A 70,217-nucleotide genomic window follows, 5' to 3' on the forward strand; every position below is an offset into this window, starting at 1 on the left:
CCATTAACTGAAGAACAGATAAACAAATTGTGGTATATCCATACTATGGAATACAATTCATCAAAAAAAAAAAAAAAAGAGAGAGAGAGAGAGAATGAACTATCAATAAACACAACAACACAGATGAATCACAGACATTATGTGGAATGAAAAAAGCCAGACACAAAAAGATACAAATTGTGTGATTCCACTTATACAAAGTTCTGGAACAGGCAAAACTAATCTATGGTGAAAAAAATTAGAAAACTGATTGCCTCTGGGGGTGCAGGATTGGCTGGGAAGACACAAAGTAACTTTCTGGCATGTTGAAAAGTTCTTGATTTTGCTAATGTGTGGGCTTCAGGTGTATGCATTTAATAAAATACATAAAACCTCATAAAATGGTACACATGAAATTTGTGCATTTGTAAATCGTGCATTTGTGAATATGTAAATTTTACCTAAAAAACCCTGAAATGTAAACAAAGATTCAGAATAACATTACACAGGTCAGCAGTCACAACAGCACCTTGGCCACCAGGACTATGAAGAGTGCTCAGCTGCCTCTGCTCGGCCGCCCTGTGACCGGGTTAGGGCAGAGCTCTTTGGGTCTGACCACACTTGCTTACAGAATCACAAGACAAAGTCCTCCACATTCTGGAGACGGAGGCTTCCTGGACGCGGCCCCTGCCACTGCATTGCTTTGCCTTGGGTAGCCAGGCAGTAGCTCACGCCTGCTCTCCTTCACAGGCACAGCCGGCTCTTTGTCCTCTGATCAATCTGATAGTCATAGGACCATCCTTCTCTGTACAAAGATAAATGCTGTTCCCTTCAATCAGTACTGACCTGGGAAACAGGGCTTCTTGGTTCTAGTCACAGTTCTATCAAGATTTGCCTATGAGGCCCGCACTTTGGGAGGCTGAGGTGGCAGGATCGCTTGAGCCCAGGAGTTCGAGACCAGCCTGGACAACATAGCAAGACCCTGACTTGACAAAAAAAAAATTATCTGGGCATGATGGTGTGCACCTGTAGTCCTAGCTATTTGAGAGACTGAGGTGGGAGGATTGCTTGAACCTGGGAGGTTGAGGTGACAGTGAGCTATCATGCCACTGGACTCCAGCCTGGGTGACAAAGCGAGACCCTGTCTCAAAAATAGAAAGAAAAAAAAAAGATTTGCTTGTGATATTTGGGCCACTCTCATTCACGTATTCATGAATTACCAAATATTTTTTTGAGCCAACCCTGCTGTAGGTTCTTGGGACACATGAATGAGCAAAACAGAGGAAAACTTTGGTCCTCTTCCAAGTGGGAGGACACTGATGGTGGCATACAGAGTAATGGCCCCCAAAGACATCCACGTTCTGATCCCTGGAAGCTGTGAGTGTGCTACTTCATGTGGCCAAAGGAATTCTGCACGTGTGATTAAGTTAGGAATCCTGAGATGGGGGGATGATCGTGGATTATCTAGGTGGGCCCAAGGTAATCACCAGGGTCCTTATACGGGTGGGGGAGGAGGGTCAGAGCTAGAGGAGGCGACGTGGTGAAGGAAGCAGAGGTTGGAATGATGCCTTTGGTGGAAGGAGCCATGAGTCAAGGAATGTGGGTGGCCTCTAGAAGCTGAAAAGGCAAGGATGTGAATTCTTCCCAGAGCTTCCAGAAGGAATGCAGTCCTGCCAACACCTTGATTTCAGCCCAGGGAGACTCATTTCAGATTTATGACTCCCAGAGTTATAAGATAATAAATTTGGGCTGTTTTGAGTCACCAGGTTTGTGGTAATCTGTTAGAGCAGTGACAGGAAACTGACTTAAACAATACACCTACTACCTAAGCAGATTATCCATGATGCGTGAGAAGGTAATGGAACAATAATTCTGAGCTCCTCTTTGCCTGGGAGAGAGGCGGCTGTTGGGGTGTCTGTTTGCACATAGAGTAATTGGGCAATGAGCTTGACAATATTTGCACTCATCTCTAAAGGAGAAGCCTTTTGTTTATGATAGGAGACAGCCTGACAATAGTGGTAAAATCCTATTGCACAGTCCTGGTGGGCTGCTTGTACACTGCCTGTACGTAGGTAGAGTTTAATTGTATTAAAATGTGCAAATGGCTGGGTGCAGTGGCTCATGCCTGTACTTCCAGCACGTTGGGAGGCCGAGGCAGGAGGATCGCTCGAGCTTAGGAGTTTGAGACCAGCCTAGGCAACATAGTGAGACCCCCTTCTCTACCAAAAAAAAAAAAAAAAAAAATAGCTGGGTGTGGTGGTGCACACCTGTAGTCCCAGCTACTCAGGAGGCTGAGGCAGGAGGATCTCTTGAGCCTAGGAGGTCAAGGATGCAGTGAGCTGTGTTTGCACCACTGTACTCCAGCCTGAGCAAGAAAGAAAGATCCCATCTCTTTTTAAAAAATTGAATTAAATGTCCAAGCGATCATATGTATAAACTCCCATGTACAAGATGGAGAAACTGAGGCATGAGAAGAACTGGTTACCAACTTGACCCAGGGCTGCATAGTGAGATGGTGGCTTCTGGCCATCATTGGGCTGGCAGTTTGAGCCCAGGTTTCCTCTTCACATGAAAATCAGAGCTTCTCGGCCGGGCGCTTTGGCTCAAACTTGTAATCCTAGCACTTTGGGAGGCCAAGGCGGGTGGATTGCCTGAGGTGAGGAGTTCAAGACCAGTCTGGCCAACGTGGAGAAACCCCATCTCTGCTAAACGTACAAAAAAAATTAGCCAGGCGTGGTGGTGTGCACCTGTAATCCCAGCTACTTGGGAGGCTGAGGCAGGGGAACTGCTTGAACCAGGGAAGTGGAGCTTGCAGTGAGCTGAATCGCGCCACTGCACTCCAGCTTGGGCGACAGGGCGAGACTCCGTCTCAAAAAAAGAAAGAAAAAAGAAAAGAAAATCAGAGCTTCTCTCACACACACTAAATAAAAGCACTGTGCCTGCTGCCGCAACGTCCCTGTAGAAATGAGCATATCTGAGCGTCCTACCCAGTGCCAGGCTGGCTTAGCGTGGATGCCCCCAGCACACAGCTCTCTTCCTTTTCTCGGCACCTCCACCGCTCTCTAAATCCCCTGAGAACATCGGGGACACTCTCCGGTGTTGCTTTACACCTGTTTTAACTTGCATCCCGCTCTCCAGCCAAGGAGGGGGCTGGATTCACGATGACGTTCACCTTTGTCACTTGAAGGCAAAACTGGTATCAAGTTCGTTGCCTCGTGATGACCATGGATTATGATACCGGTTCAGCTGCTGTAGCAAAACCCAAAATAGCAGCGATCTGAACAAGAGAGCCAGTCCCAACATCCACAGCCCAGTGTCAGTACCCAGACTCCCCTGGGCTTGCTGCTCTGCCATCCTTAACACACAGCTTCCACCTCGTGATGCACGATGGCTGCTCTGGTTCCTGCCACTGTGTCTGCATTCCAGCCGGCAGGAAGGGGAGACCAGGAAGAAGGACCGTCTTCCTTTAAAGGGCAGGGCACACATCATTGCCATTCACGTGCTGCTGGCCAGAGCCTGGTCACGTGGGTGCCGTTCATCACAAGGGAGGCTGGGAAATGTTTTGTTTGTTTGTTTGTTTTGAGAGACAGTCTTGCTCTGTTGCCCAGGCTGGAGCGTAGTGGCGTGATCTCAGCTCACTGCAACCTCTGCCTCCTGGATTCAAGCGATTCTCCTGCCTCAGCCTCCCGAGTAGCTGGAAGTACAGGTGAGTGCCAACACATGCAGCTAATTTTTTTTTGTTTTTTTGTACTTTTAGTAGAGATGGGGTTTCACCATGTTAGCCAGGAAGGTCTCGATCTCCTGACCTTGTGATCCACCCGCCTTGCCCTCCCAATGTGCTGGGATTATAGGCGTGAGCCACTGCACCTGGCTGGAAATGTGGTCTTTTGTTGGGTGGCCAGGGACCCAGCAGAAGTTTTTATTACTCTAGAAGAGAACAGATGATTTTTTCTGCCGTAAGGATTGCTTCAGCTCTCGAGAATGTTCCAGAGAAACACTGAGCTTTCTCAGAGGCTGGAGACATGGGGATGGGAGACAGGTGTGACCTGATAAGGCCTGGAGTGTAGGGCACGGCTTTCTTCTCACACTGGAGCAGCTGAGACAGTGATGGCCTCAGCCTGATATTCCCACCCATGCCAGGGGTGCATGGCTGGGCCCCCCGAACACCTGGGATAGGAGCAAGAGGCTGGAGCTGATGCTGGAGAAGCCAGCGGGTGATGGGGGTCTGGATCCCCTTGGGAACAGCTGCTCAGATGTGGACATATCTTAGGAGCTGGTCACTCCCGTAGGCTGCTTTCATGACCTCTGTCCCAGTGCAGGGTCCCCAGTCAGGGGCTCGCTCTGCTTCTGTCGCTGTCCCTTGACACTGGACACAGCCTGTGCTGGACAAATGCATGCAGAAAAAGCACTCACAGTTCCACGATCAAGTCACTTCTCCTTGCTCACTGAATACTGGTCTTGTGTGAGCAACACTGAGGCCCCAGGGAGTAATCATGATCCTTCCAAGCTATTTGTGCCAATCCCGCTCCCCATTTCCAGTGATTAAAACAGAGGTGAGCATGTGACCCAAAGTGTTCAGTGAGGTAGAAAGGGAAGTGCGCTGGGAGCTTTTGGAAGGACTGCCAGCCGCTCTATAAAGACAGCGAGTTGTTCTGGATGCAGGTGTGTGAAGATGTGATGTCTGGAGCTGGGGCAGCCATCTTGCAACAGTGAGGTGACAAATTTGAGGTTTAAGAAAACAATGACCCAGGGGTGGCAAAGTGAAAGGGTGGAATGCATCTAGATCCTTGACTCTTGAACCACTGAGCTAACTCCACGACTTCTTATCTTAATAATACTTTTTTCTTTCTTTCTTTCTTTTTTTTTTTTACTCCATTTTCCAGGCTGGAGTGCAGTGGTGCAATCTGGGCTCACTGCAATCTCTGCCTCAGGCTCAAGTGATTCTCCCACCTCAGCCTCCCAAGAATCTGAGATTACAGGTGTGCACCACCACATCCAGCTAATTTTTACTTTGTTGATTCTTCCAACCTATGAACATGAATTGTCTTTCCATTTATTTAGATTCTTTTAAGTTTTTTTCATCGTGTTTTACAGTTTTAACATGTAAGTCCTGAACCTCTTTTGTTATTTTTTATTTATTTTTATTTTTATTATTTTTATTTTTATTTTTTTTGAGATGGAGTCTTGCTCTGTCGCCCAGGCTGGAGTGCAATGGTGCAATCTTGGCTCACTACAACCTCTGCCTCCTGGGCTCAAGCGATTCTCCTGCCTCAGCCTCTTGATTAGCTGGGATTACAGGCACGCACAACCACGTGTGGCTAACTTTTGCATTTTTAGTAGAGATGGGGTTTCACCATGTTGGCCAGGCTGATCTCGAACTCCTGACCTCAGGTGATCCACCTGCCTCGGCCTCCCAAAGTGCTGGGATTACAGGCATGAGCCACCGTGCCCAGCTCAATTTTCTTTCTTTCTTTCTTTCTTTCTTTTTTTTTATAAATATTATGGGGTCTTGCCATGTTGCCCAGGCTGATCTTGAACTCTGGGCTCAAACTATCCACCCACCTTGGTCTCCCAAAGTGCTAGGATTACAGGCGTGAGCCACCGCCCCCAGCTCCGTAATTCTTCTTGAGTAAACTATATGGTTCGAACCACTCGAGTCAGGTATTCTGTAACTGATATCAATGAAGGCATTCAAACATTCGCCTGTCCTTGCGCTAAAACCTTCAGCGGTTCTCCACTATGCAGGGCATAAGGACTGAAAGCCTTAGCCTGGCTCACTAAACCTGTGTCTAGTCTTCCCACCAGCCCTCATCTCCCTCTCCTTGGCTCACTCTGTTACCACAGCACTGACCTTCTTAAGATTGTTCTTTTGACTCATCAGCTTCTCACCACCTTGGGGCCTTTGCACATGCTCTGCCCTCTGTCTGGAATGCCGTCTCCCTGCACCTGCACCTCCCAGCGCCACCTGGCCAACCTCTACAGATCCTTTTGGGCTTTGTTTGTGTGGCCTTCAGCAAGGCCTTCTTCCAGGTCTTCTCTCGTGGTGCTCATCCCATCTGGAATGACATGTTTATCTGTAACCTTGCTCTTTCCTTGCAATTAGAACCTTAACACAGGCCAGGTGCAGTGGCTCATGCCTGTAATCCTAGCACTTTGGGAGGCTGATGGGGGTGGATTGCCTGAGGTCAGGAGTTTGAGACCAACCTGGCCAACATGGCAAAACCCCGTCTCTACTAAAAATACAAAAAACATTAGCCGGGCGTGGTGATGGGTGCCTATAATCCCAGCTACTTGGGAGGCTAAGGCAGGAGGATTGCTTGATCCTGGGGACAGAGGTTGCAGTGAGCCAAGATTCTGCCACTGCACTCCAGCCTGGGCAAAAGAGTGAAACTCTGTCGAAAAAAAAAAAAAAAAAAAAAAAAAGAACTTGATCACAGCTGGTCCTGAGCCTGCTTTTCCACGCTGTAGTCCCCTGTACCTGGTATAGTGTCAAGTCCACAGCAAGTGCACAGTTGTTTCTTGAATGAATGAAATGGTTTGTGAATCATTATTTCACTGCCTGTCTCTCCTGCTGGTCTCCAAGGACACTTCTACTGGGAATACCTCACTCGGCTCTCAGGAATCCATCCCTGGTCAATCCCCCACATGCCTGCTAGCACTCCATTCATTTGTTTACAAGTCCCTCTCTCTCACACACACACCCATCACTGTGTTCATCTACTGCTACATAACAAATAATCCCCAAACATAGAAGCTTTAAATAGCAGGAAACATTTATTATCTCATTGTTTCTGTGGGTGAGAAATTTAGAAGCAGCTTAGCTGAGTGGTTCCGGTTCCGAGTCTCTTCTGAGAGTGCAGTCAGGGGCTGCAGTCATCTGAAGGCTCAACTGAGGCTGGGGGATCTGCATGCTCAGGGAAGGTGTGAAGGCAGGTGATTTGTTTCATTCCATCAGCCCAGCCCCAGTGTCTTTCGGGGCCAAGGGAGGGTTGGTGATGGTTTTGGAGATTTGGGGAGGAGTGGTGGCTGTGCCCAACCCTTTAGGCACTGATGAGAAAGAATATAACAATTAAAAGCTTCAGGGGAGTAGATGAAATAGATGAATAAATAAATAAATAGACCAGGTGCAGTGGCTAATGCCTGTAATCCCAACACTTTGGGATGCCAAGGCAGGAGGATCACCTGAGGTCGGGAGGTCGGGACCAGCCTGACCAACATGGAGAAACCCCGTCTCTATCTCTACTAAAAATGCAAAATTAACCTGGCGTGGTGGCACATGCCTCTAATCCCAACTACTCAAGAGGCTGAAGAAGGAGAATTGCTTGAACCTGGGAGGCAGAGGTTGCAGTGAACCGAGATTGCGCCATTGCACTCCAGCCTGGGCAACAAGAGTGAAACTCTGTCTCAAATAAATAAATAAATAAATAAATAAATAAATAAATAAATAACAAATGAATGAATGAATGAGAGACCTTGAGGAATTTCTTGCTGTGCAGTGAAATTCTATCTCCTTTGTGTCTTGTGTCCCAAGATGTGTCTTAGGTAACAGAGCATGGGACAGAGCCACTGCAGCCATACCCAGGGAGGGCCGGGGTGAGTGAGGTAATGACAGGTGAATCCTCCCATTGGGGGAAGTGCTCAGAAAGTGTGGGCGGGACCCACAGGCTTCTATGTCACCTGCAAGGATTTCTATGGACTGGAACATCTTCCTGTGGATGCTGCTGCTGTGGTTGCTGTTGGTGGGTGGGGCAGAGGGTCGGGGGGCTCTCTGCTTTACCTGTGGCTCCCCAGCTGCCTTTTCTGGGGTCTGGGGGGGGGCTCCCTTCCCCACAACCTGTGGTCCTCACTCCCCTAGGAGAATGTAAATGTCATTTTGCACAATCTGAACTCCAGGGAAACTGCCCAGACTCAGTTAATCCCTGCTTTCCTTGCTTTAAGCAAACCCGGTTTATGGAAGTCTCTGGGATCACAGTTAAGGTAGAAACACTGTTTAGCCTCCGGGTCTGCCCCATACATTGAGCCGGCATTGCTCAAGGCAGCCTCTTGTTTCCTCTCGTAGCATTGTGAGGTTTTGGGCAGAACGTGGCTGCACTGTGCACGTGGTGAGGGATTGAAGGGGGCCCCGAAGACACTTGAAGAACAGTGGGGGCCCTGAAAAGTGCCAGTGCTGAGCCCAGACAGATGGAAGACCTTGGACGAATTCCCCGACACCCCTCAGCCTCAATTTCCTCATCTGAAAAGTGGGGTGGTGATGACAGCACATCTCAGAGGGCTGGGAGGACGAAGCCGCCAAGTGACAGCTGCGATGGATCCACAGGGGCAGCCGAGCAACCCGAGATCTGCAGAGCCATGGTGGGCCCAGCCCCATCCTGCCCGCCATGCAGCCAGTGAGAAGCCCTGCTGCTGGAGGGGATGGAGCTACGGGGACAGATCAATTACACCACAGTGTGAGGTCTCTGTGCCTTCCAAACTCCATCCTGAGTGTTTATTGCCTCAAAAATGAAGGGTGGGAGCCCCAAAGACCAAACAAACAGCTGATGAGAGAGAGAGAGAGAAGGAGAGAGAGAAAGAATGGGTCTGCACTGCAGCCTGTGCTATAACAGGAGACAGAGGGACCCTCTTGACTGGGGTCTCCAGCTGAGAGCGGGGAGGCCCCCTGGGGAGGTCTCTTCCAAGGTCTGAGGAAGGAGGAGAGGTGGATGGGGCCTTGGGATTAGGGAGATGGGGCGGGGCCACCATGTGTTGGCTGTGGGGCCCTGGGCAAGGAGTTAACCTCTCTGTGCCTCAGTCTCCTCCTCTATAAAATGGGTATGACAGACAGTAATAGTCCCTCCACCCTCAAAGGGCCGTTGTGAAGATTAAAGAAGTGAACAATTGTTGGTGCTTGGAGCAAAGCCTGGCTCTGGCAGTGGGCTTTGTATTCATGTTTGGTCAGTATATAAGAGTAAATGCTTAAGACCAGCTGGGGAACCACAGCAAGATCCCATCTCCACAAAAAACAAAATTAAAAAAAAAAATTAGCCGGACATGGTAGCATGTGCCTGTGTTCCCAGCTACTGCGGAAGCAGGAGGATGGCTTGAGCCTCGGGAGGCTGCAGTGAGCCATGATCGCACCACTGCACTCCAGCCTGGGCGACAGAGTGAGGCACCATCTTAGAAAAAAAAAAGTAAATGTCCCTGCTACCTGCAGGCTTCCCACCCATAGGCCTGCAGGCCCAGCTGCTTATTGGAGCCGGCCTGAGGTGGAGTCAGGGGTCTTCCTTTCTTTATCTTCTTTCCTGCCACCCCCACCCCAGCTCCTTCTGCTCCTCCCCTTGTCCCGGAGGAAGAGGACACTGAGTGGCACCTCACCACACTTCCCCTGAGGTCCCAACACAGGTGGGCCGTGGATGCTTCCTAAGCCTCCGCTGTGCCTCCTACTGACACAGTGAGAATGGGGCCAGGAGGCTGGGGAGAGATTTTAGGAGACCTGAAGTCTCTGGAGATCTTTGATCTTGGGGGAGGGAGGCTTACAGTGATGGAGTCTCTTCCCCAGCAGGCCCCTCACCTCCCCTGAGGATAGTCAGCCAGACCTGGGGTGTGTGTCTGCCCACATGGGTCAGGACAGAGCCCCTCGAAGCCATCCTTCCACCAGGTTAGCTCAGACCACAGACCTGGCCCGTATCGCTGTTGGGGGTCTGATGGTCACATGGGCACCTTAGCCTCATTGAGAGAGGTGGGGTTCAAAGAGCTCTGGGACCATCTCAACCCCTAGACAAGTGAGCAAGTCTGGACCTCAGTCTCTTCTTTTGTCCAGTGTTCTGCAGATTCAGAGAAATAACAGGCATCAAGTCTATGCAGGCCAGAGTTTAACGGATGTGTCTGCCACTCAAGGGGGTGGTGTTGGGGGGACAAAGGACAGTTGTACATGACTGTGCCAGGCCTGCCCCGGAGTTCCGAGCCACCTTGCTGAACGCCAGCACCCACGGCTGCACGGCCCCTGAGGGTGGCACTGTCCTTGCTTCCCAGCTGCGTGAGGGACAGGACCTAGCTATTGCTTGTTTGTGCAGGTGTGATGCTCCTACCTAGAGAGGGTCCTCAGAACCTCCCAGCCCACTTCCCCACTGTCCTCCCGCCAGCTGTGCTGGTCAGGGTTCTGCTAGAGAAACAGAAGCAGTAAGAGGTCGATAGTAGGAGATTTATTACAAATAATTGGCTCATGCAATTGTGGGGGCTGGAGAAGCATGTCTGAAATCTAGACGGCAGGCTGTTGGAAAGGGCAGTTGGAAATCTCCACCTGGGCACACGCTGCCATCCACAGGCAGTGAAGCCCCAGCCCTGTTCTTAAGGCCTTTCACCGGATTGAGTCAGGCCCACCCAGAGCATCTGAGACAATCTCCCTTTCTTTCTTTCTTTTTTTTTTTTTGACATGGAGTCTCGCTCTCTCACCCAGGCTGGAGGGCGGTGAGCCCTCACTGCAAGCTCCGCATCCCGTGTTCACACCATTCTCCTGCCTCAGCCTCCCGAGTAGCTGGGACTACAGGCACCCGCCACTAGGCCCGGCTAATGTTTTTGTATTTTTAGTAGAGATGGGGTTTCACTGTGTTAGCCAGGATGGTCTCGATCTCCTGACCTCGTGGTCCGCCCCGCCTTGGCCTCCCAAAGTGCTGGGATTATAGGCGTGAGCCACCACACCCGGCCGACAATCTCCCTTTCTTAAAGTCAACCAATCATGGACTATTTATTTATTTTGAGACAGGGTCTTGCTCTGTCACCCAGGCTGGAGTGCAATGGCACCAGCTCACTGGAACCTCTGCCTCCCGGATTCAAATGATTCTCGTGCCTCAGCCTCCCGAGTAGCTGGGATTACAGGCATGAGCCACTATGTCTGGCGAATTTTTGTATTTTTAGTAGAGACGGGGTTTCACCATGTTGGCCAGACTTGTCTCGAACTCCTGACCTCAAGTGATTCACCCGCCTCAGCCTCCCAAAGTGCTGGGATTACAGGCGTGAGCCACCGCCCCCGGCTGGCAATCATGGACTTTAATTGCGTCTGCAAAATACCTTCCTGGCAACACAGAGATTCATGTTTGATTCAAGAGGTGGGGACTGCAGCCTCCCCTGAGTGGACACAGGAAACTGACCGTCGCACCATCCCTCCTCTCTCTCTGGTTTCTCGCTCCTGCCAGCATGAACACTGAGTATCGCCACTGGCCTCCCTCCGGAGCCAGGGTGGGGGTGGGGTGGGGAGGTGGGGAGGTGGGGAGTGAAACCAGCGCTGAGCTCCTGAGTCAGGCCCTTCTGGACTTCCCGGACTTTCTCCCCGCTCCACCTCCCAGCCCCCTGGGATAAATTCCACCTGGACCCCCAGCCCTCGGCCTCAGCTCCTCCTTCAGTGTGAATCCGTGGCTTGTGACATCTCCACAGACTGGCCTGAGCGAGCCCCACATAAGCCCAGCTTGGAGTGGGGCCAGGAGCCTCCCTTACTGCCTTCAGGGAGCTGCCAGTCTCCTGAGGGAGCCGCAGTCCTGGAATTCGGGTCTCAGGTTTGCAGAGCGAGCTTGCAGAGAGCCTCTGTTTTCCCTGATTCTCGGCTGTGCTCTGGGCCGGACTCCCTGGTCAGCCCACAGCTCTTGGCTGCAGGAAACCAGCCCCGTGCTTGTTTTGTTTTGATTGCACAACCTCGGTGCAGGAGGCCAGGGTGGACATCTGCTGTTTTGGCCAGCCCAGCACCCAAGCCCCCCTTTTCTGGCAAGAGCCCCCCAGTTGCCTCATGGGGACCTCCCCCAGTGTGTGTAGCCTGGGGAGTGTGCTGTCAGCCTAGATGCCCCTGTCCTGCCTGGCCAAGGGATGGGCCTTGTCTTCGTCTGTTTTCTGTTGCTTATAACAGAATACCTGAAACTGGGTAATGTATAAAGAAAAGGAATGTATTTCTTATAGTTATGGCAGCTGAGAAGTCCCAGGTCGAGGGACCACATTTGGTGACACCCTTTTTGCTGGTTGGGATCTGTGCAGTCTCCAGGCAGTGCTGGGCATCACATGGCAAGGGGGCAGAGTGGCCCATGAGCTGGCTCAAGCCTCTCTTCTTTTTATAAAGCCACCAGTTTCCCTCCCATGATGACCCGTTAATACACTGAAATCCATGAATGCATTAATCCATTCCTGAGGGCAGAACCCTCATGCTCCAATCACATCTTAAAGCTCCCACCTCTCGATACTGCCCCATTGGAGATTAAGTTCTCCATGACACATGAAATTTGGGGGACACATTCAACCCACAGCAGGCCTGGAGCCCCATCTTGGTCGCCAGCCGTCCTACCCTGAAGATAGATGCCCATCTGGCCTCATTCTTCATGGCCAACCCCTGGGGTGGTCACTGAGTCTTTCCTGGCTCTGGAAGATGCCCTGGTTTCGTCCCATCCTCACCGAGGCCCGCCTGGATCTCCAGCCTTTGCTTCCATTCTCTGAGCTCCCTCTTGGTCTGATGATAAAGCCCCTTCCTGCTCAAGTCAAACGAAGTCCATTTCTCTTGCTTATAACCACAGAAACCTGACTGGTTAGACACTGAATGCCACCCGACTCTGCCCTAACTCACTGCATGACCCTGGGCAAGATGGCCCCTCTCTGGGCCTCAGTTTCTCCAACTGCACGGCTGAACTCGCCTCCCATGCTGACACCCCAAGGCCCTGTGGCTGCTTTGGTCATCGTGGCTGACTTGGACTGGTGGTGTGTTTGCTGCTGAGGATCGGTGGGGGCCTTCCCTGCCCTGACCCTGGAGGTCTATGGGGCGTGCCTGGTTGGGAGAGGGGATGACAGCTGGGGAATCCTCAGCTTCTGTGTAGTTGGGCTCATAAGGACCAATGTGTTGGTACCAAGGCTGTTGCTTTAATAGGCAGTGGTCCACTTCTCTTTAAGCCCTTTTTCTTCAGATTTTTGGGGAATCTGATAAAGGCTTTAGCTGCTTTCCTTAGACCAAAAAAACCTTCCTCTACTCCCCTTGTTCCTTCTCTGCACACTTTATTTTTACTTTTATTATTTTTTGAGGCAGAACCTTACTGTGTCACCCAGGCTGGAGTGCAGCGGCGTGATCACAGCCCCCCGCAGCCTTGACCTCCCGGGCTCAAGGGATTCTCCCATCTCAGCCTCCCGAGTAGCTGGGACTATAGGTGCCAGCCACCATACTTGGCTAATTTTTGTTGTTGTGTTGTTTTAGTAGAGACGAGGTCTCGCCATGTTGCCCAGGCTGGCATGCTTTAAGGTACAGTTTCCAGAGGAGGTGGAGGAGCAGCCTTCAGAAGCCTGTCCTGACCCTAAGGTGACCAGCCTCTGGGTTTCCAGATCAGCAGCTTTGGCACACAGGTCAGAGGCCAGGTACAGTGGGCACTTTGTTAGTATCACTTCATGTCAACTCATCCACCTGAAGAGGACAGCGTTTGAGGTAGAGATTGCTATGTTTTCACCAAACCCTGGTTCATTGGCTTCCTCCTGGGCATGCAGCTGGACTGCATTTCCCAGCCTCCCTTGCAGCTGGGAGTGGCCACATGACCCGGCTCTGGCCTGTGCAACGGGAGCTGAAATGATGTGGCTCCTCTGCCCCTGGTTTAGCTTGGTCCACAAGCATCCTTCCATGCTATCCTCCATGCTCCCTCTTTCTTCTCCCACATGGTTGCAGCAGAGGAGGATAAGGCCTTAGGTGATGACAGGGTCACGGGGTGAAGGGGCCTGAGCCCCTGAGTGACCACATGGAGCAGAGCCCTTGCCCCTCCCTCCACCAGCCCCCAGGAGACTGTAATGCAAGCAAGAAATAAACTTCTCTTCGGGGGCTGTTTCTTACATTTGTTATGACTAAGTCAACGTTTTCATCATCCCCATCCAGGGGAAGTCCTTTTCCACTGAAAAGGAATCCATCTTAGGGCTCCTTTAAAATAGAGAGCTCCTCCAGTGCCTTTGGCCTGGGATCCCTGAAGCTGGAGAGTGTCTGCCTCCGGCCCTGAGCCTAGTGCCTGCCTGAACCTCAGGGCATCTTCTCTGGGGCTCTGATTTACGGTGACTCTGGGCTTCACCCCTTGCCCTCAGGTTCCCACCCCTGCTTTCCTCCTTCCTCGTGTCTGTAGTCTGTGGCCTTCTTCTTCCATCCTGCGGCCTCCCATTTACTTTGACCATTGTCTGGGGTTGAAAGACCAAGGTTCAGGGGTCAGGTGTATCTATTTTTTTCCCTTCTCCCTGACAAATTGCTCCCTGTGGGCAGGGCCCACGCTGGCTCACTGTGAACTTCCTCCTGCACAGTAGAAGGTTGAGCACACAGGGGCCGCTTCTGGAACGCCACATTCTTTGCAGTTCCACAGTGTGGAAGGCCCTGAGGGGGTTGCTCCCAGGATCCCATGTTCCCCGGGGCACTCGGATTCCAAAGAGAGAAGCTGGCCTCTGTTTCCGGCTCATTTCCTAAGTGAGCCACTGCAGGGCTCCAGAAAGGTGGAGTCCAGGCAGCTGGCTCTGGCCTCTTTTCCCAGCTACACACAGCATTCTGGCCCCTGTCCACAGCCCCTCCATGTCTGGGAGACCAAGAGACAGGTCTAATGCCCTGCCCAACCTATCCCCACTGTGGGAAACTCTTTCCATCACCCTTCCTCCCAGGGGGGACCACTTTCCACCTTTTAAATAATTAAGTTGGTCTCCAAACCACCAGTTACCAAACCCTTCTGCCCTTGGTAATCTTCCAAAAAATTTACAACAACTCTCCTTGCTGTGTGCCAGGCCCCAGGCTAAGCCACTTATACCCTAGATACCAATCCCTGGGGATGGATGTCATCAGTATCCCCATTTGACAGATAAGGAAGGTGAGGTTCAAAGGGCCTCCTGCCCCCCGTCGCCCCCGCCCTGGCCCTGTACCAGCTTCGAATGCAGTGGCAGGGGGCCACGATCTTGTGCCCAGGCCTGGTTCTCCTACCCCAGCAGCGGGAGAGAATGCCGGGGAGGCACGAGGCCGATCCCTCCCCAGGGGGCTCCCACAGCTCCCAAGCTCACTGACACTTGGGTTTCCTTCCTCTCCTTTGGCCCTCCCCTGGCCCCCTCTGCTGCACCCCCAGCTTGTCCCACCCACCCTTGAGCTCGACCCCTCTCCCTCCCCGGTTCCCACCATCAAAAGCGCCTGCTGCGGGGCTTGGCTCTGTTTGGTTTCTCCAGAGCCTGCCCAGGGAGCTCTGCCTCTCGGAGGTTGTGTGCTCACTTTGCAAAACAGCAGAAATTTATAGCCCAAGTAATTGATCACGGCGCTTCTGCCTCCCTCCATCTCTCTCGGGCTCCTAATTCCCTTCTCCTGCTCTTCTCTTTTTTCTCAGCGCGCCATCTGTGGTGTCAGAGAAAAGGAAGCCAAAAGTGGGGGGGTGTTTCTAGTCCCAGTTCTGCCAATTACGAGTCACATGAACCTCAGTTTCCCCATCCGCAAAACGGAGAAGCTAATAATACCTGCTCACAAGTGTGCCGGGCCCGTGGAGACCGGGGCCGGGAGGAGCACCCAGACGGAGTGACTTCTGGCCCTGAGCCACCCTGTGGGGGTGCAGGGTGGGGTGGGGGCCCACCTTCCCAATGGGGGCACTGGGGCCAAGAGAGCTCGAGCCATTCACTCAGAGTCACAGAGCTGGTAAACAGCAGCCCTGGGGCTTGAACCAGGTGAGTTGTACCTCAAAGCCGGAACCATTAGGCCACACTCCCCCGACGCCGGCCCCAGGGCCCATCAGAAAGCAGGTGAGCCTCGCCAGGCCTCCCAGACCCCTATTTCACTCCATTCTGGAGCTAACTGTGGGGCAGAAGGAGAGGCCACTGGGGCAAAGGGAACACTTTGCAAATTGTAGAGAGCCGCGAGGATGGAAGGAAACTTCACAATCATTCCCATCACTCTTCAGCACCGGCCCCCCTGGATCAGACCCCTCCACTGTCTGGGAGACTCACTGGGACCTAAGAGCTTCCCTGGCCCTCAGTTGCTGTCTCTCCCTCCAGAGAAGCTGTATGAATAGGGGCCTCCCTCCGGCCAGGCCCCTACACCTGCCAGCCTCCAGGAAGGCCCACAGAACCTTCCAGAACAACTCACAAATGACCCTGAAGAGCACTTCACTCGCCCTTCCGTGGCAGATGAGGCAGCAGACCTGGGAGGGGCGGCCCAGGTTCCCGGCCCGAGCTCTGGGGGGCCCGGGGCTGGAAACTCCCCTCTGAGCCCCACTCCAGGGCGGGGCTGAGGCCATTCCTGACCCCTTCTGTTCGGTTCTGGGGGATGGGGGACGAGTGCTTCCAGGGGGGAAAGTGCTTGTCTTTTTCTCCTCCGCCCTCAGTCTAGCTTGTCTCTGCCTGTGTACGTCTCTCTGTCTCTCGCTGTCTCTGTGTGTGTCTTTCTCTCCAAGCCCCCAGCCCGCAGGTACGGGCTTGCTTCCACCCATGCGTGGCCCCCATGACTGAGCACAGCCCCTCGGGTGTTTGCATCCAAGGTGCCCACAGCGCCCCGGCCTCCTCCCTTCCCCATGGCAGCCCCGGGGGTTGCTCTGGGCAGGGCGGTCCGCAGCTCGGGGGCGGCGGGCACGTTCTGTTCCCCGCTTTCGGGCGGGGACCGCAGGCTCCAGCCCCGGCGGCTGCCTGCTCCCGCCTGGCTGGCGGAGATGAGAGCCGGCTGCAGGGCTGGGAGCGAGGCAGCAGCACACAGAACAAACAGAATTTTTTTTTGCAACTAGAGGGGGAAGCACAGAGCTAAAAATAAAACGAAAAGATCAGTATCTGTCAGTCTGACAGCTGATTGGCTGCTCGGAGATGCATATAATTACCAGCAACTGGCGCTGGGTAGGCAAAGCCGGGAGAAACTGCTGAGACGAGGTTAGGATTTAACCTTTAAATTCTGGAGCCACCGGAAACCGAGGGGAGGACGACGGGTGTCGGTGCTAATGAGGCTGGGGGCGGGCGATGCGCGGTGGGCCTCCGAATCCGGGGCAGGTCTCGGGGGTTCCCCGGGGAAGGCCCTGGGAGCCGTTGGCCCTGGCGGCCTCTGCCATCAGACTGGGAATGTCTCTGATTGGGTGGCCAGGAGGCGGTGGCCCTCCTCCCCGCCCAGCTGAGGGGTGTCGTCTTCCGCGAAGTTAGGGTCTCACCTGGGAGGCAAGGAGGGAGGGGCTGCCTGAGGCCCTGGGCCCCTCCGGGACCGGCGCACCCCGTCTCACCCACATTCCTTCGCCTTTCCCTGCCCGGTGTGGATTTCCAAAACCCATCCCCTCTCCCCTCCTTCCTTCACCCCAAGTCACGCCTGTTCCCAGCTCTGTTTCTTGCCCCACCCAGGGAGGGCTTTTTCGCACCTCAGGCTTGTCCTAGGGCCCCCAGACAGACAAAAACTGCGGCAGTTGAGGGGTGTTGTGCTCTCCCTAAGCCTCAATTTCTTCATCTGTTAAAGGCAGGTGATGAAAATTGGGCCTACCTGGCTGCTGGTCAAGTGCCAGGGCTGCTGTGGGCCCAGCCTTGCATGTTGACTCTCACCTGAGCCAGGAGTCAGGAGATCGGGGTTCTAGTCCAGCTGGGAATTGTCCCAGTGTGAATTGGGAGTAAGAGTTCCTGCCCTCTGACCTCTCCGGGTGGCAGCGGGGACCACGTGAGATGGCGTATGTGGCCTTGAGCGATAAACCTCACCTGTGGGGGGAGGTGGGTGAGGAAGCCTGCAGCTCCTTGAACCCACCACTTTTCTCTCCCAGGCCCTTGCCCAGGCTGTGGCCTCTGCCTGGAACCCCTTTTCTTCCCATCCGAGCCCTTCCCTTCAGTGCCTCTTCCTCTGGGAAGTCCTCTCTGGTGCCCAGCCCGTCCTCTTCTGCCCACTCTGGGCTTCGCACCCCATGCTTAGGCCCTGATTGCCTGCTTTGCACACAGGGCTGTGAGCTCCATGAGGGCAGGAACCACATAGCTGTTCACAGCTGTGTTGCCAGGGCCTGGCCTGGAGCCCCTCAGGAAGTGAGACATCTGAATCCTCTGCTCTGTGACCCTGGCAGCCAGGTAGAGCCATCTTGGCCATGGCACCCAGGCTTGGAGCAAGCAGCAGCCTCATGGGTGGGGAACCACGTTTCCCCAGCACATCGGCAGGCCCTAAGGGGACGTTCGCTTGGCTCTGCCCTCAGAGCACTGATGCCCGGGGGACACTGCCCTTTGTGTGTCCCACCTAAGAGAGGATGCAACCTTAGAGGGGGCAGGGGTAAACATGGTCCCAGGCCCTGTTGTCCCCTCCTAAGAAAGTTCCCAGTTCTGCCTGTCCATCCCTGGCCTTTTCCCTGTGCTGTCTGGGACAGCGGGTGGAGCTGCCGCTGAGCGGTGGGACCTAGAAAACACATACTGACCTATAGGAGGCACTGCCCAGAGCTCCTAACTGGGGTGGGGTGCAAAGGAAAGGTGGGTGAGGGAGGCAGAGAGGAATCATATTAGTAGCTCACACGTCAATAGTCTAGCTGTGTGCCTGCCTCTCTCATGCACTTCATGGGGATTATTTCCTAGAATTCCCACAAGAGCCCCTTGCAGGTGGTGCGTTTGTTAGCTATAATTTGCAGATGAGGAAACTGAGGCACAGAGTAGTTAAGCAGTGCACCCAGGAGCCCACAGCTAGGGAGGACAGAGGCTGGATCCAGCCCAGTCCCCTGTCTCCTGGGACAAGGCCCAGCGCTCCCACCTCTCTGATAAGGATAAAAAGGAGGGAGCGGGAAGGGAGATATTCCAGAGGCAACTACCATGAGACCTCCCGGCAGAGAGGCTTGAAAACGTCTTTTGTGTGTGGTACGCAAACCATTTCCCCTTTGGTGTCTCTTTGAAAGATTTTGGGAAGATTTAAACTTTTTTTTCAATGATTTCGGGATGTCAGACTGGTGTTTTTTTGAGGGTGACACCGTGATGAGACTGGCCCCCAAGGCAGCTCCGTTTTACTCAGGTTATGGTAATAGAACTTCTGCAGCCTCAAAAGCAGCTTCTGCCGACTGAGCGCTCACCCCGGGGTCCGTGCTGGACTCAGCCTTGACTCGGATGCCCACCTTGAGCCCCACCCGAGAAAGGGATTATTTCATCCCTGCATTATTTCCTTACAGCTGATGGCAGAATCTGCTCATCTCCAAATTCGCTGTCTCCCCGTTAGGAGTGAGCTTGGTGAGGGCTCCAATCTGGTCTCTCCCATTCATTGCTGAGTCCCTGGCACCCAGCATCAGCCCCGCATGGAGCAGCTAGTCAATAAAGCTTTGCTGGACACATTTCAGATGACGAGACTGAGGGTCAGAGAGGTCACATGGCTTGCTTGGAAGAAACATCAGATTTGTCTGGCTCAAGAGTCCACTTCTGGCTCCCACCTCACACAGTTGCTTAAGAGACCCCCGCCCCAAGAGAGCTTCAGAGCCTGAGTCTTCCCCCCCTCCGCCCATTCTCAGGCCCTTATACTAAAACCAGTGAGGCCTCTGAACTGCTGTCTGCCCCGCCAACCTTTTCCTTGCTTATCTGGGAATCAGGCAAAAGTTGGCCAGAGTTAGCTCAGTCTCAGAGAAGCTGCATTCTTCTAGAGTCACTTGGTTTTGCGTGACCTGATTCAAATTTTCCATCTTTGTCACTTTGATCCCCACTCTGAGAAGTTTTCTCAGTACATATAACCTTACTATGTGATGACTGGCCTGGGTATTCTTATGTGCACTTGATACCTGTTGCTTATCTCCTGGGGGACCCCTGGTTCACAGGGGTTTAAGCAGGTGTCCTGGTGAGACCGGGGTTATAATCAGAGACTCTCAGGGTTAGAGCTTGGCCCTGCCACTGAGTGGCCTTGGGAGTCTCATTTGACCTCTCTGAACCTTGGATTCCTCACTTGTGAAATGGGGACAGGTTGAGTTCCTGCATGGAAAGTGTCTTGCTTGATGTCTCGCCAAAAGACCAAAACTGCCGTCACTCACTGCCGGAGAGGCCCTGCACGTGGATATTAGAGTTTGCTGGGTTTTGTTTGTCCTGAGCGAATGTCCGTCCATGTACAGGCTGATGGATTTTGTAGGTGCAAGGTCCCTAACACAATCAATCTCTCTCCTCAAAAGACCATGAGCATGCCTGGACTCAGAGAGCACCGTGTGTGGGGGGCTGGCGTGGGCACGTGTCCGCAGCTGGGACTGGCTTCTAGGGTTCTGGGCTCAGGCAGGAGGGTGGGGTCCCAGGAGGTCATCTCTCTCTCCTTACCCTGGAGCCTTTGGTAGTTGGTTTCCAAATGTCCTGAATTCCTGTTCATTAATACGTGGCCCAGTACAGTGCTTGGCCCGGCAGCAGGAGCTTGGTTGGTGTTAGTCTGCTGGGGAATGGGATAAAGAAGAGAAATGTCAAGCTTTCCCTTAAAAACAAAAAACAAAAGCAAACCCTCACATCTCCCACCAATAACACACCACTGTTATCCCTGTACTTAAGTAATGTTGTTGCCGGGCATGGTGGCTCACACTTGTAATCCCGACACTCTGGGAGGCCGAGGCGGGTGGGTCACCTGAGGTTGGGAGTTTGAGACCAGCCTGACCAACATGGAGAAACCTCGTCTCTACTAAAAATACAAAATTAGCCGGGCATGGTGGTGCATGCCTGTAACCCCAGCTGCTGGGGAGGCTGAGGCAGGAGAATGTCTGGAACCCGGGAGGTGGAGGTTGTGGTGAGCTGAGATCGTACCATTGCCCTCCAGCCTGGGCAACAAGAGCAAAACTCTGTCTCAAAAAAAAAAAAAAAAAAAGAAAGAAAAGAAAAGAAAGAAAGAAATGTTATTTTGGAAAAACATCTGCCTGAACTCCAGGCAGTACCAGCACCTTCCTTGTGTCTAGCGTTGCATGGGGAGTGCCAGACAGCAAGGCCCCACTTGTGGGCAGGTCTGTGCGCTGTGTGACATGCCAGCCTCTTCGCAGCCCAGGTCATCCTCACCTCCACCCCATGAGGTGCAACTAGATGAAACTGCCACTTCCCAGATGAGGAAGATGCACAGGGAGCTAAGAGGCCCGGCTGAAGGTCCCACAGTGAGAAAAGTCAGTAGCCCAGCTGTGGGCCTGAGCCCTGGGCGCTCCAGTGAGCAGGATGGAGTCCTGGTCTTCAGCAAGGCTCAGCTTGGTGGGGGAGACACATCCCCGACCCCAGACAGACTTTGAGTTCTGGCAGCTGGGCACTGGGGGAGCTTTCTGGGAACAAGCGTGAACCACACATGGTCCCTGCCCTGGAGTCGCTTACATCTCCCAGGAGAGGGGGATACATCCACAGACTGTGAACACACGGGCCTAAGAGGGGCCACCCAGGGCTGCAGAACGGATCCATCCCATACAAAATCACTGAAAAGACCCCCACAGACCTTGCTTAAAAATAGTCTTCTTGGCCAGGTGCAGTGGCTCACGCCTGTGATCCCAGCACTTTGAGAGGCTGAGGTGGGTGGATCACCTGAGGTCGGAAGTTCAAGACCAGCCTGGCCAACATGGGAAAACCCCGTCTCTACTAAAAATACAAAAAATTAGCTGGGTGTGGTGGCGGATGCCTGTAATCCCAGCTACTCGGCGGGCTGAGGCAGGAGAATCACTTGAACCTGGGAGGCAGAGATTGCTTTGAGCTGAGATCACGCCGCTGCACTCCAGCCTGGGCAATGGAGCGAGACTCCGTCTCAAAAAAAAGTCTCCTGGCGGTGTGTCCCCATCAGAGTTCAGGTCCTTCATTGTGAATGGATGGTGCATCTTTTACATCTCAAAGTGGACTCCTTTTTAAGCCGTATTTGAAACCCAGTTGGCTTTCCCTTCCCAAGAATGTCCTGGCCCATGGTCCTGGAGACCTCTGAACCTGGGTGTCCAGCTACTAGACACGTAAAAACCGTTTCTAAGTACCCCTTGTGGGCCAGGCTTATACCTGTAATCCCAACACTTAGGGAGGCTGAGGCAGGAGGATTACTTGAGCCCAGGAGTTTGAGACCAGCTTGGGCAGCAGGGTGAGACCCTGTGTCTACAAAGAGTAAGATGATTAGTGGAACATGCTGGTGCGCACCTGTAGTCCCAGCTACTTGGAGGCTGACGTAGGAAGATCACTTGAGCCTGGGAGGTTGAGGCTGCAGTGAGTCTTGATTGTGCCACTGCGCTCCAGCCTGGGCAACACAGTGAGATCCTGTCTCAAAAAAAAAAAAAAAAAGAAGAAGAAGAAGCCCTTGTGTCCCTCCCCTGCAATCCTGTGCTGTGCCCAGAGGTGGCTTCCAGTCCAGAATGGAGAAGACGCATTCCGGCCGTCATGGGCTCTGGGGACCCCACCTCCTCCAGGCTGCTGGCAGATGGAGAAAATGTGTCTGGGGCAGAGGCTGCGAGCTGAAGTTGCCAGTTGATAGCAGCACCTGCTGTATCCATCTGACCTTCCAGCTGTCACCTTTAACCTTTGCACTCTCCTGACCAGTATCTCCAAGGCCTCCAGTCTCCTGTGGTTGTGGGGTGGAAGTGAGAAGGGTAGGGGAGGGAAGAGGTCTGCCTGGGAGGAGCCAGGGAAGCAGCTGGGGTGGAAGCCCCACAGAGACCCCACTCCCTGGAATGCTTCTGGGCTGGCCGCACCCCCACGCTTGGTGCAGGTTTCTACAAGAAATTCAAATGTGTCTGCAGCTGGATTCTGCCAGGCTCCCCTGAAACCTGCAAACAAGAGCCCACATGTCCTCGAGGACAGCTTGCAAGAGAACGGGGGGCGAAGAGCATCTAGCGAAAACCCAGGATGAGTGCAAGAGGTGCCCCTTCCCATCCTGGGCCTCACAGGGCAGCCTGTGGCCACCCCCATCGCCAGCAGGGCTGGGTGGGAGTGGGGAAACAAAGACTTTATTTTAAAGAAAAGATGGGCCAGGCGTGGTGGCTCACGCCTGTAATCCCAGCACTTTCGGAGGCTGAGATGGGCGGATCATGAGGTCAGGAGTTCGAGACCAGCCTGGCCAACATGGTGAAACCCTGTCTCTACTAAAGATACAAAAAAAATTAGCCAGGCGTGGTAGCACATGCCTGTAATCCCAGCTACTTGGGAGGCTGAGGCAGGAGAATCGTTTGAATCCAGGAGGTGGAGGTTGCAGTGAACTGAGATCGCGCCATTATACTCCAGCCTGGGCAACAGGGTAAGACTCCGTCTCAAAAAAAAAAAAAAAAAAAAAGCCAGGTGCGATGGCTCACGCCTGTAATCCCAGCACTTTTGGAGGCTAAGGTGGGAGAAACATTTGGGTTCAGGAGTTCGAGGCCAGCCCAGACAACATGGCGAAACCCTGTCTCTACTAAAAATACAAAAATTAGCCGGGTGTGGTGGCAGGCACCTGTAATCCCAGCTACTCAGGAGGCTGAGGCAGGAGAATCACCTGAACCTGGGAGGTGGAGGTTGCAGTGAGCAGAGATCGTGCCATTGCACTCCAGCATGGGGGACAAGAACAAGACTCTATCTCAAAAAAAAAAAAAAAAAGTATAAGAGAGCAGGTGCCACTGCTGAAAAATAATCCAGACAAATGCCTTCCCTTCTGCACCTCAAATTTCTCAACTAATTCCTCTCTCTGTTCCCACTGGGAAAGTCCCTTCTTCTGTTATTTGCCCCAAGGCCCATGTTTGCCCAACGAGCAAACTGCATTTGTTAAGTAACATAAGCGTTCTCATTTTGGGTTACTGAAGGGCAGAGATGATGCCTGTTAACTCCCATCAGCTCCCAGCAGACTGAACAGGCACAGTGGGCTGACCCCATCCCACCCAAAGCAAAGAAATGTGGTGGAGGAAGCCTGGGGCGGCCTGGCCTGCAGTAAAGGTGCAGTGACCGTCAGGGACTGGGAGAGGCTGTGAATAGCATGGAGCCAGTCCTCGCACCAGAGAGCCTTTGAAGGCTTGCTCCACGGAACCCCCAGTTGGGAACTGCTGGGCTAAGCCAGTTGGATGGAGGTGCAGTTCTGACCATCCCTGTGGCCACTCCCACTTCCCCTGGACAGCAGGGTATCCAGGGACAACTCAGTGGCTGTGGGATCCTCTGCCATTTAGTAGGCTGACCTTGGGGAGATGACTTCCCCTCTCTGAGCCCTTGGGTCCCAGGGTCTCCCTCCTGGGTTGGGAGTGCTCTGTAAGGGCCAAGTGTCTTTCATGTCGCTGTCACCTCTCTTTCAGGTCTCCTGACTTCCCACCATGTGATGCAATGATCATCTTGCTAGATTTCTGTGATGAGAGAGGGATGCTGTGGTATAGAATAAACATGGAAATGGGTCTTGGGAAATTCCTCTGGAGCCCCTCTGAGGAGTGGTCTGTGATGGGACAGGGGCCCTGGAAGGGGAGGGAGGAAGGCAGGTGTGGCCGCCCCTTAGGAGGCAGGCTGAGGGCACCCTGCAACCAGGGTGCATCCAAGCGTTCCCCAACCTTAATGTGCCTTGACTGGCTGTGGGGTCTCATTCAGATGCAGGTTCTGAGGGAGCAGGCCTGGCCAGGGGCTCCCAGGTGAGATGGAGGCTGTGCCAGCTGGGACCACATTCTTTGTAGTAAGGGTGTCACGAATTCTTTTCACCCTCAGTGCCCACGCCTGAGCCTCTGGCTGGAGGGAAGTGGGCAGGCCACTTGGTGTCTGCAGAGATGCCTCCAGAAAGGCCCGAGAGCCCCAGAATGCGTGTGCCAGGAAACACGAAGCAACATGAGGGTAAAATTATGTTTTTAACAAAAGAAAAGACCTCTGCCTTGCAGCGTGTAGACAGATTTCTATTCCCACCCCCACGCAGCCCCAGGGACCTGAAAGAATGTGGTTTTCTGAGCACGGCCTTCCGTTGCTGAAGGGGGTGGATCCACTCTTAAAAAGCTGCTGTAAAATGAATTTTTCTATATCAAATGCTATTTTCCAGTGGCTTGTGTTTTAAGACCATGGTTTCATTCCCACGGAGAAATACCCAGCCTTGGTGTTCCGGATGCAGCAACCACGAAGGGGTGGGGGCTCAAGGGTGCAGCCCAACCCATGTGTCCCATGTGTCCTTGTGTGGCAGAGCTGATGGGAGCTGGCACTAGGGTTTGGGATTCAAAGTCTGAATCCCAAGTGCTCCCCAAATGGGCTGAGGTCCCTGGCCAGACCCTGGCCCAACACCACTCATTGTAAGATGGGAGTAGGCCAGGCGTGGTGGCTCACGCCTGTGATCCCAGCACTTTGGGAGGCCGAGGCCGAGGGCAGATCACGTGGTCAGGAGTTTGAGACCAGCCTGGCCAACATGGTGAAACCCCGTCTCTGCTAAAAACAACAACAACAAAAAAAACCCCAAAAAATTAGCTGGGCGTAGTGGCAGGTGCCTGTAATCCCAGCTACTTGGGAGGCTGAGGCAGGAGAATCGCTTGAACCCGGGAGGCAGAGGTTGCAGTGAGCCGAGATCGTGCCACTGCACTCCAGCCCAGGGAACAGTGCAAGACTGCGTCTCAAAATAATAATAATAATAATAATAAGATGGGAGGGGCCAGAGGTGGCCCAGGGCAAACCAGCCCCTCAGCCAGAAAAGGAGCCAGGAGCTAGGGGCCCATCATGGCGGAGCAGCCATCTCATCCTTATATCTTATGCTGTAGGTCAGACACTGGATATTATTATTATTATTATTATTATTTTTTTTTTGAGACGGAGTCTCTCTCTGTTGCCCAGGCTGGAGTGCAATGGCGCCATCTCGGCTCACTGCAACCTCTGCCTCCCAGGTTCAAGCGATTCTCCTGCTTCAGCCTCTTGAGTAGCTGGGATTACAGTCGCCTGCCACCACGCCCAGCTAATTTTTGTATTTTTAGTAGAGACAGGGTTTTGCCGCGTTGGCTGGGCTGGTCTCGATCTCCTGACCCCAAATGTTTCTCCCGCCTCAGGTTCCCAAAGTGCTGGGATTACAGACATGAGCCACCATGCCCGGTCAGACTCTGGATATTAGGCTGTGAGTATTTTTAGTTATTTTTATTTTTATTTATTTATTTAGAGACAGGGTCTTGTTCTGTTGTTCAAACTGGAGTGTAGTGGCATGATCTTATCTCACCGCAGCCTTTAATTTTAAAGATAGGGTCTCGCTTTGTCACCCAGGAACTTCGAACTCCTGGGCTCAAGCAATCTTCCCACCTCAGCCTCCCAAGTAGCTTGGATGACAGGTATGTGCCACCATGCCTGGCTTTTGTTGTTTTTGTTAGAGAAGTGGTTTTACCATGTTGCCCAGCCAGGCTGGCCTCAAGTGATTCTCTTGCCTCAGTCTCCCAAAGTGCCTGGGATTACAGGCATGAGCCACTGGGCCTGGCCTATTTTTAGTTTTGTATTGGGCACAATTGTTTAAAGTATTCAAGGAATCAGTTGCCATGACAGTTTGGCTCTGTGTCCCAAAGCGTGCTCTGAGGCTCTGACACCAGAGTTCCGTGGTCAAAGGCCCCTGAGAAGTGCTATGTTAAGGGAACAGCTTCCTCGCCTGGAGGGGTCTACTTTAATATGCCAAGGAGCATGGGAATCTTGAACAGGAGACTGGAATCCACAGTCTGCCTCCATTCAACTGACCTTGGTTTTCCAGAGCAAAGCCTGGGATCAGCATTCCAAGGAACACACTTTGGGAACATAGTCGGTGGAAGGCTCTCATAACTAAAAGGTCTCTCTGTTTCTGTATTAGTTCCTTACCTACTGTGGAGTACAAATTATCCCAAACTCAGTGGCTTAAAACAGGCATTTTAGTATCTCAGTTTCTGTGGGTCAGGAATTCAGATGTGGCTTAGCTGGCTGGTCTGTCTTAAGGTTGCCATCAAGACGTCAACTGGGGCTGTGGCCATCTGAAGCCTTGACTGAGGATAGAGGATCTGTTTCCTAAATGGCTCACTGACATGGCTGACAAAGAGGCTTCAGCTCCATGCCATGCAGACTTCAGCAGGCTGCTTGAGTTTCCCCACAATATGGCGGCTGGCTTCTCAGAGTGAGTGATGCAAGAGAGTGAGACTGAAGCTGCAGTACCTTTTATGACCTAGCCTTGAACAGCACATGCAGTCATTTCCTCAGTATCCTATTGGTTATGCAGGCCAGCCTGATTGATTGTGGAAATGTGTGAATGCCAGGAGGTGCGAATCGTTTGGAGACCATGTTGGAGGCCGACTGCCTTAGTAACCATCACTTTGGTACCAGGATATGTAACTTGCCTCATTTGCACAGTTGCTTTTTCTTACCATTTTGTAGACATGAGTAACATTGGGAAGTGAACCTGTTAACCTGTGATATGAAGAGAAGGGGAAGAGGCCAAGAATTTATCAGCCACACCAAGCCCTGGCAAACAGCGGTACTAATAACCCAGCCTCCCTTCCTGGGTGCTCACTCTGTACCAGGTACCTCATGGGCCTCAGGGTGCTATGCAACCCCTGCCCCCATGAGCAGGTTCCACTGATATTTTCAAGTCAGGCCACTCATGCCTATGAAATGCATGAAATGAGATTTTTTTGTGATGTTGGCTATGGCAACACATGCGGCTCTGCCTGATGGAAGCTGAGACAAAATTGGTAACCTGAGTGAACCCGTGTGGAGAAGATTTGAGCAGAGAGTAAACTTAGGATGGATAAATGCCCACGATAAACAAATAATAAGTAGATGAGATGAAATATTTATTTCATGTACAGGATGAGGATTAAGTACGTTAACAAGATGAGGAGTCAGGGTGAGCCTGGGGAATCCCTGGTTTCACTGGAGCCTCCTGGCTGGGAGAAGTGTCACGTCTCCAGGCTGGGGCAGCGGCAGGGCTCCCTGGTTGGGAGGTCTAGTGGTGACACGTGGAACACCTGGTGGTGAGCCCCAGAATGCCTGTGTCCCAGGCCGACCCATACTGGTCATGAGCTGTGTGATCCAGGCAAGTGACTTCACGGACCTCAGTTTCCCATCTGCAAAATGGGATGATAACAGCAAACTTCACCACTTGTGATGAGGATTCGGAGAGTGAATCTTTGGCCCAGCACAAGGCCTGTAAGGTGTTTCACATGGCAGAGTTGGTGGCGGGTCACCAAGGTGGTGGTGTCCCAGGTTGAAGGAACCTTTCTAGAAATTCCATTGCCTGGAAGGATCCAGTGACACACAGTGGACCCTGAGCCACAAAACAGACTGTGGTAACTGCTGGGGCCTCCCGCAGGGTGATCCCCGAGGAGGCTGGGAGGAGCTCAGCCCTTTCTTCTGCTGGGGGCATGTGCAGGCATGGAGACTGCCCGGCCCCTTCCTGTCCTGTTGGGGCATGATTTTCAACAGAGGGAGGATTCTGGGCATGTTTTCCTTCGGAAGTCTCACCAGGCTGAGCAGGACTTAGAGGAACTCCGGCTACGTTTGCTGTCCCAACAAATAGACCAGGTATAGAGAGAACAGGCCCTATGAGAGGTAGGGAAAGGAAGGGAGCTTTGGTGGGGAGATTTTGGGGTCTTTCCTGTGGGTACCGAGGTTCTGGGCAGCTGGGTGTGCTGGCCTCCTCTCTGGACATGCTCTGTGGGCATCTTGGCTATAAATTCCAGGCCCCCCTGCCAGGGATTCCCTCTCTGAGTCTTCAACGAGAGTGAAACTCCATCTCAAAAATAAAATAAAATAAAAAAGCGAGGAGACTGTGGGCCTAGATGATCTCTCAGCCCCTCCCAACTTCCACACTCTGATTAATTGCTGCATTTATTGAACTCCAGCTGTATGCAGGAGTGGTGTCTGGGAGATGGGAGGTGCTGACCCCAACCCAGGAGGAAGAACCAACCTGAGCCTGCAGATTCTATGTGGCCTGGGATGGCAGAATGGCCATGTGGGCTGCAGGAGAGCCTAGTACCAGGCCCAGCTGCCATCTGAAACGTGTCCTGCTGGTGGCACTTTGGCGTGGTTCAGGTGTTCTGGTCTTAGAGTCCATTTGGTTTGTACATGAAAATATGTTAGCGGCCTCTTTCCAGTAAGGTTCTGTTTTTTTTTTTTTGTTGTTGTTGTTGTTGTTTGTTTTTGTTTTTAGACGAGTTTCGCTCTTGTTGCCCAAGCTGGAGTGCAATGGCACGATCTCTGCTCCCCGCAGCCTCTGCCTCCCAGGTTCAAGCGATCTCCTGCCTCAGCCTCCCGAGTAGCTGGGATTACAGGCGTGTGCCACCACGCCTGGCTAATTTTGTATTTTTAGTAGAGACAGGGTTTCTCCATGTTGGTCAGGCTGGTCTTGAACTCCCGACCTCAGGTGATCCACCCACCTCAGCCTCCCAAAGTGCTGGGATTACAGGTGTGAGCCACTGAGCCCAGGCTTTTTTTTTTTTTTTTTTTTTTTTGCGACGGAGTCTTGCACTGTCGCCCAGGCTGGAGTGCAGTGGCGCAATCTCGGCTCACTGCAACCTCCACCTCCTGGGTTCAAGCAATTCTCCTGCCTCAGCCTCCCAAGTAGCTGGGACTACAGGTGCGTGCCACCACACCAAGCTAATTTTTGTATTTTTAGTAGAGACTGGGTTTCACCACGTTGGCCAGGCTGGTCTCGATATCCTGACCTCGTGATCCACCTGCCTCGGCCTCCCAAAGTGCTAGGATTACAGGCATGAGCCACCGCGCTCAGCCCAAGGTTCTGTTTTTTATTCAAGGCGTCTTAGGGCTTAGAGCTAAACTTGACCATGTCATTCCACACATAAGCCCTTCCCCGGCTCCTCACTGACCTCAGATGATGGTTCATGCTGGGAGTGGCCTTAAGGCCTTCTGGGACCTGGCATGGGCCAAGCTCTCCCACCTGGGGCTTTCCTCCCCTTCCTCTCTCTCCGCCAGAAACACAGATTGAAACATGAGAACGTCTCTCTTCCCTCTAGAGCCTCACACTTGCTGCCTCCTCTGCCTGGAACTCTCTCCCTCTGCTCTCACAGGGTTCCCTAAGTGTCGCTTCCTCCAAGAAGCCCTCCTTGATGAGTTGAGCCACTTTAGTTTGTGCTCAGGCTCACCCTGCACGTCTTGGTTGCTCTCATCACTGTAATGATCTAAAACACACGTCTGCTCATGAGACCCGCATCCCACCCCCGATGCTGGGGCCGCTCTTGGATTTTCATGCCTGCTGCCAGCACCCAGGGGGAGCTCCGGAAATGTCTGCTGGGTGAGTCATGAACGCGCAACCTGTTGATCCAGGTTGGTAATCAGTGGCCGGGCCTGCCAGCAAATCACCTGACCCGGTCACCCAGAGCCTGGGAAGGACTGCCGCGGCTGCCACCCAGCTCCCTCCTTCCTCCCCCTGAAGGCTCTGCCTGGAAGGAGCGAAGGGGTTAAGTGTTTCTGGCGGCCTGGTGCTGTGTCTGCTGCAGTTCCCCCTTCCGGGGCTGCAGCAACCCGAGGTTGGCGAGGAATGTTTGCAATGCAGAGCTAGGAGGAGGGCGGGCTGCTAGAGGTGGGGGCCGAGGCAGGCCCGCGGCCAGGCTCCCTAGTTGAGCAATGGCCCTGCTGGTTCCTGTAACTTGGACCCCTCCCGCCTTTTCCCGCCCTGCCGGCTTCCTCCACCCCGGCTGGGCTGCCTGCCGGGCAGTGGGGGTGGCCTGCACTCGGCTGCAGAGGGAGGTGGAGGGACAGAGGCCCAGAAAGCCTGAAGGTCAAGAGTGAAAGAGAGGGGCTCCCTGAGAGACAGAGCAGGGGTGCAGTTGGCTCAGCCACCCCAGCCCAGAGAAGCGGGGCCTTTTCCAAAGTCACACAGCAAGACACCAGTGAATTGGGCCACAGCTCTGGGTCTGGCCTCTTTAGTTCCCATAACTCTAGGCTGCAACTCCCACACACAGCAGGGAGGTCACATTGCCACTCAGCTGGGAAGCTTTGAACCACAGGGGACCCTCTCCCAACAGAAGGCAAAGCCCCCCCACCCCAATGCACTGGCTTGGCCTCTTCACCTAATCCCCAGGGTCTCAGAGAGGGCAGTGCACCCACTGGTCTAGGTGCACCCCTCCATCCTGCCATTAACTCCCCACCACTTCCCACTGCCCACTGCCCGGCCAGGTCTTGGGGACCTTGGTCACCTCTGTTCCTCGCTTCCGGGAGTATGAAGTAAATGAATGAAGGCCAAACTTGAGCTGGTTCTTGAAAACCCTCTCTCCCCTCTTCCTCTGGGTCTTTTCAAGGAAGGACCAAACCGGCACGGTGGCTCATGCCTGTAATCCCAGCACTTTGGGAGGCTGAGGTGGGTGGATCTCCCGAGGTCAGGAGTTCGAGACCAGCTTGGCCAACATAGTGAAACCCTGTTTCTATTAAAAATACAAAAAATTAGCTGGGCGTGGTGACTGGCACCTGTAATCCCAGCTACTCTGGAGGCTGAGGCAGGAGAATCGCTTGAACCCAGGAGTTGGAGGTTGCAGTGAGCTGAGATCACGCCATTGCACTCCAGCGTGGGCAACAAGAGCAAAACTCCATCTCAAAAAAAAAAAAAAAGGAAGGACCTTCATGAGTACCAAATATTCACTTGGGCTCAGATGCAAAACTCAGCTCTTTCTCCACAAGCACCCCCCTCCTTTGGGGGGAAGCTGTGTTCCCTGACACTGTGGGATGAGCTCCTCCCTCTGCCGGCAGTATTTCCTCTCTGGGGGACCTCTGGGGAGGTGGCCTTGCAGTTGGGCACACCTGGCTTGAATCCCAGCGGCACCACCTTCAAGCTTCCTGGCTTTGCCACACCTCTCTGAGCCTCGGTTTTCTCATCTGTGCCACGGAATTCAGAGAGGCCCCAGTCTCACTCGGCTGAGGCTCAGGGCCAGTTGCCTTTTCCTGGCCCCACAGATGTATGGTCAGTTTGGGGGTATGCCCCCATCCCTGCTCTGGGCTTTGCCTAAGACAGGCTGTGGGCAGCCCTCAGAGGCGCCAGCTTGGCCACACCTGGCTGGAATCAGCGGGTGGGTGGGAGCACACAGCAGGGACCCAGTGCCTTCTAGAACACAGCTAGCAGTTCCCGTGAAAATCAAAACACCCCATTTTACAGGTAAGGAGGCTCTGGGAGGAGTGGCTTGCCACACCATGCAGATATAAAGAGGGATATTCACCAAGAAAAACATACCAATAACACCAAGGGCCCTCCTACACATTGTTCTACCACTATTTATTGAGCACTTACTACATGCCAGGCAATGAGCCAAGTGCTTTACAAGGCTGACCTATTTCAATCCAACAACATACCGAAGAGGGAGGCATATTGATCCTCCTTTTACAGGAAACAGTGAGGTTGATGCATTTGTCCAAGATCACACAGCTCTTGGGGAGTGGAGCCTGACTTTGAATTTAGGCAGCCTGCCCCCAGAGCTTGTGTTCTTGGCCATCCTTCGCACCTGGCTTAGAGACCCAGGCTCTGCATAGAGGGGCGCAGTGATCTTGGGTCAGTCCCTTAAGCCCCAGAGTAGCAAAAGGGAAAGGAAATATCTTCAGCACCCAGTGAGGGGGAGCTCAGAGAGGGGACCCCTTTTACTCCAGGGCACACAGCCGGCTGAGCCAGGACCCACCACACTCAACTCCCCGGCCCCTGGCTCCCAGGAGGTGGCTCCTCCATGGCCGGGAAGGACCCCCACGGCTGCTCCCGCAGGCAGATGGACAGACGATGGCCCCCTCCCACGGCCTGCGGGCTGTGTGGCATCGCCACCTCCTCCCGAGCAGGCTGCCTTTAAGAAACCAGAAGATTGATTTCCTGGCAGGCTCTACGCCGAGGAGCCCGTCCAAATGGTTTGCATGTCTGCATTTTTTACTGCTCCGTTTAATATGTATGCAAATGCCGGCCGGCTGCGCCCGCCGCGCGGCTGCACAGTCACACGCGGCGCCCCATTAAAGCGGCCGTCCCGGGCGCGCGCCTCATTCGAGGCGACGGGCTCCGGGCCCTGATAGATGGGGTGCGGGGACGGAGACAAATGACGGCCTTTGTAATTTCTTTTCTGTCTTTTTCCGGGGGAGGGGGAACTCGCAGAGGAGATTTAAATATATGCAAAATTGTTTGCGGGCTGGGGGTGGGGCGGAAACCTGAAAGGGGCGGGGGGGGAGGAGCCGGTGTGTTCCTGGTGGGAGTCGGGCTGGAGGCAGGAGGGGAGCCGGGCCCCCACAGTCACCTTCTGGCGGAGACAGCCGAGCGAGCCGCTCTGCTCCTGATAAGCAGGCCCGGTCCTCTGGGAAGCGTGGGCTTCAGCCGCAGAGAAAAGGAAAATGCTGGTTATTTTCGGCCCCGTTACACGCGGGAAGCCGGGGATGGTGGTTTTTCCCCCATCGCACCACCGCTTTCTTTTCTTGGGCTTCCAGGGCTTATAACTTAATTGGTACGGTGTCATTTAAGTTTCGCATTAGCCCATGAAGTGGGTCCCGGGTTCACACCCATTGTGCAGATGGGGAAACTGAGGTTTGCGGGAGTGAAGTCCCTTGGGGAGGGTTGCAGAGAGAGTGGGTGGGGATTGGGTTCCTCCAGAGCCCTGTCTTTGACCCCCACGGCCCTCTGCTGTCTCTCTGGCTCTCAGCGGTGGGGTGTCCGCGTGCCTGCCTGTGCCCCAAATCTGCCCGGACTCGCCCCATACCACGAGCCAGCCCCCTCCTCCTGCCTGCCCCCACGCGCGCTAGGTGACAGGCCCACAGCCCAGCGAGCTGGGGGACTGAGCCTCACATTTTCCAAATATTGCTTAAGCCTAAAATCCGAAGTGCTGGTTTTAAAGGAATCTTTCCTAATTTGTCAGGATTTTAGGCCACATGGCAGCTGGGGGCAGAAACATTTCTGAGAGGAGGCTCCAGCCTCAAGAGAGACCCACTGTGGAGCAGACCACTCAGACCCACTGGAGACCCAGAGTTACACACTGCTGTGTCCGTGTGTGTGCGCCTTTGTCCGTGTGTGCTTGGGTGTGTCGTGTCATTGTGAGTGTGCTGGTGTGTGTGCACCAGTGGGAGTAGGGGAGTGTATATTAGTGTGTGTGTGAGTTTCAGTGTGTATGTGTTAGTGTGTTACGGGAAAGGGGTCCTGATCCAGACCCCAAGAGAGGGTTCTTGGATCTCGCGCAAGAAAGAATTCGGGATGAGTCCAAAGTGAAAAGCAAAAGCAAGTTTATTAAGAAAGTACAAGGGATTGTGCACGGTGGCTCACGCCTGTAATCCCAGCACTCTAGGAGGCCGAGGAGGGCAGATCAACTGAGGTCAGGAGTTTGAGACCAGCCTGGCCAACATATAGTGAAACCCTGTCTCTACTAAAAATACAAAAAAAAAAAAAAAAAAAAAAAATTAGCTGGGTGTAGTGGCATATGCTTGTAGTCTCAGCTACTTGGGAAGCTGAGGCAGGAGAATTGCTTGAACCTGGGAGGCGGAGGTTGCAGTGAGCTGAGATCACGCTACTCCAGCCTGGGCAGAGCAAGACTCCATCTCAAAAAAAAAAAAAAAAAAAGGATGGTGGTAAAAAGACAGCTAGTCCGTAGACAGAGTAGGATGTTCCTGAAAGTAAGAGGAGGAACAAGGAACGCATCCACCCTAGGTACAATGCTTGTATATATGGGGAGATTTGCTCTGCTACAAGCGTTTGTGATAAAGGATTAATTTTCTTAATTACTATATTTTGCAAGAATCGATATTATTATCTTTAAAGCAAAATTAGGAATGCCTTTGTTCTTCAGATATGGCGATATCTGGACACTCCTAAGTCCGGGTCTGTTTTAGTAAACATTATTAATTTGTTCCCTTAACCATAAACCTCTAGGGGCTCGGAATACCCACCTTTCTGGTAATGCAGCCCAGCGGGTCCCAGCCTCGTTTTCCAGCCCTCACTCAAAATGGAGTCGCTCTGGTTCGAACGCCTCTGACAAGTGTGTACCTACGTGTCAGGGTGAGTATGGGGCTGTATGTACACACGTGTCACTGTGTACACGTGTCAGTGCGCATGTGTGAATGTGTGTCGTCCTTGGCTGGCAGGCAGCTGGAGTGTGAATTTCCCTGAGGGTTTCCACTTCCCTGTGGTTCAGGCTGGGGCCCTCTGCGCTCTCCCCTGGCCCCAGAGCTGCTCCACTAGGCAGGGAAAGCCTCTGGAATGAGGGAACAGGATATGGCTCCATGAGGCCCCCACAAGCCAGAGGCACCCCTGAGCTTTGCATAGATGGGAAGGACTTGGATTGCTGGGGCCGGGCTGGAGCCTGGGAATCCTGAGCCGGAAGTGAGGGGTGCATACAGCTGTCTAGAGAAGCCCTCTGCGTGTGCGTGTGTGTGCCCCTCCAGATCTGTGCATGTTGAGTCACTCGGGGAAGTGGCTCTCCTCATGTAAAATGTCTTCAGGATGAAGGCAGGTCCTTCTGGTGTCTGGACTTGAGCTTCTCTGGGGGCAGAACCTGGGCTCTGGGGGCTGCTATTTGGGAATCACCCTCCTTGCTGCCCCCTGGGCCAGTGCCCTGAGGACACTGGAGGGGTCCTTGAGCCCTAGTGGGGGGTAGGGTGTGTGTGTGTGTGTGTGTGAGAGAGAGCCAGAGAGAGTGTGAGCAGGGGTGTATGTAAATGTGTGTGAGGATGTGTATATGTGCATTAGTGTGTGTGAGTTGTGTATGTGTGAGGTTGTGTTGGGGGTGAGGGTGTGGGCGTGTGAGTTGGTGTGTGAGTTGGTGTGTGTGAGTTGTGAGGTTGCGTTGGGAGTAAGGGTGTGTGCGTGTGAGTTGGTGTGTGAGTTGTGTATGTGTGAGGTTGTGTTGGGTGGGGGCGAGGGTGTGTGGATGGGTCTGTGAGTTGTGTATGAGGGAGGATGTGTGCATGGGAGTTGGTGTGTGTGAGTGAGGGTGTGTGAGGGTGTGTGTGAAAGTGTGTGGGTGTGAGTTGGTGTGTGTGTTGTATATGTGTGAGGTTGTGTTGGGGTGAGGGTGTGTGTGTGAGTTGGTGTGTGTTGTGTATGTGTAAGGGTGTGTGTGAGTTGGTGTGTATTTGTTTGTGTTGGTGTGCATGCGAGTTGGTGTGTGAGTTGGCGTGTTAGTGTGAGTTGTGTATGTGTGAGTTGGTGTGTGTGTTGGTGTGAGTGACTTGTGTATGTGTGAGTTGGTATGCGTGTGAGTTGGTGTGTGTGAGTCGATGTGTAAGTTGGTGTGTATGCGAGTTGATGTGAGTTGTGTATGTGTGAGTTGGTGTGTATGAGTTGGTGTGTGAGTTGTGTATGTGTGAGTTGGTATGAGTTGGTGTGTGAGTTGTATATGTGTGAATTGGTGTGTATGAGTTGGTGTGTGAGTTGTGTATGTGTGAGTTGGTATGAGTTGGTGTGTGAGTTGTGTATGTGTGAGTTGGTGTGTATGAGTTGGTGTGTATGTGAGTTGGTGTGTAAGTGACTTGTGTATGTGTGTGTATTGGTGTACATGTGAGTTGAGTTGGTGTGAGTTGTCATGTGAGTTGGTGTGAATTATGTATGTGTGAGTTGGTGTGTGAGTTGTGTATGTGTGAGTTGGTGTGCATGCGAGTTGGTGTGTGTGTGAGTTCGTGTGTGAGTTGGCATGTGAGTTGGCACATATGTGAGTTGGTGTGTGAGTTGTGTATGTGTGAGCGCATATGTGAGTTGGTGTGTGAGTTGGCATGTGAGTTGGTGTGAGTTATGTATGTGTGAGTTGGTGTGCGAGTTGTGTATGTGTGAGTTGGTGTGCGTGTGAGTTGGTGTGTGTGTGAGTTCGTGTGTGAGTTGGCATGTGAGTTGGTGTGAGTTATGTATGTGTGAGTTGGTGTGCGAGTTGTGTATGTGTGAGTTGGTGTGCATGTGAGTTGGTGTGTGTGTGAGTTCGTGTGTGAGTTGGCATGTGAGTTGGTGTGAGTTATGTATGTGTGAGTTGGTGTGTGAGTTGTGTATATGTGAGTTGGTGTGTGTGTGAGTCCGTGTGTGAGTTGGCATGTGAGTTGGCACATATGTGAGTTGGTGTGTGAGTTGTGTATGTGTGAGCGCATATGTGAGTTGGTGTGTGAGTTGTGTATGTGTGTGTTGATGTGTATGTGAGTTGGTGTGCGTGTGAGTTGTGTGCGTGTGAGTTGGTGTGTGAGTTGTGTATGTGTGAATTGGTGTGTGTGTGTGTGAGGGAGGGTGTGTTTGTGGACAGATGTGTGTGCGCCTGGATGTGCCGGACCGGTTGGGGGGGCGGATGGACCGAGGCTCCGCGACAGGCATTTCCGAGCTCCCCTGGCAGATCTGGCTTAGGAGGAGCTGCAGGGACCAGCGCTGAGGGCCCTTCTGGCTGCCCTGGTCCAGGCCTTGGTGTCTTCCTGGTCTCATCTCTCTCTAGTCTCTGCAGTCGCCTGGGCTCTCCAGTCCCACAGGGGGCTCTCCCTTGGAAACCCGTGGGGAATGTCACCCGTGGGGAATGTCTCTGCCCACCCAAGCCTCCCCGGGGAACGGCAGATAGGATGGCCCCTCAGGCCGGCACCTCCCAGAACTCACGTCCCCACAGTGGCCCTGGGGTCCCCTCTGGCCTCACGCCCGCTCCTCTTCCTCTCTTTCAAGATTTGCCAGGTGCTGGGCCCCAGAAGCCAGCCCTCCTGACGTGTGGCGGCCGTCCTCACTGCTCCCTCCTTCCCTGCAGCATTCCCCAGCCCCCGGCCCACCCTCCTCCCACCCGCTTCCTGACCCAGGCTCCCGGGCCTTCCCCTCGCGGCCACCTAGCTGTGTGCTTTGTTTGGCTGCTGTCACCCCCAGGAAGGTGATCCCCGTGAGAACCCAAATAGCAGGTGCTCGTCTGGGACCCCCGCCTCCAGCCCCAGGGGAGGTTTCCTGGTCCTCACTGTGGCCAGGGCATGGCTCCTTCACCCCGGGGCTCACCCTCGGTGTCCGTGAAGTCCAGCCGACGGTGACCCTAAGTCCTCCCTCCACTCGCCTATGTTTGGGGATAGCCTGTCCTTCCTGCAGGCCTTTGTCTTGGTGTCACCCTGAGCTGGCCCCAACCACAGTAGCGACAGTGATGCTGATGTGTGACTGCTGCCTGGAGCCTGCTCACATGACCGTGTGGAGAAAGGTCTTTCCCTGAGGACCATCTGGAGTGGACGCATGCACTACTCCTCTCTGAATACACCCTCCCCACGAGGCCCTCTGGAGCATCCTGTAGAGCCAGCCCCTACCCAGAGACCCTGAGCCCAGAGAATGCGCTGGGTGGTGAGCCTGGGGACGAATGCAGAGCCCTAGGTCTCCTCTCCAGAAGTAAGTATGGGGTTTGTGTAAATTGCTTGGTCAGGAGGGCGGGACCTGGGGTCTTCACTAGGCTTCCCCAAAACTGGGTTGAGCACATAGTAGGTGCTCACTAAATAACTGTTGAAATAGATAAGCAAGGAGGCTGGGCGAGGTGGCTCACGCCTGTAATCCCAGCACTCTGGGAGGCTGAGGCGGGCAGAGCACCTGAGGTCAGGAGTTCAGGACCAGCCTGGCCAACAGGTTTAGTGATGAAACCCTGTCTCTACTAAAAAAAAAAAAAATTAGCTGGGCGCAGTGATGCACGCCTGTAACCCCAGCTGCTCAGGAGGCTGAGGCAGGAGAATCACTTGAACTTGGGAGGCGGAGGTTGCGGTGATCCAAAATCGTGCCATCGCACTCCAGCTTGGGGGCAACAGAGCAAGACTTGTCTCAAAAAAAAAAAAAAAAATATATATATATATATATATATGTATATGTGTATATATATACACACACATATATATACACACACACATATATATACACCTATGTATATGTGTGTGTATATATATACACACACATATATACACACACACACATATATATACACACACACACACACACACATATATATATGCAAGGGGATGGAAGGATGGACACAGGCATGGGTTTGGGCCACACAGTCTTGCTGGGCCTCCTGCCCATGGCCCTCCTGGGGTCCAGAACCTGGCGGAGGCTGAGGTTCCGGAGAAGTTGGGCCCCCAGCCTGTTCACTGGGGCACAGGTCACGCTGTAGACCCAGCCCCACTAGCTTGTTTAGGGGTCGAGGACTCCTACAACATCCCCGGGAAGGGGGTGGCACTGGGACCCTCATTTCCTCCTGTGGAAGCAGAACCAGGTGACCCTTGTCCCCCAGCTGGCTGTGGTGCTGTGTGTCACCTGGCTGGGTCAGGCCCTGACGCTGAGCAGGGTTCACTGTGGCTCTTGAAGACCTTGTTGTTGGGGCTGAAACGCATCTGCACCTCCCCCTGGGTCCTCCGTCCCTCAGGGTGGGTGTTTATTCCCAAGCAAGGGGTCACCCAGAGAGCAGCCCAAAACCTCCCTTGAGTCCTGAGGAAGGGGCAGCCAGATGCTGGGCTGGGAGGAGGCGTGGCAGGCGTTGGGAGCAGCTGCTCCAAGTGCAGTGACCATATTTTTCTGAGCTAAAAAATGAGGACACAGGATGTAGCTGAGGGCTTTCTCAGGTTGGTTCACTTAATGAAGGGGAAAAAAACCTTCCAAAGGTATGAAAGTTAAAGCTTATTTGGTTATGTGGGGAATAGCTTGTTTTTGTGGAAGGAACCTGAGTTTCCAAAATCAGGGTTTTTCTGGAAAGGAATAATTCCATTTGGCTAATATTTGGGGGGCACCTGGACCAACCTTGTCTTTAGTGGGAAGCAAAGCAGGCATGATCCTCGCCTCACAGAGTGACGTAGGGAGACGGACAGTCTTCCAATAATTTCATGGTTCAGAGGTCTTTTAGGAGGTAACTGATGAAGAGGGGGCGCAGGATGGGGTGGGGAAAGCACATTCCAGGCAGGGAACAGCATATGCAAAGGCCCTGTGGCTGGAGGGAGAGCTTCGAGTTTGAGGGACAGGAGGGCAGCCCCGAATGTGACGAGCAAGAGGGAGAGGAGGATGGAGATGTGGGCAGGGGTCAGTCTGGGCGGTGGCCAGCAGCCATGACAGTGTGATGGGCTGTCTCTGGCAGGCAGTGGGAGCCATGGATGGTTGGACACAGGCGTGACCTGGTCATCCTGGTGGATGTTGATGGTGATGAGGAGAAGGATGGGGTTGATAATCGTAGGAGGCACTGAGTTCTTACCACGTGCCAAGCACCATTTCACAGATCGAAGTGAGGGCTGGGGAGGGGAAGTGACTTGTCCAGGTCACACCACTGGCAAATGGCAGAAACGGGACTCAGACCGCATCTGTCTGGCCACACAGTCCGCACGCTCGTCCTGCATGTCCTGTACACACTGTACACAGAGCTGCCCTTTGTCTGGATGCGGAAGCCGAGGGACATGCAGACGACCCTGTCACCTGCCTCTCTGTGGTGCTGACTCCTCTCTGCTCTGAGTTCCAGGCTGGGTGGGGACTGCAGGTCACAGGATTGGCTGGAGCTGGAAAAGCCCAGCTCAGTTCCTGCTGAGGCCCAGCAGGGGAAGTAGAGGTTGCAACATCGGCGGAGGCTGAGGTTCCGGAGAAGTTGGGCCCCCAGCCTGTTCACTGGGGCACAGGTCACGCTGCAGACGCAGCCCCACTAGCTTGTTTGGGGGTCGAGGACTCCCACAACATCCCCGGGAGGCGGGTGGCACTGGGACCCTCATTTCCTCCTGTGGAAGCAGAACCAGGTGACTGCACTGCTGTAGACCCACCAGCGGCATTGAAAAAACCCTCATCAGGCTGCGCGAGGTGGCTCATGACTGTAATTCCAGCACTTTGGGAGGCCAAGGCAGGCAGATCAATTGAGGTCAGGAGTTCAAGACCAGCCTGGTCAACAAGGTGAAATTCCATCTCTACCCAAAGTACAAAAACTAGTCCGGTGTGGTGGTAGGCACCCGTAATCCCACTACTCAGGAGGCTGAGGCAGGAGAATCGCTTGAACCCGGGAGGCAGAGGTTGCAGTGAACCGAGATTGTGCCACTGCACTGCAGCCTGGGCGACAGAGTAAGACTCTGTCTCAAAAAAAAAAAAAAAAAAAGAAAGAAAAGAAAAAAGAAAAAGCCCTTATCCCCTCCTTAATCATTAGGGAAATGCAGATGAAAACCCGGATGAGATGTCCCCTCCCACCCATGAGGATGGCTACTATCAGGAACCAGAAAGAACAAGGGCTGGTGGGGAGGAGGTGGAGAAATTGGAACTCTCAAGCATTGCTGGTGGGAATGAAAATGGTGCAGCCGCTGTGGAAAACAGCATGGCAGTTCCTCAAAAAAATTAAAAATAGAATTACCATATGATCTAGCATTTCCACTTCTGGGTATGTACCCAAACGCGGTGAAAGCAAGGCCTCGAAGACATATTCATGCTCCCATCTTCATAGCAACATCACTCACAATAGCCAGAAGGTGGAAGCAACTCAAGTGTCCTTGAATGCAGGAATAAACAAAATTTGATACATACGTACAATGGAATATTATTTAGCCATAAAAAGGAAATTCTGACACACACTATAACATGGATGAACCTTGAAGACATTACGCTAAGTAAAATAGCCTGTCACAAAAGGACAAATACAATAGGATTCCACTTATGTGAGGCTCTAAAGAAGTCACATTCATGGAGACAGAGAGTGGAATGGTGATGGCCAGGGAGAAGAAGGAGTTAGTACTTCATGGGTACAGAGTTTAAGTTTTACGGGATGAAAAGAGTTCTGTGGGTGGATGGTGATGACGGTTGCACAATAGCGTGAATGCACGTAACACTACTGAACTACACCCTTAAAAATGGTTAAGATGGCACATTTTATGTGTATTTTAAAAAAATTTTATTCCCAATTCTCTGATGTTATTGACAGCTGGCTTTCTTTTAAGTTTTTTTTCTTTTTTCTTTTTTGAGACAGGGTCTCACTCTGTCACTCAGGCTGAAGTGTTGTGGAACGACCACAGCTCACTGCAGCCTTGAACTCCTGGGCTCAAGCGATCCTCCCACCTCAGCCTCCGGAGTAGCTACCACATCCAGCTAGTTTTTTACTTTTTTGTGGACACACGGTCTCACTATGTTGCTCAGGCTGGTCTAGAACTCCTGGCCTCAAGCCATCCTCCTGTCTGGGCCTCCCAAAGCGTGGGATTACAGGCGTGAACCAACTCCCGGCCTTAAGTTAGTTGCTTTTGTAAGAAATAAAAGTACCAGACGGTAATTGGCATTAGAGCAGTCAAGAATCTCAGATGCTAGTGTTCCTGGGCAAGTAACCTTGCCTCTCTGAAGCTCAGTTTTCTCATGGGGAAATGGGATCGTGATGGCACCTCCCTCCTGGAGCCACTGTGAGGGTTCCATGATGCCTCCGAGGTGCTCTTCCCAGCGGCCAATGTGCAGTGAGCACCCAGCTGCCCCTATAGGACTGGCAGGTCTTCCTTGAGCCTTTGGGGTTAGGGATTTAAGCAGCATAGGCCTTAGTCAGAGGAGAAAAAGTCCCTTACCCCACCATCCACGTGGGGAAACGGGCCTAGAAGAGTCAAAGGACTTGCCAAGATCTCTCAGCATCTCCTGAACTGGAAGGTGGTTTTCCAAGAGTCCCCTCAGGACCCGGGCCAGGCTTCACCTGTGCCTGGGTGTGCAGCTGTATTGGTCAGCAGGGCTCCCTCTGCTATGGTAACAAATGAACCCCACATCTGAGCGCCTTAAAATGGTCAAGGTTTGTTTTGCATCCAGCAAAGTCTGCTGTGTGTCCAGGCAATTCTTTTATTTTTTTTTTTTTGGACACGGAGTCTCTCTCTGTTGCCCAGGCTGGAGTGCAGTGGCACAATCTCAGCTCACTGCAGCCTCCGCCTCCCGGGTTCAAGCGATTCTCCTGCCTCGGCCTCCCGAGTAGCTGGGACTATAGGTGTGTGCCGTCACGCCCAGCTAATTGTTGTATTTTTAGTAGAGACGGGGTTTCACCATGTTGGCCAGGCTGGTCCCGAACCACTGACTTCAAGTCATCTGCCCACCTCGGCCTCCCAAAGTGCTGGGATTACAGGTGTGAGCCACTGCGCCCAGCCTCCAGGTGATTCTTTGGGGTAACTGCCCTCGCTATGAAGGGAGGCTTAAAAATCCAGGCTGCCTCCTGCTCGTGGCACCCCCATCTCCAGATCACTGAGTCACGGGAAAGAGCATCACATCACTTCCTCCCACGGCTCACTAGCCGGGGGCCTCATGCAACCGCAAAGGTGGCGGGTCCTAAGAAAGAGACGAAAACTGGCTATAGGTGAGCACTAGACGTTTCTACTCACAGTCAGGGTGTGAATCGAGCTGCCCCTTTCAAAATACAAATGAAGGCTTCCTGTTCTTTTTCTGTCCTTGAAGAATCCCGGGGAAGGGCCCTAGAAGGCAGGCTTTTTTTTTTTGTTTGAGACGGATCTCGCTCTCTCATCCAGGCTGGAGAGCGGTGGCATGATCTTGGCTCACTGCAACCTCCACCTCCCAGGTTCAAGCGACTCCTCTGCCTCAGCCTCCCAAGTAGCTGGTATTATAGACATGCACCACCACCCCCAGCTAATTTTTTTTTGTGTGTGTATATATATATATTTATTTATTATTATTGTTATTATTATTATTTTTGTAGAGACATGGATTTTGCCATGTTGGCCAGGCTGGTCTTGAACTCCTGACCTCAAGTGATCCACCTGCCTCGGCCTCCCAAAGTGCAGGGATTATAGGTGTGAGCCACCACACCCGGCCTCAGGCAGGTATTTTTACCAGCCGAATACTCTTGCACTGTGCACTCTTCACGTTCATCATCAGTCCCCCAGATGGGTGTTTAAGGCATTTCCAAAACTCTGTTATTAAAAACACGATGCAATGAGTTTCTTTCAGCATTTCCCCTTGTTGCCGTGTGAATGCGTCCGTGGTATAACTTCCTAAAAGTGGAATCGCTTGGTCAAAGGGTGGGTGCATTTAGCAACCTGATGGCTTTCCAGGAGACAAGTGCTGCCTCCCGGCCACGAGCTTTTAAGAAGAACTGCTGATGGAACCCGAGCTGGAGTCCCAGGGACCGGGGCAAGTTCTCCATCCCAGGGGATTTTCAGATGGGACACTGGGGAGAAGGTGCCCTGCCCATCTGAACTCTATGATCCCAGTACTAATACTGGTAGCTGTGCCATCCCCAGTATAGAGACGGCACCGTGGTCTAGGGAGGGTGAGTCATTGGCCCCCGGCTGCCCAGCAAGCAGCATGTGACCCCCACTTCCCAGCCAGGCCTGGGTCCTCTTGGGTTCCGAGATCCCAGCCCCCTGCTGTGATCCTCAGGGATCCCTTCTTGACTGGTGTCTCCCAGAGGCACTTGTGTTCCCCCAGAGCTTGCTCTCCACAAGTTTCTGAAACTCATTGCCGCTGCTGGAGACTCCACTGGGTCTAGCTCTTGGCTGCTCTGGTTGTGCAATCACCCATCTGCACGTTTTTCTTTCGTGCAGAGAAAGATCTGCCTCATCTTTCTGCAAGAGCATCTTGGTATTTATACACTTTTTGTCTTGATTTTAAAATTTTTGGCTGGGCACGGTGGCTTACGCCTGCAATCCCAACACTCTGGGAGGCTGAGGAGGGTGGATCATGAGGTCAGGAGTTCAAGACCAGCCTGGCCAAGATGGTGAAACCCTGTCTCTACTAAAAATACAAAAATTAGCCTGGCGTGGTGGCGGGCACCTGTAATCCCAGCTACTCGGGAGGCTGAGACAGAGAATTGCTTGAACCCGGGAGGCGGAGGTTGCAGTGAGCTGAGATTACACCAGTGTGCTCCAGCCTGGGCAACAGAGTGAGACTCCGGCTCGAAAAAAAAAATTATTTCTTGGTTGGGCAATGTCACTATTGTTTCTGAAAAAATACACCCTTATTGTACCATAAACTGATGAGTTGAAGGAACACTGGAAACTACAAGAAAGAAGGTAAAAGTCACCAACACGCTTCACCTGGAGATGACTCTGGTTAATGTCTAGGTGGACGTCCTTCTGCAGAGTGTACACATTTCGCCCCATCCCCTCTAATGACAATGAAAACCTCTCTGTTTCTTGCTAAAGGTGGGGTGTGTAAGTCACTGGAGTGGATCTGAGGGCCTGAAAATCTCCATCCCCTCCCCTCCCACAGCGTAAACAAACAGCCTCCCAGCACCCCTCCCGCATTGCCAGGTTGGAAGCCACCGCTCCAGCTCCAGGGAGCAGGGCTTGGTGCCCACTAAGCAGGTGCTAATGATTCCCCCACTCCCAAAGAAAGTTCCATTCACTCCCCAAGGTTCCACTCCCCTACCTTCCAGACACTCCAGTTTGTGTACTGAGTTCACACAAAGCCAAGTTGGCCTCTGTCTGCTTTGTGGTTCTATCTCTAACCCCACCCACCATCAGCAACAATCGACTTTTTCTAAGCGCAGAGAGGGCCCCAGCTTGGGCCTGGGTGGTCCCATTTGCCTGTGCCTCTCTGGTGACATAGATGGTTGGTCGACTCCTGGGATGTCAGGAGCTTCCTGGGAGGACCTTCGCCTGCAGGGAAGAAAGAGCCTGGCCTTGCTTCTCAGGGAGGAGGCATGACCCCAGGTGGCAGTGTGGTGGTGGCGGCTCTAGGACCCAACTGGACGCAGGTGTAGACATTTCTGTAAGGACAACAGGCACCTGGAACCCACGCAATCTTGCTCTGGGGCCTCTTGGAGGCACAGGGCTCTGGCAAATTGGGACATCATCCACTGGGGAGTGGCAGATGTTGCTGTTATGCCCAGTGAGGGGTGGCAGGGGTGAGTGGTGGAGGGTGTGGCAGTTTCCATGGCAGGGGCAGCTTTGCCCTGTGTGGCACCATGGTGGCCTCCCTTAGTCATTCCTCAGACCTGTTCCTGAGCATTTGTGAGTCTTCCTGGTGCCCGAAGAAACCCTGGGGACGGCTTGACATGAAACAAGAGCAGGAAGGGGGCAAGAGCCTGTGACACTGTCAGGGTGACCCTGTGGCTTCTTCAGGGGAGGGTGGGTGGTGCAGAAGCTTGGGTTTTGGAATCACACGGACTGGAAAGTGTCCTAGTTGAGTCTTATACTGACTGGCTGTGTGACCTTGTGCAAGTCACTTAAGGTCTCTGAGCCCCCGTTTCCTCATCCACCCTAGAGGCACAGTAGTGCCCACATGGCGGGCTTGGACGAAAGACAGAACTCGATGCCCAGGCCTCCTCGCCTGGCAGCGCTGCTTTGCTCTGTCTGCTTGCCCTGGCGGTGGTGGCCTGGGAAGAGCTGAGTTACAGAAGTTGGGGGACTTCAGGAAGCCACAGTTCTCATCCCAGTGACTCCTAAGTCTTGACAGCAGTGGGGTCCAAGCTATATTTCACACCCGTCTTCCCATTGCAATCTTCTTCTTTCTTCTTGGAATGAATCTGACTCAAGTGATCAATACAGAAGGATGCTGGGGTAGGGGCTGTGAGACCCCACCTGGACCTCTCCATTCCCCACCAGATGCCCCCTAGGGTCTATGGAACAGTTGGAAAACCCCCTGGCCACAAGAGGTGCTGGCGGCAGATAAACGGGGGGTTAAGGGGAGTCATTTTCCAGTGCATTCCTCACTGTGCTGGCTTAGAAGAAAGACGCGTCTCATCTCGGGTGCTTCTGAGGGTCCTGCAGGGCCTGACGTCGCTAAGCCAGGCGGCCCACCTTTTCCCCTTCCCATAAGACATGAAGATGCCACTCCGTGTGGCACAGGGCAGAGCTGGCCAGAGCCCTGCCCAGTGTGTCTGGCCACCTGACCTGTGACAAGCCCTCCTTCTGAGCCTCTGCAGTATGGGGCAACTGTAGGGCCCTGGTTCGGAGCCCGGTGTGGGGAGGATAGGAGGAGCTGTCAGGCCCCACGCACTGCCCCTGGTGCCAGTCAGTACCGGATCAGTGGTGCTTGCCATTCTTTTTTTTTTTTTTTTTTTGAGACAGGGCCTCCCTCTGTCACCCAGGCTGGTGTGCAGTGGCACAATCTCAGCTCACTGTAGCCTCGACCTCCTGGGCTCAAGCGATCCTATGTACAGGGCGTGGCAGTTTGCAGGGGCCAGGATCCTGGTCCTTGGTCAAGGGGAGGGAGGCCTCACCGGGCCCAGTTTGCAGATAAGGAAACTGAGGCTCCTTGAAGCCAGGCCACAGACTGCTAGTGGGTGTGGCCCCTTGACCTGACAGGCTATGACTAGGGAAGGGGCACGCTTTTCCCCGCTCCTCGCCCCAGTTTTAGGAACCCCCGTGGCATCCTTGTATATATATATATATATGTATATACGTATATTTCTTCCTCAGCTCCTCCTTTGTGTCTGAGGCGCTGTAGGGACTGTCAGAGGGGCCTGGAAACCTCCCAAACTCTGGCAAAGATGCCCAAACAGAGCAAGTTTGGCCTTCGAGAGCAGGGAACCAATCCCGGCCCCATCCCACAGAGGGGGAAACCGAGACTCAGCCAGCTGAGGGGCTTGTCCAGGCCCCCTAGGAAGCCGAGGTGGCCTCAGTCTCCAGGCCAGGGCTTCCTAGGACTGCAGTCCTCTCCTGCCCCTCTTCAGCCCCGCCTTTCCCGCAACCCCAGCATCCCCTGTCCTCTGGAGGAAGATTTCCGTGGTCCCGGTTGGGGGTGCCAAACTGCCAGCGACAACAGCGTTTTTTAAATCCTAGAGTCGCTGACTCGTGTGATTATTCTTATTTAAGGCAGGGAAGGTACTGGGAGTGAGGAGCCGGTCACCTCTGGGTGGGGGGCACCTCCGGGTGAGGGCGGCCCCTCCTGCCTGCCTTGTGCCCAGCTCCAACCTGGGGAGGGGGAGGAGAGGGGAAGCAGGAGGAGGAAAGGGGGGGAGGGGGATGGGAGAGGATTAATTAGGAGGATGCAGAAGGGGGAGGAAAAGGAAGGGGGAAGAGGGGGCAGAAGAGGGCGGAGGAGGAAGGGAAGAGGGGGCTGGGGTAAGGGGAGAAGAGGGTAGGAGGGGAGAAGAGGGTAGGAGGGAAGAAGGGGCAGGAGGAGAGGATTAGGGAGGGAGAAGAGAGGGGAAGAGGAGGCTAGGGAGGGCGTGGGGTGGAGGGGGTGAGGAAAGGGCTAGGGCAGGAGGATGGGGAGGAAGATGAGGGGAGCACAAAAAAGAACCCCCCCGCCCCCGCCTTGGTGGCTGCCTAAGCAGATAGGAGATACATAATTTACTACGGAAATGCAAAAAGAATTGGGAAACTCTCAATTTATAAATATTTATTTTTACAAGTTCGCCCCTCCCGGCTCCCCCTTGCTGGCCGTGGTCTTTTCTCTCTGGGGCCCTCGGGGCGCAGGTCCCTCCTCTCCGGCTCCCACTCTGGCCCCTCTTCCCCTCCCCGCCTTCCTTCTGCCGTCCCTTCCCCCTCGGGCGGTCTCTGTCTCCCCCAGGTCCTCTCCTTCCTCTCTCCCGCCTGTGTCTCTCCCTCGGTCTCTCCCCCTAGTGCGTCTCTGTCTCTGTCTCTCTTCGTGGCGGGACGGGGGCGATTTTTGAGTCTCCCCCGCCGTGGGTTTCTGTCTCTCTGGCTGTCTCCCCCATCTCTCCATCTGCGTCCTCCCACTTGCCCCGCGCCCCCCGTCTCTCACACCCGAAGACCCCAGCTCCCGCCAGAGGGTCCGGGGGCGGCAAGAGCCCCCGTAGGCTCCCGGGGGATGGGGGGAGGGGTCGTTTCCCTGGCAACAGCCGGTCGGCGGGGCGGGGCGGGAATTGGGTTGAGCCCCGCCCCTGCCCCGCCCCCTCGCCCTGGCCGCGGGTTGGGGGCGCCTGGGTGAGGCTTCCGAAGCACGTGGACCCGGCCGTGTGGGCGGGAGGGGGCTCCGGGGAGGCCGGCCCGGAGGAGGGGCGGGCAGGTAATCAGCCAATCAGTTAATCAATCGGCGGGTCAATCCATCAATCACAGGCCCCCAGAGCGGCTGGGGTTGAGCGCTCAGGGTGTGGAAAGAGCTGAGTTCTAATCCCTGCTCGGCCTCTTCCTGGCAGTGTGGCCCCCAAGCCCGGAAGCCCCTGCACAGCGCCGAGCCTCGGGGTCCCCTCTGCGCAGTGGGGCTGTGGCAGCACCTGCCTGCGGGGCTGACAGTCCTTCCTGGTGGCCTGGTAGTCCCTGTCCACCCCTCCACCTCACGGATGGGAAACGGGAGCTGCTGAGAGGGGAAGTGGCCGGTGGGCACAGAAGGGATGGAGCGGGGAGGGGCACCAGCCATTTCACAAGCTCGGCTGCATCTGCTCGCCCAGGCCGTTTTTTTTTTTTTTTTTTTTTTTTTTTTGTGAGCGGGGCCTGCGCTGTCCCCATCCTTGGCAGCACCTAGCTCAGTGCCCGACCTGCACAGGTCCTGGCTTCAGGTGGGAGAACCCGAAATGCCCTTTTGATCGCTCCTCCCGGTCCCTCTCTCCTCCTGGGGTGGGGAACTGAGTCCGGGAGAGGCCGGATGGATGCAGGGTTGCTTGGCTAGACCCGTGCCGGCCCCTCCTCTTAAGCCATCCCTAGGCCTGACACATGAGCTGGGGTGGGGCGGTTGTTTGTTAGTGAAGGAGGAGTCCTCAGGCAGCGTCTGCAGGGTCAGCAGCTGGAAGGGTCTCTAGATGCTTCCTGCAACTCAAAACCAGTTGTTTGTAACCAACGTGCAGGTCTGCTCAGCCTTCTAACCAGCACCTCTCCCAGCCCTGTCCCTCCCTCCCTCCCAAGCGGGCTGGGGGCTGGAGTGGAGGCTGATGAAGGGGCTGGTGGGAGGGCCCTCTCCAGGAGGGACTGGGGAGTCACAGGGAAGGTGGCTATTTATAATTTCAGCAGCCCCTTTAAGCCCGGGCTCCAGGCCTGCTGCCAGGCCGGTTCTGTTTGAAGCTCCCAGCTCTAATCCTGCTGCAGTCCTGCTCTCAAATCCAGATCCTTTGGCTGCCTCCCATGCAGGGAACAAGCCCGGCCTGCGGAGCTCTCCCAAGGCTGGGGACAGCTGCAGGGCTACTCCCTCCCTGTCCCCAGCCTCCTATGCTGGGCAAGCACATCACACACACACACACACACACACACACACACACACACACACACACACACACACACACATTTCCCTATGCTACAAACAACAAATTCATCCTTTTTTATTTTTTTGTAGAGACAGGGGTCTCACTATGTTGCCCAGGCTGGTCTCAAACTCCTGGCCTCAAGCCATCCTACTGCCTTGGCCTCCCAGAGTGCTGGGATTGCAGGCATGAGCCAATGTGCCCGGCCTACAAACATGCTTTTCATAGACTGGCATTTCATGTCTGGCCTGTGGGCCCCAATCCCAAGGCCTGCCCTGCCCTCTGCGAGAAGGATGTTTTCAGAACTTTGTGGCCCTCCCCAAAGGTTCTAGGTTGTATGCCCCACCTCCTTAGAGCCCCAGGGCCCCCAAGTGTGTTCAGAACCCGAACCAGCCTAGGAACTGACAGGAAGAAAGAGTGGAAGTTGGGGTGGGGAGGGGTTGTCGGTTCTTGAAGGAGGGGAGTTGGTTCAGATGCCCGGGGCAGCCCTGTCCCGTCGGGTCCGCCCAGCGGCCTCTGCTCATTCCCATGCCGGGCTCTGTGCCCGGGCTCTCCGTGTCTTACCTGCCCCTGGTGGACGTGTTCTTACTCCCATTTTACAGATGGGGAAGGTGAGGCTGGGAGTATAGGTAACACACCCAAGGTCCCCCAGCTAGTGAGAAGAAGGGTGGGGTTTGAGCCAAACTCTCTGGGGCTCTATGGGTCAGGCTGTCCCCCACTTCTGCACTGGCAGCGTGGGTACTTGGCAACATCCTGCCAGCTTTTCCCTGCTGCTGGTCTGGGGCTTCCACAAGGCCTTCTGGGTGGCAGGGTGGCTTGCGTCTCTGTGTGGCACACTAAGGTGTCCAGTCCACATCCCTGGCTGACCGCATGTACTTGGGAGAAAGGAAAGAATAGAGACGCAGGGGAGGCCCCTCGGTCCAGCTGCACTGTTGGTAACGAGGGTCTCAGAGCAGACCCAGAGATCAGGCTGTGGAGCATCTCAGGCAGCTCTAGGGGAAGGGAAGGCATAGAAAAGACTAGAGGGGTCAGCGAGGACCAGGCCCCGAGACTCAGGGAGCCCCATGTCAGACCAGGCACCAGGAAGGGAGTTGAGGCCAGGGATTCTGCTCCAGAACTAGCTGTGTGACCTTAGGTAAGGCCCTTTACCTCTCTGGGCCTCAGTAAAAATAAAGAGGCTGGCCAGGTACAGTGGCTCATGCCTGTAATCTCAGCACTTTGGGAGGCCAAGGCGGGTAGACCACCTGAGGTCGGGAGTTCGAGACCAGCCTGACCAACATGGAGAAAACCCGTCTTTACTAAAAATACAAAAATTAGCTGGGCATGTGGTGGGCAACTGTAATCCCAGCTACTCGGGAGGCTGAGGCAGGAGAATCGCTTGAACATGGGAGGCAGGGGTTGTGGTGAGACGAGATCGTGCCATTGCACTCCAGTCTGGGCAACAAGAGTGAAACTCCGTCTCAAAATAAATACATAAATACAGGGGCTCAGTTCTTTAATTTCTGAGAAGGCTTCCAAGTGGAACAGTTCAGAATTCTCTGAATGTTTTATTTTCCACCAAACTTCTCTTGAGCACCAGCAATGTCACAAATGCTGTGCTTAGGTGCAGCGAGCGGGAAGCTACAGGAGACCCCCCACTCTTGGGGGGGTGCACACTGGGTCCTGGGGGAGCTGAGGTGCAAACGACCCACTGCCTGCACCAGGCCATGTGCTGCTGGAGGCATAGAGCAGCTAATATTGGCTGCCATCTACTCCGCACCTGCTGTATGCTTTATCCTGTTATTGAATCTGCACAACAACCTCATGCAGTAGTTACCATTATTCTTCCCATTTTACAGATTAGGAAACTGAAACCCAAAGAACTAAATGCCTGTCTGAATTCTTTCTCGCTCTGTCGCCCAGGTTGGAGTGCCATGGTGTGGTCATAGCCCACTGAAGCCTCAAACCTCTGGGCTGAAGCCATCCTTCCACCTCAGCCTCCCAAGTAGCTGGGACCATAGGTGCATGCACTGTGCCTGGCACTGTCTGAATGCATACAGCTGATAAGGGTGAACCCAGGCAGATCCCACGTGGTAGCTGTCTTGACGGTTGTTAGAAAAGGGCTTCAAAGTGGAGACTTTCTATGATCTTCCCTTCCCAAGTGGAAAGGGAGGCAGAAGGATGCTCCAGGCGCACCCCAAACAGCAGTTATCTGCTGCCATGTGACAAGCCACCCCAAACACAGTGGCTCAAAATAATCATGTATTGGACTCTCTTATGATTCTGGGGTTGACTGGGCTCAGCAAGGCGGTTCATGCTTGGACTCTCTCCTGCAGGTGCAGTCAGAGAATAGCAGGAGCTGGAGTCATCTAAAGGCTCCACTGGGCTGGGTGCCAAAAACAGCCTCATCCTGGGGCTCATATTCTCTCCTAGTGTATCCCAGATTTCTTATATTACAGCTCAGGGCTCCAAGAGGCGGGAGGCCTCTGTCCCGTGTCACTTCCACAATCCTCCACTGATCAAAGCGGTCATGTAGCCTACTCAGATTGAAGGCAAGGGGCATAGACCCTACCTCTTAATGATGGGGGTATCGAGGAATTTGTAGCCACGTTTAATCCACCACAGATGCTAATACATATTTCATGGCAAAAATGGAGGTTCATGATTAAATACATTGTGGGAAAGGCAGGATTAAACAAAAGTGTTCTTTCCTGCAGGGCTTCTCAGAGCGTTTGCAGATGTGGACAGTTGGTCTCCAGCCTAGGAAAGGAGTTTGCACAATTTCCCAAATGGATTTTATGAACTGATTTTGGTTTGGCTGCTAGGAGGTCCTATCTGCAGTGGGGGCTGCTGGACCTGGGAGGCTGGGGTGCTGAGGCTCCTCTGCACACTCCACTTTGGGTGACATTGTTCTAGAACCTCCAGGTCCAGCTTCCAGAGGACCATAAGTGGGTATGATAAGGTTTGAAGTGGGGCCGGGCACGGTGGCTCACGCCTGTAATCCCAGCACTTTGGGAGGCCGAGGCGGACAGACTGCCTGAGCTTAGAAGTTCAAGACCACCAGCCTGGGCAACACAGTGAAATCCCGTCTCTACTAAAATACAAAAAATTAGCTGGGCATGGTCACGTGCTCCTGTAGTCCCAGCTACTTGGGAGGGTGAGGCAGGAGAATTGCTTGAATCCGGGAGGCAGAGGTTGCAGTGAGCCGAGATCATGCCACTGCACTCCAGCCTGGGCGACAGCAAGACTCCATCAAAAAAAAAAAAAAAAAGAAAAAGAAAAGAAAAGAAAACGAAAGAAAAAAGATAAGATATGAAGTGGAGTTCATCTCTGGCAGCTCCCACCTTCCCAGGCATCAGGGTGTGTAGGGGAACTGGCCAGATCTGTCAGCCAGGGCCACCTTCCCAAGCAGGCAGGGTCAGGTGGCACCACTTCAGGTGACCAGAGCTTCTGACCGCGTAGCCCTCTCTCTTCTTCCCTGCTGGCCCTGAGAAAAGGGCTTCCACCCTCCAGCCTCCTGACACTCCCTTCTGTCTGGACAGAGTGGGAGGTGGATGGGGGCAGGAGCAGGGGCCTTGCTGCCTGACTCTGTGACCACGCCCCAGTGCCCGCCCCAGAAGAGCCTTGGTTTCCCGCTCACTCCCATGGGGATGGTGAAGACACCTCTCACCAGTTGAGCGTGAGAACACTTTGTAAGAGAGTAGCTGGTCTTTCCCGGACATCTACTGGGTAGACAGGCCCTGTGCCCAGCACATTCCAAGCACTGCTCATGTCATCCTCTCTGGGTCTCAGCATCCTCGTCTGTAAAATGGGATGCCAATAGCACCTACTGCATAACATTCAATGAGGAGCAAACCGGGTAATGGGAGTGGAATTAGGAGACAGAGACCCAAGCCCACTCAGCCTAAAGGTCTCAGCCACAAAGGTCTGTGCACACCCTGGTCCTGGCTCCTGGCTGAGCGGGACCCAGTGTGCAGTGCTGCGGTTGTTGGCCATGTCTGCTGTGTGTGGCTGAGTCCGGGCACAGTGCCCATGTGCCACCACTGTGCAGGGCAGGCTGTCTGCGTGCGGCCCTTCCCCAGCGAGCAGGGCAGCACTGCCTGTGAATGCCACAGTTTGGTTTGTGCCCCCACCCCCTGTGGGGCCCTTCCCCCTCCGTCTCCCCACTGGCACCATCCCCCAGGAGGCCATGTCCCCAGGCTTGATGTCTCCGAACAGAGACAGGCAGGGGAGAGCTGGTTACCTGAGAGCAATAATCAGGAAGGACCCTGCCACCACCCTCCTCCCCAGCCTGGACTAGTGACGCAGCCCTGGGAACAGTCTCTGAGGCTTTCAGATGGATCCCACACCAGCTGTGTGTCCTTGGGCACGTGACACCAGGCCTGTTTCCCCCTCTGAAAATGGCCCCTGTGATGTTTCTGCTTCTCAGGGCTGGAAGGAGGATTCCGGGATGTGCTGTCTCCACCGCTGCCTTGTGGTGCAGCTCCAGCAGCCTCCACCCATCTGGGATTCCAGCCAGAGCCCTGGGGTGGGGGGACGGGGTTGCAGACACAGTGGCAGGGCCCAGGTGGGAGCACCAAGCCTCCAGGTGAGAGGGCCGAGGCTGGGCATGGTCAATCCAGGGCACCTGCAGAGTGGGGGTCCTTGGGCTGGTTTTCTTTTCTTTTTTTTGAGACAGAGTCTCGCTTTGTTGCCCAGGCTGGAGTGCAGTGGCAGGATCTCAGCTCACTGCACCCTCCGCCTCCTGGGTTCAAGCGATTCTCCTGCCTCAACCTCCCGAGTAGCTGGGATTACAGGCACGCACCACCATTTTTGTACTTTTAGTAGAGACAGGGTTTCACCTTGTTGGTCAGGCTGGTCTTGAACTTCTGACCTCAAGTGATCCACCTGCCTCAGGCTCCCAAAGTGCTGAGATTACAGATGTGAGCCACTGAGCCCGGCCCTTGGGCTGGTTTAAAACCAGCCCCCCAGCGCTGCCCACAAACATCCCCACAGAGCCAGGGCGCCCCTGAGTTCCACCCTCCATCCTGGAAATTGTCGCCCATAGGTGGCCACAGCCATCCTGCTTCCTCTACCTCTCTCCCCTCCCACACCCTGCAGCCACTCGTCCTCCACAAGAAAGGGTACATCTGCCCACTTCTCCCAGTGCGGGACCCCCTGCTGCTCTTCCCTCCCCGGCCTGGAGTGCTGCTCCAGACTCTTCCCAGGCCCAGGCTGCAGCATGGCTCCTGACGGCCATACCCCACACAGGGGCTGTGGGTGTGATGAAGTGTCTCTCCCAGCTCACGGCCCTGCAGGGGCGTAAGTCCCCCTTACAGAGTCAGCTCTATCCCTCGACTCTGAAGGCTGCAGGGGCGCGGTTCCTGCCCACTCCTGCAGGCTCACACCTCTCCACCCCCACCTCTGCTCCAGCCAGAGGAAGTGACTTTCCAGGCCTCTGGGCCCTTGCACATGCTGTCCCTGCTGCCTGAAATGCTCCCCGTTGTCATCAGATCAGCTGTTCATTCTTTAGGACTCAGCCTGGGCTTCCTCTCCTCCACAGAGCTCCCGACCCCTCCCAAATTCTCCCATAAGTCCCAAGGCTTTGTCACCAGGCTCTTGATACGTGTCTGTCACCCCCATGAGACTGTCCAGGAGGGGTCCGTGTCTAGTTTGTCTCTAATCCTCTAGCTTGGCCCAAGGCCTGGTTGGGAGGTGGGTCTCCAGTGTGGAAGGATGGCCCAGTCCCCTCATCCCGCACCTGTGCCTCGGCCATGCCTCCCCAGGTGCCTTCACCTCCCCACCCGCCTTTCTCCGCAGCGTAGCATCGTGGTAAGAACACCCGCCCTGACATCACACAGACCTGCATCCACGTCCCAGCTGAGCCTCAGTTCTCACATCTGCAAAATGGGGAGAACAACAGCAGCAGCGTCCTGAGGCTGGGGTGAGGACCGAGTGAAAAACCTTTGTCGCATCTTTGGGCACCGTAGGAGTTCAATAAATGTTAGCTATTGTTGTCACTTTGTATTATCCAGCCCAGTCTGGCCCGTTGTAATTACCTCCTGACCTGTGTCTGGGAGCTCACAGCTCCAAGCAGCGATTCCACAGCTGGAATCATTTCACTGTCACAGAACACTCCATGGCTCCCCATTGTCTTCCCCAGGACATAAACACTCCAACTAATTTTCTTTTTTTCTTTTTTTTTTCAAGACGGGGTCTTGCTCTGTCACTGAGGCTGGAGTGCAATGGCATGATCTTGGCTCACTGCAACCTCCACCTCTTGGATTCAAGCAATTCTCCTGCCTCAGCCTCCCGAGTAGCTGGGATTACAGGCGTCCACCACCACACCCAGCTAATTCTTTGTATTTTTAGTAGACATGGGGTTTCACCATGTTGACCAGGCTGGTCTCAAACTCCTGACCTCGTGATCCGCCCGCCATGGCCTCCCAAAGTGCTAGGATTACAGGCGTGAGCCACCACGCCCAGCCACTCCAGCTAATTTTCAAAGCTCTTCATCACCTGTCTTTCTGGATTTTCTGGAGAGGCCACTTTGACTGGTGGCCAAACAAAAGTCCCTCAAAGAGAAAGGGGTTTCCTTGTGGCTGGTACAGACACCCCCGCCAGTAGGCCCCTCACCTCCACCCCTGCTCCTCCACCCCCCCACCCCTCCCCCACTGGAGGCTGGGCCGCCTGGGCAGGCCACTCACCTCCCAGAGCTTCTAGTTCCTTCAGCCGCAAAGTGGCACTAATCCCAGTCCTTCTGGTGATGCTCCCCGACTGTTAGGGATCTGTGAGGTGTGGGGGTCTGAGTGGGACCATGCCGGGTCCAGAGGGCTTAGCTTGGCGTCAGGCACACAAGGGCTGCAGGAGGCCGCCCCAGCCCCATGGCCGCCCCGTCTAGCCCACAGCCCTCCACACAGGCTCTGGAGCAAAGCCAGAATCCACCCTGCTCCTCATCTCTCAGAATTCCCCTGCCTTTTCAAGCTGAATATTACCCTGATTGTGTTGTAGGGAAAGGAAGAGAACATTTGTTCTTTAAAAAAAAAAAAAAAAAAAAACAAAACACCATTTTCTTCATTTACAAAAGTAATACATGTTAATTGTGGATAATTTTGAAATTACGATAAACCAAAGAGAAAATTTTAAATGATCTATAATTCATCACCCATCTATCACCACGTTGAGCATTTGAGCTTCTAGCACCTAGATTTTTATTTTTTATTTTTTTATTTTTTGAGACAAAGTCCCGCTCTGTCGCCCAGGCTGGAGTGCAGTAGCGTGATCTCAGCTCACCGCAACCTCCACCTCCCGGGTTCAAGCAATTCTCCTGCCTCAGCCTTCCAAGTAGCTGGGATTACAGGCGCACGCTGCCATGCCCAGCTAAGTTTTGTATTTTTAGTAGAGACGGGGTTTCACCGTGTTGCCCAGGCTGGTCTCGAACTCCTGACCTCAGCTGATCCGCCTGCCTTGGCCTCCCAAAGTGCTGGGATTACAGGGGTGAGCCATCTCGCCAGGCTGCCTCTAGACTTTTTAACGAATGTGTGGCGCTCGCTCGCTGTACTTTGAGCACAGGAGGGGACCCTAGAGCGCAGGTCCCCCCCATACATACTTTGTTTTGTAACCTGATTCTTCCATTCACCAGCAGAACGTGAACTTCCATGTCACCCCAAACCCCCGACCCTCTTGTTCCTCAGAATGCTCCACAAATTGGCTGCCGGTTAGATGTGTGCGTGAGTACGCGCATGGGTATGTGTGTGCGTGTGTGCGTGTATGTATATGTGTGAGCGTGTGTGTATGTGTGTGTGCATGTGTATGCATGTATGTGCACGTGTGCGTGTGTATGTACGTGTGTGTGCATGCATGTATGTGTATATGTGTGTGTGTGCATGTGTGTGCCTGTGTGTATGTGTGTGTACGTGTGCATGTGTGTGTGTATGTAGGTGTGCGTGTGTGTTATGTGTGTGTGCGTGTGGGCGTGCATGCATGTTTGTGTGTGTGTGTGTGCACGCGTGCAGCATCACAGCCCTGTCCCAGACCCCAGCCTCCATACTTCCCCAGGATTTCCAGGAGCTCTGAGGCCCAGTGTGGTTTGGGGAGCTGGCTTCCAGCCCCCTTTCCAGTGGCGGCTGAGTACCCCTCTGTGCAATGCCGAAGACTTATTTCAGCCAATCCACTCATGTGGAACACAGAGGTGGTTTCCAAGTTGTGATATTACAAACACTGCCAATAAATTATATTTATTGATAGAATCATTAATAGCTAAAACCCTGGCCATAGCACAGATATTTTCTTGGAGTGAATATTTAAGGAGCTTCCCTGGGTTCTCGGCCTCCCCACCACTGGCTCCCCTTCTCCTCAGAACATTCTGGAGCGGGCCAGGCACGGTAGCTCACGCCTGTGATCCCAGCACTTTGGGAGGCCGAGGCGGGTGGATAACCTGAGGTCAGGAGTTCGAGACTAGCCTGGCCAACATGGTGAAACCCTGTTTGTAAAACTACAAAATTAGCTGGGTGTGGTGGTGGACGTCTGTAATCTCAGCTATTCCGGAGGCTGAGGCAGGACAATCGTTTGAACCCGGGAGGCCGAGGTTGCAGTGAGCCGAAATCGTACCATTGCCCTCCAGCCTTGGCAAAAAGAGTGAAACTCTGTCTCAAAAAAACAAAAAAAAAAAACAAAAAAAGAACATTCTGGAGGGGTAGGGACCATCTTCACCCCTCTTCCGTGGATGCAGAAACTGAGACTAGGGGCAGGGATTACATTCTCCCAAGGTCCCCCAAACCGTGGCCTAACCAGGCCCTTTTCTTTCCACCCTCTCCCTGCCCCTTGCCCTGCATAGGCGTTTTTCTGTTTTGTTTTTTGTTTTGTCTGGAATGTCAGCCCCTGCCTGGAGGGTGCGCACAACAGCTTCCTGTCTGCCTGGTCCCTGACCAGAGGGACCAGTTTGTCTGGGTGACAGACGAGGCATGACAGCACATGTGTGGCTGGGCCAGCTGGGACAGCATCACTCTACTGTGCAAACCTCCAGGGGACCGGGGGTGGGGCTCCGAGGAGGGGGGTAGGACATGGTAGAAGAGTGAGAGGGGCCTCCAGGTCATGGGGGAGTGGGGCTCGGGCCCAGGGGTGCAGAGGGGGCTGTGAAGGACATCAACGGGGAAGCTCTTGGCTTCCTGGTGCCCGTGGCAGGAAACGCAGCCATGTGAGCATGAATCCTTTTGGGGGAAGCCCTTGGCGAGGAACAGAATGCAGTGATAGCAGCAGATTCTATTAAAAGCAATTCTCATTACGGTACCATTAATTATTAATAGGATTGGGCAAATAAAAGATGGGAAGACCCAGCTGGGCCTGACTCAAACTTTGCCTCCGAAGCAAATGGCTTTTGGTTCCCATCCAGGAGCCCCAGCCATGAACGTGCCTGTTGGAAAAGTAATGGCAACCCAGAGGCTGCCATGGTGGGACGGGCACCACTTATGTCTGCTTAAAAAACATAAAGACTTTTTTATCTTTTTTATAATTATATATATATTATTATATATTATAATATCTATATATAGAGAGAATATATAATAATCATATAAATATAATAAAGACTGGCACGGTGGCTCACACCTGTAATCCCAACACTTTGAGAGGCTGAAGCGGGAGGATTGCTTGAGGCCAGGAGTTTGAGACCAGCCCGGGTAACACAGCCAAATCCCATCTCCACCAAAAAGCAAACAAACAAACAAAAAAACAAAAACAAACAAACAAGAAAACCCAGACATTAGCTGGGCACAGTGGCTCAGGCTTGTCATCCCAGCTACTCAGGAGGCTGAGGCGGGAGGACCACTTGAGCCCAGGAGTTCAAGGCTGAAATGAGTTGTGATTGCGCCACTGCACTCCAGCCTGGGCAACAGAGCAAAATCTTGTCCAAAAAAAAAAAAAAAAAAAAGGAAAGAAAAGGAGGCTACCCGAGAAAAGGCACCTGGAGGAGTGCAGGGGACTGTGTCTGCTCCCAGAGCTTGGCTTTTAGGCCCAGATGGCCTGGTTGTCGTTCCCATTAGGAAACATCCGTCTGCTCGCCTGGCTAGGCACTGCAGATCTCATTCTCCTCAGAGCACCTTCCTGCCCCAGGGGCTGTCAAGCCTCTAAAGAGATCCAGAGAGGCCGGGCGCAGTGGCTCACACCTATAATCCTATCGCTTTAGGAGGCCGAGGCAGGTGGATCACTTGAGGTCAGGAGTTCAAGACCAGCCTGGGTAACACGGTAAAACCCTGTCTCTACTAAAAATACAAAAAAAAAAAAAAAAAAGCCAGGCATGGTGGTGCATGCCTGCAGGCCCAGCTACTCGGGAGGCTGAGCCAGAAGGATGGCTTGAACCCGGGAGGCGGAGGTTGCAGTGAGCTGAGATCACGCCACTGAACTCCAACCTGGGCGACAGAGTGAGACCCTGTCTCAAAAAAAAAAAAAAAAAAGAGATCTAGAGAGAACTTTCTCCATGTAGCAGCAGAAGCCATGGTGAGAACAAAGTCAATGGAGAATGTCAGGCTTGGGCTGAGGAGGCCCCAGAGAGAGAGAAGCTGCCCCTCTTTCCTGCCCCCACCCTGCCTTGTCTTCACTGAACTCCTAACCACCCTTTGAAGCCCGGCTTCTATGACCTCTTCTCCAGGCAGTGCTGCTTGGTCTCAGCTGGGGCAGCCACTGGGTACACAGACGCTGTCCCTGCTCTTGTGGAGCTGCCAGTCTAGCAGGTGACTAGCAGGGTTATATTAAAAGAAACCTTGGCCGGGTGCGGTGGCTTATGCCTGTAATCCCAGCACTTTGGGAGGCTGAGGAGGGTGGATCAGGAGGCCAGGAGATCGAGACCATCCTGGCTAACATGGTGAAACCCCGTCTCTACTAAAAATACAAAAAATTAGCCAGGCGCGGTGGCGGGCGCCTGTAGTCCCAGCTACTTGGGAGGCTGGGGCAGGAGAATGGCGTGAACCCGGAAGGCAGAGCTTGCACTGAGTGGAGATCGCGGCACTGCACTCTAGCCTGGGTGACAGAGTGAAACTCTGTCTCAAAACAAAACAAAACAAAACAAAAAAACCCACCACAAGCCGTGATGACAAGTGGAGATGATGCTCTAAAGCCAGGGGATGGAAGCCACACACGATCAGGACAGGAATCTCAGATCTGTTTCTTCCCCAGAACCTGGAGCAAAGCAGGTGCTCAAGAAATGTGTGTGACCAGGCGCGGTGGCACACACCTACAATCGCAACTGCTTGGGAGGCTGAGGCAGGAGGATCGCTTGAGCCCAGGAGGTCAAGGTTGCAGTGAGCCGTGATGACACCACTGCACTCCAGCCTGGGTGACATAGTGAGACTCAGGAAAAAAAAAAAAAAAAAGAAAAGAAAAGGCAAGACAGACTGACAGAGAAAAAGAAATATGTACAACGGCACGAGACCGAGGCTTCCGAGATGGAGAGACCTCTGGGGAAATAGGTTTTTCACAGCAGACAGCAGAGGTAAGAAGGGCCGGGACCTGAGAGCCTGCCCCCACTCCTTCATCCTTCCAAAATTCCCCTGGATTATTGGCTGATTTATTTCTCAATATCCCCTATGAGGCAGAGCGGTGAAGGCTTCCTTTTCTGGGACTAAATGAATATGGGGATGAATACGTCTGGGTCAACAAACACACAAAACCCAACAGCTAGGAACTTGTGGACTTCAGGATAAAATGACATCTATGGAGAAACGCCTGATACAGCCGTTCTTATTTTTCCACTAAATACCCAGGAAGGCAGAGAAAAAGATGAAACCTCAGTTGGTTTGGAAACAGAGATGGCTGCCAAACTCATACCAGAAGCTGGGAGGAGTTTCTACTAATGATCACGGCAGAGGACAATGTTGGAGAGAAACTTGTGACTCAGGGACCAGGGACGAAGGTAGGAAGGTCCCCAGGATCTTTCCCATCATTTGCTCCCATTCAGAGACCTGGAATCTCTATTTTTAGTAGAGACGGGGTTTCACCACGTTGACCAGGCTGGTCTTGAACTCCTGACCTCAAGTGATCTGCCCACCTCGGCCTCCCAAAGTTCTGGGATTATAGGTGTGAGCCACCATGCCCGGCCGACAGTAATTTCTGAAAGGAGCTGCAGAAGATGTCAGAAAACTGTGGCAGGCCAGGTGCAGTGGCTCACGCCTGTAATCCCTGACAAAACCCTGTCTCTATTAAAAATACAAAAACTAGCCGGGCATGGTGGTGGGCGCCTGTAATCCCAGCTGCTCGGGAGGCTGAGGCTGAGAATTGCTTGAACCTGGGAGGTGGAGGCTGCAGTGAGCTGAGATCACACCACTGCACTCCAGCCTGGGCGACAGACTGAGACTCCATCTCAGAAAAAAAAAAAAAAAAAAAAAAAGAAAACCAAAGGACATAAAGAGGTTAAAAATACAAAAGACTGGACAAAGGTATGTGAGGCAAATTCAAGTTCAATAAAAGCAAAGGTCATAATATTTATATCAGATAAAGAATCACAGGCAAAAATCATGAGATGGGACGCGAGGTCCTTTGCATTGGTAGAGGGGACAAGCCGCAGGAAATATCTGATTGTCATGATACTTTATGTCCTACACAGCACTGGCTCCAACCAGGGAGAGTGATATCTTAGACACACATACACGGTCAAAGAAAAAACTGTGGTGCAAGGAGGAGCCTTTAACACATGTCTGTCTTTGACATATTTAGTCTTTTTTTTGAGACAGAGTCTCACTCTGTCACCCAGGCTGGAGTGCAGTGGCGTGATCTCAGCTCACTGCAACCTCTGCCTCCTGGGTTCAAGGGATCCTCCTGCCTCAGTCTCCTGAGTAGCTGGGACTACAGGCGTGTACCGCTACACCTGGCTAGTTTTTGTATTTTTGGTGGAGATGGGTTTTGCCATGTTAGCCAGGCTGGTCTTGAACTCCTGGCTTCTTCATATGATCTGCCCATCTCAGCCTCCCAAAGTGCTGGGATTATAGGCATGAGTCACCACACCCAGCCTCTTTTACATATTTAAATAGTACCTCCCCAACAATTAATGTAGGATCGGAATAATATAATGAATAAGATTGATTTAATAATTGAACTTAGTACCCTACAAATAAAAGGTACTCATTTCTTTGCCAGAGTCCATCAAACATTTATAAAAATTGATCATATATTAGGCCACAAAGAAAAACTCAATAGAACCCCCAAAGCAGATATAGTGAGAGCTTCATTGTTTAACCACAGAGCAATTAAGCTAGAAATTATTAACAAAAGTTTAGATTAAAAAGCCAACCATTTGAAAATTAAAAACCACTTTCGTAAATAACTTTAAATAAAACCTACATGACAAACTTACACTGCAAATACCACATATCCAAACATATGGGAAAATGGCTGAAATGTTACAAGGAGGAAATTCATACTCAGTGTTATGAACTTCTTAAATAAGAAATTATGAAAGTCAATAAATTAAGATTCAACTGGAGAAATTAGAAAAAAGAACAAAATAAAGCTAAGGAAAGGAGAAAGAAGGAATCGATAAAGATAAAAAGAAGAATCTAATATATTAGAAAAGAGAAAACGCTAGAAATAAAAATAATTACATGACTTGGTGTTTTGAAAGTCTAATAAATTAGGTAAACTTCTAGCAGATGCAAAGAAAATAAGCAGAGAGAAACAAATGCACGACAATAAAGGCAAAAAAGGAAATTCTAAAAATTAAATTATAATAAGCAAAGTTAGAATAATAAATGTGGAAATATGAACAAATAGATATTTTAATAAGAAAATACATATAACCAAAACTGATTCCACAAGTAGGAGAAAACCAAAAAAACCTATTACTGCAGGATAAATTGCAAAGGTAGGGCTGGGCTTGGTGGCTTATTCCTGTAATCCCTATATTTTGAGAGGCCAAGGTGGGAGGATCCCTTGAGTCCAGGAGTTCGAGACCAACCTGGGCAACATAGTGAGATCCCATTTCTACAAAAAATGAACAAAATTAGCCAGGTGTGATGGTGCACACCTGTAGTCCCAGCTACTCTGGAAGCTGAGGTGGGAGAATTGCTTGAGCCCGGGAGGTCGAGGCCACAGTGAGCTGAGATTGCACCACTGCACTCCACTCTGGAAGGCCTGGGTAACAGAGCAAGACTCTATCTCAAAATAAAATAATTAAATAATTTTTTAAAAAAGAAAAAGAAAAGAAAAGGTAGAGAAAGAGCTACTTCCTAGACTTCCTAGGGAAGTGTTGGGTCCTGACACTTTTACTAGTAAGTTCTTTCAAATACTCCGTTTTGGGACACAGGAAAGATGGAAAGCCTCTTCAACCATCTTAAGAATATAGTGGCTGGGCGTTGGTGGCTCACGCCTGTAATCCCAGCACTTTGGGAGGCTGAGGGTTGTGGATCACCTAAGCTCAGGAGTTTGAGACCAGCCTGGGCAACTTGGCAAAACCCCGTCTCTACAAAAAAAAATACAAAAATTAGCCAGGCGTGGTGGTGCACGCCTGTAGTCCCAGCTACTCGGGAGGCGGAGGCACTCAAACCCAGGAGGTGGATGTTGCAGTGAGCTGAGAGATCACCACTGCACTCCAGCCTGGGCAACAGAGCAAGACTCTGTCTCAAACAACAACAACAACAGAATGTAGTATAACCCTAAAAGGTTGGCAGATAACAGAAAACTACAGACCAGTCTTGCTTAGGAACATGATACAAGTCCTTAATAAAATACCCGCAAATTACCCTGATTGAGACTCTTTGGGTCACAAGTAAGAGAAATCTACTCAAATGAGTTCAGAAAAGGGGAAAATTCATTATGAGGATTCAGAGACCACCCCTCCCCCCGCCCCAGAATTAAAGAGGGAAACAACTGCACAGCCAGACTCCAACGGCAACAGAAGCCCCCAGTGCCTGTGAATGCACAACTTCACCTCATCTTTAGCCTCTGCTGCTACCAATCAGACTGCCAAGGCCTAATGACTCCTCAGGTTGACTTTTAGGGTCTTTCAGGGTCCCAAGTGTAAGATTCCCATGACTGTGGCGACATCTGTGTGTTCGCCAACCTTTCCATTCCTCCTTCCAGGCTGGGCCCACACTTCCCATGGGGGTTAGGCAGGGCCGTGTGACTTGCTTTATCCAATAAAATGTGAGTGGAAGTAACACATGACACTTCTAAGTAGAAACATTGAATTGCAGGTATGAGAGTCTCCAACTCTTCTTCCCTTGCCTCAGCAAGCATGACACCACCTGCTATGCAGAAGTACCATGCCGACCACATCACAGCTATCTGCCTGGAGCCACAGGCGACTTGGTATGAGCAGGAAATAAACTTCTCTCGAGCCGTGAGGTTTTGACATTATTTGTTACTGCAGCACAATCTAGCTTATCCTGAATAACTCAATGACAAAGAACATCTATCTCAGGCCAAGAGTCAACATCTCATTTAACATTAAAATACTGGAAGCAGCTGGGTGCGGTGGCTCACACCCGTAATCCCAGCACTTTGGGAGGCTGAGGCGGGCGGATCATGAGATCAAGAGATCATCAACATAGTGAGACCCCATCTCCACTAAAAATACAAAAATTAGCTGGGCGTGGTGGCGCATGCCTGTAGTCCCAGCTACTCGGGAGGCTGAGGCAGAAGAATTGCTTGAACCAGGTAGGCGGAGGTTGCAGTGAGCCAAGATTGCGCCACTGTACTCCAGCCTGGGCGACAGAGCGAGACTCTGTCTCAAAATAAATAAATAAATAAATAATAACATAAAATTTAAAAAGTACTGGAAGCATTCTTAGCAATGTCTTGAACGTGGCAAGGATGCTTCATATATGCTCTATAATGCTATATTGCTGTGAAAGTTCTGGACAATGCAATAAGACAAGAAACACAAATTAAAGGACAACCACTAAAAAGGAGACAAATTATCCTTACTTGTGGATATTATAATTGTCCACTTGAAAATCCACAGGAAGCAAATGAAAAACTATTAAATAATGAGAGCGTTTTACCAAAGTAGCCAGTTGTAAAATCAACATACAAAACACCCACAGCTTTCCCCTCTCCCTCCCTCCTCTTTTTTGCTATCAGATTGATTGTGTTTCTTTATTTCTCACCTTTTCCCTTTATTGGTTTGAAAGTTACACATTCCTTTTATGACTTTTAGAGATTATCTTTAGGTTTTTATCATGCATAAAATTTGTTTATAATCTTCAGCTGGGCACAGTGGCTCACACCTGTAATCCCAGCACTTTGGGAGGCCTAGGCAGGCAGATCGCCTGAGGTCAGGAGTTGGAGACCAGCCTGACAAACATGGAGAAACCCCATCTCTACTAAAAATACAAAAAATTAGCCGGGCATGGTGGTGGATGCCTGTAATCCCAGCTACTCAGGAGCCTGAGGTAGAAGAATCGCTTGAGCCTGGGAGGTGGAGGTTGCAGTGAGTCGAGATCATACCATTGCACTCCAACTTGGGTAACCGGAGCCAAACTCCATCTAAAAAAAAAAAATTGACTTATAATCAAAATCACTATTTTTCACCCTCCTGCTAGATAGTACAAGATCTTGGAGTGATTTAATTCCAGTCACACCTTCCAAACACTATATTATGATTGCCTAATATTTAGTTCCACCTTTTCTTTATTTTTTATTTTTTTAGAAACAGGGCCTTGCTATGTTGCCCAGGCTGGAGTGCAATAGCTATTCATAGGCTGCACCCCAATACTGATTAGCACAGGAATTTTTACCTGCTCTGTTTCCAACCTGGGCCAGTTCACCCCTCTTTGGGTAACCTGGTGGCCTCCTGGCAGGTCATCATATTGATGCAGAGCTTAGCACCAGCACCCAACTGGCATAGTCCACTTCAGCCCAGAGCTCCTGGCCTCAAATGATCCTCCTGCTCAGCCTCCTGAGGAGCTGGGACTACAGGCATGTGCTACTGTGCCCGGCAGTTCCACCTTGTTTTAATCCACCATTGGTAATTATGATTGTTGATTTTACGGCCAGCTCTTATTTAGATTTTACACGTTTCCATATCTCCATTCATTGCTTCTTGCAGAATGTGCTTGGCACAGGGCTTGATTCCCTTCTTCCTTAGGTCATCTTTTACTAGCTCTTTCAGCAAAGAGCTGTGAGTGGTAAAGTTCCTCAGTCTTTGTCTGAAATGTCTTTATTTTGCCCTTGCTCTTGAAAGACAGTTGAGCTGAAAGACAGTTTTGGTTGACAAATATTTTCCTTCGTCCTCTTGAAGAGATGATCATTACATTTTTGTCCTCTGTCATTGCTGATGGGCTTCGCTGTTTCCTTGTGGGCTTCGTGCCAGTGGTGAAGGCATGTGTCCTGGACTCCTGAGCTGCCTGGGTCCAAGTCCTGGCCCTGCCATTCATCATTTTGTGAATTTGTGCCTGGTTATCTACAGTCACAATTCTGCAATTTGGATTGGGCTCAGCTGGGCAGCTCTTCTGCTAGTCTTGCCTGGGGTCTTTTACATGGCTGCTCTCACCTGCAGTTTGAATGATATATTCGTTTGCTAGGGCTGCCTTAACAAGATACCACAGGCTGGGTGGGTTAAAAACAGAAAGCTGCTGGGCACGGTGGCTCACACCCGTAATCCCAGCACTTTGGGAGGCTGAGGCAAGAAGACCGCTTGATCCCAGGAGTTTGAGACCAGCCTCGGCAACATGGTGAAACCCAGTCTCTATAAAAATACAAAATAAAACCTAGCCAGGAGTGGTGGTATGCACCTGTGGTCCCAGCTACTCAAGAGGCTGAGGTGGGAGGATCACTTGAGCCCCAGGAGGTGGAGGTTGCCATGAGCTGTGATCGTACCACTGCACTGCAGTCTGGGCGATAGAGCAAGACTCTGTCTCAATATAAATAAAATAAATAAATAAATAAATAACAGAAAGGTATTTTCTCACAATTCTAGACGATAGAAGTCCCAGGTCAAGATATTGGCACAGTTAGTTTCTTCTCTCCTTGGCTTACAGATGCCCCTTTCTTTCAGCGTCTGCACACAGTGCTTGCCTGTGTCCTAATCTCTTCTTTTTTTTTTTTTTTTTTTTTGAGATGGAGTCTTGCTCTGTTGCCCAGGCTGGAGTGCAGTGGTGCCATCTCGGCTCACTGCAAGCTCTGCCTCCCGGGTTTACACCATTCTCCTGCCTCAGCCTCCCAAGTAGCTGGGACTACAGGCACCCGCCACCACGCCCAGCTAATTTTTTGTATTTTTTAGTAGAGACGGGGTTTCACCGTGTTAGCCAGGATGGTCTCGATCTGACCTCGTCCTGGTGATTCAACCGCCTCAGTCTCCCAAAGCGCTGGGATTACAGGAGTGAGCCACTGCACCTGGCCCTAATATTAGTCACATTAGCTTAGGGCCCACCTATATGACCTCGTTTTACCTTAATTATGTCTTTAAAAGCCCTCTATCAGCTGGGCATGGTGGCTCACGCCTGTAATCCCAGCACTTCGGGAGACCGAGGCGGGTGGATCACAAGGTCAGGAGATTGAGACCATCCTGGCTAATACGGTGAAACTCCATCTCTACTAAAAATACAAAAAAACAGCAAGGCATGGTGGCACGCGTCTGTAATACCAGCTACTTGGGAGGCTGAGGCAGGAGAATCGCTTGAACCTGGGAGGCAGAGGTTGCAGTGAGCCGAGATCACACCACTGCACTCCAGCCTGGGCGACAGAGCGAGACTCCATCTCAAAAAAAAAAAAAAAAGGCCCTCGATCCAAATAAAATCACATTCTGAAGTAGTGGGGTTAGGACTTCAACATGTGAATTTGTGGCAAGGCAGGGGGCAGGAGATGATGTAATTCAGCCCGTAACACCTGGAGTGGAGGGTTCTAGATGAACTCACTGCTATGCCTGGCAGGTGGTGTTGGCCATCTGATGGGTGGTTCCCTTCCACCAGAATCTACACTAGGCTTCTTTTTATTTTTTATTTTTTGAGATAGGGTCTCACTCTGTTGCCCAGGCTGGAGTGTCATGGCACAATCACAGTTCACTGCAACCTCTGCCTCTAGGGCTCAAGTGATCCTCCCGCCTCAGCCTCCCAAGTAGCTGGGACCACAGGTGTATGCCACCAGGTTTGACTGATTATTTTATTTTATTTTTAGTAGAGACGATGTCTTGCCATGTTGCCCAGGCTGGTCTTGAACTCCTGGACTCAAACAATCCACCTGCCTTGACCTCCCAAAGTGCTTGGATTACAAGTGTGAGCCACTGTGCCCTGCCTACACTGGGCTTCTTGTCGTGTAATTGTTTGTTCTAAGATAGCAAAGGTAGAAGTCTTGCAGCTTCTTAAGGCCTGGCTTTGAAAGAGGCATAACATCATCTCTGCTACCCTCCATTGGTGAGATCTCAAGGCCATTCCAGATTCAAAAGGGGTTGAAAAGGACTCAGCTTCTCACTCTGTGGCAAGAGTATCCTCTTAAGGGGAGGAGTAGCAAAGTCATAGGGAAGTGTGATTTTTGTTTTGTTTTGTTTTGTTTTTGCTTTTGAGACAGAATCTTGCTTTGTCGCCTAGGCTGGAGTGCAGTGGTGTGACCTTGGCTCACTGCAATCTCCGCCTCCCGGGTTCAAGTGATTCTCCTGCCTCAACCTCCCAAGTAGCTGGGACTACAGGCACCCACAACCATGCCCAGCTAATTTTTGCCTTTTTAGTACAGATGGGGTTTCACCACATTGGCCAAGCTGGTCTCAAACTCCTGACCTTGTGACCCGCCCACCTCAGCCTCCCAAAGTGCTGGGATTACAGGCATGAGCCATTGCGCCTGGCCGATTTTTTTTTTTTCTTTTTCAGACAGGATCTCATTCTGTTGGCTCAGGCTAGAGTGCAGTGGTGCAGTACAGATCCCTACAGCCTCGACCTTCTGGGCTCAAGCAATCCTCCCACTTCAGCCTCCCAAGTAGCTGGGACCACAGGCGTACGTCACCACACCCTGCTAATTTTTGTACTTTCTGTAGAAATGGGGTTTCATCATGTTGCCTAGGCTGGTCTCGAACTCCTGAGCTCAAGCAATCTGCCTGCCTCGGCCCCACAAAGCGTTGGGATTACAGGCATGAGCTACCATGCCTGGCCAAATTCTTCAGGGGTCATTATTGTAACAAAAATTAAGTAGCATTAACTAATAAAGATTACTTAAGCTTTTTGTCCCTTGATTTTTTCATCTTTAAAATGTGGATAATAACATTAATAGTTGGCTGGGTGCGGTGGCTTAAGCCTGTAATCCCAGCACTTTGGGAGGCCAAGGCAGGTGGATCACTTGAGGTCAGGAGTTCAAGACCAGCCTGGCCAACATGGCGAAACCCTATCTCTACAAAAAATACAAAAACTAGCCGGGCCTGGTGGTGCGTGCCACCAGTGGTCCCAGCTACTTGGGAGGAGGTGGAAGGATCACCTGAACCTGGGTGGTCAAGGCTGTGGTGAGCTGTGATCATGCCACTGCACTCCAGCCTGGCTGATAGAGTGAGACCCTGTCTCAATAAATAAAATAAAATAAAATAAAATAAAATAAAATAAAATAAAATAAAAATAACACTAATAGTGTTGTTTTGAGGACTTAAAGAGTCAATGTACTCAGAACACCATTATATGTCTT

General features: G+C 52.5%; 1 protein-coding gene and 1 long non-coding RNA gene across 5 annotated transcripts; both read left to right on the plus strand.

Annotated features, from left to right (window-relative positions):
* The first annotated feature begins 16,766 nt into the window (after positions 1 to 16,766).
* Positions 16,767 to 55,664, plus strand: LOC109028131 (uncharacterized). Of its 4 annotated transcripts, XR_010130365.1 has the most exons (4): positions 31,300 to 32,774; positions 34,574 to 34,699; positions 37,325 to 38,014; positions 55,452 to 55,664. It is a non-coding gene; the product is annotated as an uncharacterized lncRNA (long non-coding RNA). The 4 variants fall into 4 exon arrangements; XR_008668586.2 differs by lacking the exon at positions 31,300 to 32,774 and adding an exon at positions 16,767 to 16,815 and having other exon boundaries at positions 34,574 to 38,014; XR_008668585.2 differs by lacking the exon at positions 31,300 to 32,774 and adding an exon at positions 29,332 to 29,995 and having other exon boundaries at positions 34,574 to 38,014.
* Positions 17,493 to 18,361, plus strand: LOC101140185 (putative uncharacterized protein encoded by LINC02913). The gene has a single exon (XM_004048715.4). It carries the CDS (start codon positions 17,584 to 17,586, stop codon positions 18,280 to 18,282), a length of 699 nt encoding a protein of 232 aa, XP_004048763.2. The 5' UTR covers positions 17,493 to 17,583; the 3' UTR covers positions 18,283 to 18,361.
* Positions 55,665 to 70,217: the final 14,553 nt, after the last annotated feature.

This window comes from Gorilla gorilla, chromosome 13, assembly GCF_029281585.2.
Source record: "Gorilla gorilla gorilla isolate KB3781 chromosome 13, NHGRI_mGorGor1-v2.1_pri, whole genome shotgun sequence".
NCBI lineage: Eukaryota > Metazoa > Chordata > Mammalia > Primates > Hominidae > Gorilla > Gorilla gorilla.

What these genes read in the sequence shown, in the direction of transcription:
- LOC101140185 (XM_004048715.4), top strand. Translation starts at nt 17,584, where the DNA reads ATGGCGTATGTGGCCTTGAGCGATAAACCTCACCTGTGGGGGGAGGTG.